Source organism: Neoarius graeffei, chromosome 10 (genome assembly GCF_027579695.1).
Source record: "Neoarius graeffei isolate fNeoGra1 chromosome 10, fNeoGra1.pri, whole genome shotgun sequence".
NCBI classification, from domain to species: domain Eukaryota; kingdom Metazoa; phylum Chordata; class Actinopteri; order Siluriformes; family Ariidae; genus Neoarius; species Neoarius graeffei.
This window is the reverse complement of record NC_083578.1, coordinates 20,360,550-20,432,638: the sequence shown is the minus strand read 5'-3', so window position 1 is coordinate 20,432,638 and position 72,089 is coordinate 20,360,550. Positions and strand designations below refer to the sequence as shown.

General features: G+C 41.2%; 1 protein-coding gene and 1 long non-coding RNA gene across 3 annotated transcripts; both read left to right on the top strand.

Annotated features, from left to right (window-relative positions):
* Positions 1-3,898: 3,898 nt before the first annotated feature.
* Positions 3,899-7,163, top strand: LOC132892456 (uncharacterized). The gene is made up of 3 exons (XR_009655432.1): positions 3,899-3,954; positions 4,724-4,792; positions 7,081-7,163. It is a non-coding gene; the product is annotated as an uncharacterized LOC132892456 (long non-coding RNA).
* An 8,479-nt stretch (positions 7,164-15,642) lies between these two features.
* On the top strand, positions 15,643-53,199 carry mfn2 (mitofusin 2). Of its 2 annotated transcripts, none has more exons than XM_060931495.1 (18): positions 15,643-16,049; positions 27,178-27,356; positions 28,612-28,747; positions 30,728-30,890; positions 35,602-35,726; positions 35,934-36,042; positions 36,348-36,455; positions 37,210-37,363; positions 37,496-37,563; positions 37,662-37,783; positions 40,602-40,728; positions 44,000-44,104; positions 44,303-44,405; positions 44,651-44,871; positions 45,025-45,180; positions 45,311-45,507; positions 50,425-50,559; positions 50,687-53,199. In XM_060931495.1, the coding sequence occupies exons 2-18, from the start codon at positions 27,182-27,184 to the stop codon at positions 50,754-50,756; spliced, it is 2,274 nt and encodes a 757-aa protein (XP_060787478.1). In that variant the 5' UTR covers positions 15,643-16,049; positions 27,178-27,181; the 3' UTR covers positions 50,757-53,199. The 2 variants fall into 2 exon arrangements, with proteins under 2 accessions (XP_060787478.1, XP_060787479.1); XM_060931496.1 differs by lacking the exon at positions 15,643-16,049 and adding an exon at positions 21,622-22,059.
* Positions 53,200-72,089: the final 18,890 nt, after the last annotated feature.

The following is a 72,089-nucleotide window of genomic DNA, read 5'->3' as shown; positions in this document are numbered from 1 at the left end:
TAAATAAATCATTAAATATATCAAAAAAGAATGCCTGAACACTGGCGTGAGAAATGAATAAATCAGTTGTCCCAATAACATAGCACCTCTCTCTTGTGATTAAAACAAAGGATTAGGACTATTTGGTATGATACGGTAGTCTAACTTTTAAAGTTCAGTTCTCCAGAGAAAAGGCTAAAACAACAACGAAGCAGACTGAGAGAAATTATATTGATTATATTTGTATTATTTTGATTTGGAAACGGAATGGGAGGAGAGACTCTTCAGGGGGCTGTTAGCCTACTATTAAATATTTGTTTAAAAAAAAATTGGCGTCCAAATAAGATCATTCCTATATGAACTTATTTTTTGTAATAATATTTGTGGTAGTGCCCATTTAAGGGTTAAGAAGACAAAATGAATTTTAACTAAACGCCTAACTGCACCAATTGAACTGTTTTATTTTTAAACGTGAACATTCACATAAGGCATAAGGCATCGTAGATGTGCGTGTCCGCAGCCCTCAACCCCCGCGCTCGTACGTGCGCGCAGGCGCGACCGCCGACCGATGTGTCCCGGTTTTTTACAACTCAGATGTGGCAACCCTACTTAATGCACAAAATTCGCTTTGCTGCTTAATCCATACCACAGTGCACACAATTCGCTATGCTGCTTTTAAATAGTACATTTGAGGCATAGGCGCACGTTACACAGTAGGCCGAAACAAAATATTATTTTTTTCTCGGTAATACCGTATACCCCGGGAAAACACAGAGACGGTTTAAAGGTATCAAAATTTGGATACCGCCCAACCCTAGTTCATATGCCCGTTAAGGCACAACAGCCGCAATGTTTTTAGCGGAGGGAAAATGGGTTCACAAGTGACTGAACGTCAGAATCTCTGTTCATCTTTTTGCATCATAAATACATAAATAAATGATTAAATAATACAAGCTTGTTCTGTGAATTAATTTTTAAATGAAAGAGTCCATGAAAACACAAGTTATTAAATATATAGCATTTATAGCCTATATACATTGTCATTTAAAAGTTAAAATAAAATGACAGATAATAATGGACAATGATGGAATTTTTACGACCCTGTCCGTCAAAATGACGGACAATGAAAAAGTCTAACGTAACCACTGAGTGTCTGATTATAATTTCAAAGTAAATTCTGTATTAAAATTACTAAATAAGCAAATTTGTTACAGTCCATGAAACAGTAAGTATAAGGATGAGTACAAGAAGAAACCAAGGAGCTTTCTGCCAGGAGACAGAGAGAGTATTTAGCTGCTTTATGCAGAGCAGATCTGAATACTTCAAATCTACAACAGTACAGAATATGTTCAGACCATTTTGTTACTGGTAAGTCACTAGGGTAGAGTGTTGTAGAACATTTTTTTTAAAATGTTTACTGAATAAAAACATCCTTAATTTTATCACATTTATGTTATAGAGTAGAGTGGGGGAAAAAGCCCCCCTTAAGGAAAATTCAGTTTTTCTTCAAGTTGAAATGAACCATGTGTTGTTTTAATCATAGTTTTTGACAACAGTGACATGAACAATAATGCCACCTAAAGTTTGCCTAAAAGTTAATACTTAATTTTTTTTTTTAACAAAAACAAACATTGTGCCAAGGGGGCCTTTTACCCCCCCAGTGGGGTAAAAGGCCTCCTGAGGTGGGTCAATAGGCCCCCTCACTCAAAAAAAGCTGTTTGGATAGCAAAAGTGTTTACTTAAGCCTATAATGTGAAAGAAACAAGAAAATATCCCTGAATTAATGAATAGATGCATTATTTTATTATATTTCGCATTTTAATTTCAATATAATTTTGTGTGGATTGAACATGAATTAACAAAGAACAAGCTATTCATTAATTCAGGGATATTTTCTTGTTTTTTTGAGTGAGGGGGCCTATTGCCCCACCTCAGGGGGCCTTTTACCCCACTGGGGGGGTAAAAGGCCCCCTTGGTACAATGTTTGTTTTTGTTAAAAAAAAAAATTAAGTATTAACTTTAGGCAAACTTTAGGTGGCATTATTGTTCATGTCACTGTTGTCAAAAACTATGATTAAAACTAAACACATGGTTCATTTCAACTTGGAGAAAAACTGAATTTTCCTTAAGGGGGGCTTTTCCCCCACTCTACTCTAATTATGATAAAAGGAAACGATGCCCCCTGGGGGCCATTTACCCCACCATTAAGGGGGCATTTTACCCCACAGACTACACTTTTACAAAAAAGGGTCTTACTTTCAAAATGTGATTCAACTTTTTATACCTAATGTATTTTTTTTTTAATGTACTGACTTGTCTACTCATACCACATACACAGCTGTGATATCTGACAAAATAGCAACTATCTAAATACAGTTTTACTGATATCTGAAAATTATATCACTTACCATGAAATTTGATTTTTCTCCGCTGCGTTGCTGATCCACAGTGGATATTTGTATATCCCCATTGTCAAGCCAGTCCATAGCAACAACAGAAATGTAACTTTGCGCCATCTGGTGGTTATTTTGGGTAAAACAGGCCGGGGGCCTTTTACCCCACGGGGGAGTATTACCCCACTCTACTCTATATTTCATTTCTTTCTTTTGTTTTAATTTTCCTCCCTCCAACCCTCTTTGGATTTTAAATATAGTTTTCCCCCCATGTCCAAATAATTCAAAGATATATAAATAAAAACTTCACTCTCGCTCGTGGTTTGTTTTATATTGTATGTACGTACTGAGGTCTTCCAATATGGCGCGGTACGGTGACGTCACGCGATAGCCCTCGTATGCAATCTTCTTCGCGTGGTTTCTCTTGGACTCTCGACAACACACAACGTCAAACAAACAGCGCTTATGTGGACCCAATCGTAACATTTGACGTTAAGGCACTAGCCCATTAGCTAACTAAAGTTATCATGGTGGAGACGCTGTAGCCAAGTTACCCAAAGTCTCAGAATTAAGTGAAACAGACAAAAACACTAATACTTACAATTACATTCAATCTTCTTCGAGACGTTTCTCTTGGGATGTCGACATCAACATCACTCAAATATCTTTTGTATGGACCCCGCCATCGGCGATACATGGCTTGAACTTCAGTCAGCACAACCTGACTCGCGCTTTCCTCATGAACTTGGCTGCCGCGTGCGGACGTGACTGTGGCGCGTGCAGTGAATGCGACTCAGCCAATCACATTCAATGTTCCGAGTAGCTAGCATTTTGACCGTTGGGGGTCGCTGTTATTTTCGGTTGATTTTCTCTGCAGCGAAGACTGATTTTGTGGCAGTGGCAAACATGTATGGTTTATTTGGTTTTTTCGAGGAAAATACTTTAGGCGTTGGGTCATTACATTTGGTCAATTTGGCTGGCACGGGTTTAAGACCAAATGCTCTTAATCCAAAGGACTGGCCAAATAACCAAGAAGTCATGGTCAGATGGGGAAAGGGCCTGTATCCAGCAAAAATCCTGGACATATCAGGTAAAAAAAAAAACATATATACAACTGGCAATTTCACCTATGATAAATAATCCAAAAACACACCAAAATGGTATCCAAAATGTGTAATTCAAAATGTTAGCAATAGGGCTGGGCGATAAAATGATAACGATACGTATCGCGATAGACACATACTTGATATCAATAGAAAATGCGTTCGAGAGAACGTTTCGATAGAATGTTTTTTTTTTTCAAGAAACAAGCGTTAGCCAGAGCCCTCTCTTGTTTAAGTCCGCTTTCATCAACTGTTGTTGCGAAGCAAGCTTGGTTGCATGAGCAAAGGCACTCGTCCTCTGGTGCCTAGCAACGCATAGGGAGTGGCACGCTGATAGCCAATCATGTAACAGTATCTTGTTTGGTTGCGCCATCTCGTTGTCTCGTGGTCGTGTTTATTTTTTTTCCAGAAACAGCGTGGCCAAGAAAACAAAGATGAGTGCCGGAATGAGCGAGGAAATTGTGGATAAAGTCAGTAAGGTCAGATGTTACAGATGTAAAGTCTTAAGTCTACCTCAGTTTTACTTTAATTTCTTCTATGTTTACAAAACACTATTTTTATTTTATTAAACCTTCAATGAAAATATACTTGAATAGTTTAAGAATAGTCTAAGTCTACCTCAGTTTCACTCAATTTCTTTTATGTTTATAAAGCACTGCATATTTTTTATTTATGTTTTTAAATGTTATTCACCAGAGGGTGAACTTTTTTTGCACTAAACTTGCAGTAAAAAATTAAAAATATGACAGTCCTTCTCACATAGGCTTTGCTATGTTTACATTTAACACTTTGCTCATGTTTTTATAACACTTGAGTTTTTTAAGCACTTTATTATTGATAATTGCTCAGTTTTTGTTGTGATCGTAACATTGAACATGCGTGTTGACATTCCTTGCTTATTGGCTGTCAGAGGAAGTTTAAGTTTAAAATAAATGTTTGAATTTAGTATTGTTCCCTCCTGGTCCTTATTTTAAATAGGTCATAAAATGTTTCAATAATTATCGATATCGACCAATATGAAACACTTATATCGTGATACAGATTTCAGCCATATCGCCCAGCCCTAGTTAGCAACATCCAGTAGCTACTGAGATGTACAAGGCCTTAGGACTGTATTATGATGAGGTATGGCTAGTGTTTACTAAATATGTAGGCATTGTAGACAGTCACCTTAATTATAAAGGAGAAAAACACAAGTTTATGACATTACTTTTAATCATCTGTCACCATGTGTATGTGTTGTATCAGGGAGACATCAACTACCCCTCTGAACTTGAAGACGACGAAGCTCGAGACCCCGAGACAGACCCTAGTGAGGTATGTAGACAAAGCACTTCTCTCTCTATTCTGCATCATTTTAAATTGATCACAGTCGCCAACAGGGAAGTATGGCTAGTGTTTCCTAAATATGTAGGCATTAATTATAAATGGGAAAACACAAGTTTATGACATTTACTTTTCTTGTAATCATCTGTCACCATTTTTATGTGTTGTGATTCTGTAGCCAGGCCATTACTGAAACACAGTACACAATTTAATGGAAAGCATGGCTGTGACTGGTGTCTTCATCCTGGTGAAAGAGTAGCTAAAGGTCACGGCTATGTAAATGCGTACCCCTATCTAGATCCACCTACAGATATCTCGTCTCGTCTCGTCTTCTTCCGCTTTATCCGGGACCGGGTCGCGGAGGCAGCAGTCTAAGCAGGGAAGCCCAAACTTCCCTTTCCCCAGACACCTCGGCCAGCTCCTCGGGAAGAACACCGAGGCGTTCCCAGGCCAGCCGAGAGACATAGTCCCTCCAGCGTGTCCTGGGTCTTCCCCGGGGCCTCCTCCTGGGGGGACATGCCTGGAACACCTCCCTAGGGAGGCGTCCAGGAGGCATCCGAAAAAGATGCCCGAGCCACCTCAGCTGATTCCTCTCGATGTGGAGGAGCAGCGGCTCTACTCCGAGCTCCTCCCGAGTGACTGTGGTTCTCACCCTATCTCTAAGGGAGCGCCCAGCCACCCTGCGAAGGAAACTCATTTCGGCCGCTTGCATCCGCGATCTTGTTCTTTCGGTCATTACCCAAAGCTCATGACCATAGGTGAGAGTCGGAACGTAGATCAACCGGTAAATTGAGAGCTTCGCCTTTTGGCTCAGCTCCTTCTTCACCATGACGGACTGGTGGTGAAGAAGGAGCTGAACCTGCAGATATGAGACAACTAAATATGTGGGAAGATGACGCAATTCAGGCCTCACGGGAGGGCCGCCCTGTTCATGGCGTGAAAGGTGTGTCCCCTCTTCTTTTCTTACCACTGTTTAACATAATCACTAGTTTCATACCAGATTATATGCATGCTGTTCTTTTGGGTATCGTCCGGCAATTTCTTACTTTATGGATTGACAGCTCATACCATACTCAACCCTGGTACATTGGCACTAAAGTAAATGTCTTGAACAGACGATTGCTAACTGTGAACCCCCCTAAAGAGCTTACACGTACACCTTCGTCACTTGACAAAATGAAATTTTGGAAAGTTTCCGAGTTCAAAAGTTGGCTTCTTTATTATTCTATGATTACCCTGAATGGTATATTGCCGACACAGTATCTTAATCACTGGGCACTTCTGGTTTATGCACTGTATACACTCTTAATGAACGACATCCATCGGCAGGTCTTGGAAAAGGCTGATATTGCGTTAAACAAATTTGTCCTACAGGTGGAATTATGGTATAGAAAGGAACATGTCAGCTTTAATGTTCATCAGCTTACTCACTTATGTGAGAGTGTGAAGTTATGGGGCCCACTATGGTGCATATCTGCGTTTACATTTGAGGGCAATAATCATAATTTGATGCAATATTTCCATGGAACCCAGTGCGTACCTAGACAGATATGCCGAACTTTTCTTTTGTGGCGTGGCATTAGAAACATTCCCAGTTACATCAAGGATAAAATTCTACTGTGTTTGACTACTGTAGTAAACTGCTTGGGAAAAGAGTAGTTCAGAGGCATTTGACTGTAGGTGATTTTAATATATTTGGTGCACCTACATTTACAACCCTCTTGCCAAGACAATGTGCAGCTGTTGAAAGAAGTTTTAATGTTTTACTTGAGAAAGAGCCTGTACAATTTTTTAAAAGGTTTTTATATAAAGGAACACTTTATACAACAGCAGGATACACACGTATGAAGAAACGTACTAAGTCAGTAGTGATGCTATTCAATGGAAGCTTCATTCAAATTCAGGATTTTGCCCTTCTGAAAATTCACTGTAGTTGTGCTCTAGCTAAATGTACTTGTAATGAGATAACCGTGATTTTCGGTTATCCTCTTGAAGTGAAACAAAAAGTGTTGTGCAGAGACAGACAGTTGAGAATCTGTATTGATTTCATTGTAGAGGTCTGTGAGAAAAAAAGAAACCATTGCTGTTACGGCTTCATCACTACATAAAAAATGTGTTTTCTTAGAAATCAACAGAAGACAGTATGTCGTCCTTTTAGTGAACATTATTGAAACTGATTAAAGTTTTCTTTTATCTACAAAGTTTTGTATTGTATTGTACTTTGTATTGTATTTATTGTATTGTACTTGTATTGTTTGTATTTGTATTTCTTGTGGCAGGGTGGACTATTGTTCCCTGAATTTCCATTCCTGGATTGGTCCATGTCTTTTCTCACGTAATCAACAATAAAACTCTAAAAAACAGGTCTGTTGTTTCGTCCGTCACTCAATACAACTTCTTTAACTATATTTATTTATTTTTTTAAATCTTAAATCTTGGTGACCTGAAAGGCGCCATGTAAAAAACACATTCTTCTTGTTGTAGGCTAATTTATTATTATTACTATTGTAGTCTTACATTTACAATTTTTCCTACATTTTAGTTTAAAATTACATGCAGGAAATTGCTTTAAAACATACTACTTTGCATCAATGTAGTGTCACTATAATTTAGTAATATGGGAATATATTAAAATACACACTAAAAAATACTATTCATTTAAATGTTGAGTTGAAAAACCACTGACCCAACAATTATGTAACATTAGTCTCACAGTATAGTTAAAATAACCCATTCTTTATGTTAAATCGTCAACCCAACTCTTAGGTTGATTGCACCCAATCGTTTCAACCCAATTGTTTGGGCTAAGATAACCTAGTGTTGAGTTCGTGCAATATTAGCCCAGTGGTTGGGTTAAAGTTGAGTTATTTTTGACCCAGTATTTTTAGAGTATATTATTATTATTGTTGTTGTTGTTGTTGTTTAGGATGTACTATATGCATTTTATCTCAATGTTCACTTAAATTTTTAGGTTCTAAGTAAATGTTAAAGTATCTGGGCTGTTAATCGAGATCCTTCTCTACAGCATTGACTGTTGGACGAAAGCATGGTAATATACTACAGTTAGTGCATCCTTTTAAAAACCATACTATCCCTTTTTAAACTAATTTCATAGTTACTATGACCTATTACACATACAACTATGATGCTACACAGCTACTGCAATACTATGGATAAACCACAGTAATGCTATGGTTGGTTCATAGTACTTAGAATCACCATGAAATACCACAGTAGAACCATGGTTACTACCATGGATGAACCATAGTAATACTATGGTTGGTTCATAGTACTTAGAATAACCATGAAATACCATAGTAGAACCATGGTTTCTACCATGGATGAACCATAGTAATACAACCCCGATTCCAAAAAAGTTGGGACAAAGTACAAATTGTAAATAAAAACAGAATGCAATGATGTGGAAGTTTCAAAATTCCATATTTTATTCAGAATAGAACATAGATGACATATCAAATGTTTAAACTGAGAAAATGTATCATTTAAAGAGAAAAATTAGGTGATTTTAAATTTCATGACAACAACACAAAAAAAAGTTGGGACAAGGCCATGTTTACCACTGTGAGACATCCCCTTTTCTCTTTACAACAGTCTGTAAACGTCTGGGGACTGAGGAGACAAGTTGCTCAAGTTTAGGGATAGGAATGTTAACCCATTCTTGTCTAATGTAGGATTCTAGTTGCTCAACTGTCTTAGGTCTTTTTTGTCGTATCTTCCGTTTTATGATGCGCCAAATGTTTTCTATGGGTGAAAGATCTGGACTGCAGGCTGGCCAGTTCAGTACCCGGACCCTTCTTCTACGCAGCCATGATGCTGTAATTGATGCAGTATGTGGTTTGGCATTGTCATGTTGGAAAATGCAAGGTCTTCCCTGAAAGAGATGTCATATGGATGGGAGCATATGTTGCTCTAGAACCTGGATATACCTTTCAGCATTGATGGTGTCTTTCCAGATGTGTAAGCTGCCCATGCCACACGCACTAATGCAACCCCATACCATCAGAGATGCAGGCTTCTGAACTGAGCGCTGATAACAACTCGGGTTGTCCTTCTCCTCTTTAGTCCGAATGACACGGCGTCCCTGACTTCCATAAAGAACTTCAAATTTTGATTCGTCTGACCACAGAACAGTTTTCTACTTTGCCACAGTCCATTTTAAATGAGCCTTGGCCCAGAGAAGATGTCTGCGCTTCTGGATCATGTTTAGATACGGCTTCTTCTTTGAACTATAGAGTTTTAGCTGGCAACGGCAGATGGCACGGTGAATTGTGTTCACAGATAATTTTCTCTAGAAATATTCCTGAGCCCATTTTGTGATTTCCAATACAGAAGCATGCCTGTATGTGATGCAGTGCCGTCTAAGGGCCCGAAGATCACTGGCACCCAGTATGGTTTTCCGGCCTTGATCCTTACGCACAGAGATTCTTCCAGATTCTCTGAATCTTTTGATGATATTATGCACTGTAGATGATGATATGTTCAAACTCTTTGCAATTTTACACTGTCGAACTCCTTTCTGATATTGCTCCACTATTTGTCGGCGCAGAATTAGGGGGATTGGTGATCCTCTTCCCATCTTTACTTCTGAGAGCCGCTGCCACTCCAAGATGCTCTTTTTATACCCAGTCATGTTAATGACCTATTGCCAATTGACCTAATGAATTGCAATTTGGTCCTCCAGCTGTTCCTTTTTTGTACCTTTAACTTCTCCAGCCTCTTATTGCCCCTGTCCCAACTTTTTTGAGATGTGTTGCTGTCATGAAATTTCAAATGAGCCAATATTTGGCATGAGATTTCAAAATGTCTCACTTTCAACATTTGATATGTTGTCTATGTTCTATTGTGAATACAATATCAGTTTTTGAGATTTGTAAATTATTGCATTCCATTTTTATTTATAATTTGTACTTTGTCCCAACTTTTTTGGAATCGGGGTTGTACTATGGTTGGTTCATAGTACTTAGAATAACCATGAGATACCATGGTAGAATCATGGTTAATACATAAAAAACATGGTAAAACCATAGTAAACCATGGTAGATTTTCGTAAGGGATCTTTCATTTATCCAGTTTTTATCCTGGCCAGGTCCCACTGGGTGAAGGCAGGACCGAATACTCCCTGACTATGACTCTAATTTTGCAGATAGGCAATCATTCTGTATGCTATCGTAACCTATTTGTATAAGACTCATTGTTTTTGTTGAGTAGATCAGTGATGCACAAGGTAGAAAGGCGTCTAAGGGAAAATCGCTGCTAGATGGGAAATACTGTTCTCTCATAATTTGATTCACTTCAGCGACGTCCTAAAATGGGCTCCTATTATAACTTGTTGTCAGAAATAAAGAATAGCTCCGAGAGTTATTAGACCAGTTCACTGAAGCACAAATACATCAAAGGCCCTGTCAACCTGTTTTCATAATTAGCTTATTATTAGCTTCTTTATTGAATGCAAAAGAAAATACAGGTATAAGTGCAGAGGTTTTGTGGAAGTACTGCACTATTTTTACCATCACTAGTTAATAGTGTTGCATTTAGCAGGCTTTGAATATTTGTTGGTATTTCCAGATGAGTATCAGAACACTCATCCTTAAAAATCATACTTAAATTTAAAAAAAAAAAACCCAATATTAATTATTTTATTGCAGTTCAAAATATGTCCAGTAGGTGACGATGATGCATAAAGTTCAGGTTTATTATAAAGCCCTTTAAAAATAACAACAGTTGACCAAAGTGCTGTACAGTGTGCTTGTATTTTAGATTGTAGTTAGGAATATATGTATTATTAATATTCCTACAATACATGCTTATTTAAAAACCAAACTTGATAATCACCAAAAAAAATCCACACTTGAAACTTTGTTCTCAGTAACCTTCATAGCTAATAGTTCTGTGCAAAAAAAAATTGTTAAATAACTTAAGTGTTGTTTTTCATTTGTGACATGCAAAAAAAAATGCCGCAATGAAAAGCAAAACATTAAATGCAATGAAATCATCAATCACCAATTTGCAGTTTTCTCACACTGAAGTACAATTACTGTCCAATCACATCCCTACTCCGTACTGGGTGGATGTGGAATATGAGGTGGTAGTAATGGGAAAAGGCCCAGAAATAAAAGGAACATATAAAAAAATGCTTTTTTTTAATTGTTTCTTATTGACTCATTGTTTCTTCATTCCCAATGCAGTGATTGTTGATCTATTAATAATCCAGTTTTCCAGAAATGACGAATATGATATGGAAAAAAAAGCCAAGTTACAACTCACAGCAGATCTTAGGAGTTTAATATTAACACATTTTAGACATCTAGACTACTTTCTGTTGGAGTTGGTTAAACATTGAGACTAGACTCCTTCCGAGGTCAGAATCACTGAGTACAATGGTGCTTGAAAGTTTGTGAACTCTTTAGAATTTTCTATATTTCTGCATAAATATGACCTAAAACATCATCAGATTTTTACACAACTCTTAAAAGTAGATAAAGAGAACCCAGTTAAACAAATGAGACAAAAATATTATACTTGGTCATTTATTTATTGAGGAAAATGATCCAATATTACATATCTGTGAGTGGCAAAAGTATGTGAACCTCTAGGATGAGGAGTTAATTTGAAGGTGAAATTCGAGTCAGGCGTTTTCAATCAATGGGATGACAATCAGGTGTGAGTGGGCACCCTGTTTTATTTAAAGAACAGGGATCTATCAAAGTCTGATCTTCACAACACATGTTTGTGGAAGTGTATCATGGCACGAACAAAGGAGATTTCTGAGGACCTCAGAAAAAGCGTTGTTGATGCTCATCAGGCTGGAAAAGGTTACAAAACCATCTCTAAAGAGTTTGGACTCCACCAATCCACAGTCAGACAGATTGTGTACATCTCATCTCATTATCTCTAGCCGCTTTATCCTGTTCTACAGGGTCGCAGGCAAGCTGGAACCTATCCCAGCAGACTACGGGCGAAAGGCGGGGTACACCCTGGACAAGTCGCCAGGTCATCACAGGGCTGACACATAGACACAGACAACCATTCACACTCATATTCACACCTACGGTCAATTTAGAGTCACCAGTTAACCTAACCTGCATGTCTTTGGTGTTAGGACTGGGACTGTTTTGGCCTCTAGAGGCCGCTGTTTTTTCCTTTTCTGGTCATGTTTGTTTTGGCCTCTAGAGGTCACCACTGTGTTCTGTGTTTTGTTTTTGTCTTATTGCCTGTTTCCTGCCCCGCCCTGTCCCTAATTAGTTTGTGTATTTATACCCGAGTTCAGTCCTCTTGTCACGGAGTCATTGTGCTGTTATGTTTAGCTCCAGTTTCCTCTGTACCCTGTTCCTTGTTTTTTTGGTTTTGCACTTTGCTTTGCTTTTTGGACCTAGTATTTACTGTGTTTTTGGATCTTCTGAGCGTTGGTATTTTTGCTTTTTCTTTTCTGGTTTTTTGGCTTTTGTTTTGTACTTTTGGATATTTTATTTTTCCCTTTGTCTTCTCAGCTTTGGATTATACTTTTTGTTTCTTTTGCCCTGGATTGTCTCATCTCATCTCATTATCTCTAGCCGCTTCATCCCTCTACAGGGTCGCAGGCAAGCTGGAGCCTATCCCAGCTGACTACGGGCGAAAGGCGGGGTACACCCTGGACAAGTCGCCAGGTCATCACAGGGCTGACACATAGACACAGACAACCATTCACACTCACATTCACACCTACGGTCAATTTAGAGTTACCAGTTAACCTAACCTGCATGTCTTTGGACTGTGGGGGGAAACCGGAGCACCCGGAGGAAACCCACGCGGACACGGGGAGAACATGCAAACTCCACACAGGCCCTCGCCGGCCCCGGGGCTCGAACCCAGGACCTTCTTGCTGTGAGGCGACAGCGCTAACCACTACACCACCGTGCCGCCCGCCCTGGATTGTATATAGTGTATATAGTATAAATAAACTGTTTTTGCTACTTTCTACTTTCGCCTCATGCCTCTGCACTTGAGTCATTCCCCTGGTGGCCTAGTGGGGGTTTGCTGGATCATTACACCAGCGACCCAGGTTCGATTCCCAGCAAAACCCTAACATTTGGACTGTGGGGGAAACCGGAGCACCCAGAGGAAACCCACGCGGACACGGGGAGAACATGCAAACTCCGCACAGAAAGGCCCTCGCCGGCCACGGGGCTCGAACCTGGACCTTCTTGCTGTGAGGCGACAGCGCTAACCACTACACCACCGTGCCGCCTAGATTGTGTACAAATGGAGGAAATTCAAGACCATTGTTACCCTCCCCAGGAGCGATCAACCAACAAAGATCACAAAGATGAGGCGTGTAATAGTTGGCGAGGTCACAAAGGACCCCAGGGTAACTTCTGAGCAACTGAAGGCCTATCTCACATTGCCTAATGTTCATGAGTCCACCATCAGGAGAACACTGAACAATAATCGTATGCATGGCAGTGTTGGAAGGAGAAAGCCACTGCTCTCCAAAAAGAACATTGCTGCTCATCTGCAGTTTGCTAAAGATCATGTGGACAAGCCAGAAGGCTATTGGGAAAATGTTTTGTGGATGGATGAGACCAAAATAGAACTTTTTGGTTTAAATGAGAAGCGTTATGTTTGGAGAAAGGAAAACACTGCATTCCAGCATAAGAACCTTATTCCATCTGTGGACCATGGTGGTGGTAGTATCATGGTTTGGGCCTGTTTTGCTGCACCTGGGCCAGGACGGCTTGCCATCATTGATGGAACAATGACTTCTGAATTATACCAGCGAATTCTAAAGGAAAATGTCAGGACATCTGTCCATGAACTGAATCTCAAGAAAAAGTGGGTCATGCAGCAAGACAACGACCCTCAGCACACAAGTCGTTCTACCAAAGAATGGTTAAAGAAGAATAAAGTTAATGTTTTGGAATGGCCAAGTCAAAGTCCTGACCTTAATCCAATGGAAATGTTGTGGAAGGACCTGAAGCGAGCAGTTCATGTGAGGAAACCCACCAACATCCCAGAGTTGAAGCTGTTCTGTATGGAGGAACGGGCTAAAATTCCTCCAAGCCGGTGTGCAGGACTGATCAACAGTTACCGGAAACGTTGAGTTGCAGTTATTGCTGCACAAGGGGGTCACACCAGATACTGAAAGCAAAGGTTCACATACTTTTGCCACTCACAGATATGTAATATTGGATCATTTTCCTCAATAAATAAATGACCAAGTATAATATTTTTGTCTCATGTGTTTAACTGGGTTCTCTTTATCTACTTTTAGGAGTTGTATGAAAATCTGATGTTGTTTTAGGTCATATTTATGCAGAAATGTAGAAAATTCTAAAGGGTTCACAAACTTTCAAGCACACTGTAATTGATAATTGCATGATTGCTTTGTGCATGTAACATCCGTGAATGTATACGGTATTTTCAATAGATCACATTGTGCAAGCAAACCCCTAAAAACAAGAGTGTGTCATATGATGTAAAAGTGCATCTTTTGTGTCTGAGGGCTGTTCAAATATTAGGTTACGTTATATTCCTTTAACTTCTTTGGGTTTTTTTTTCATAATGCCTTTTAGAGAGAAAGTAAATGGAGAAAAAAGGTACAAAGTGCACAATGCTTCCATGTTAATGAACAGGGCATTTCTTTGTCCTGCCAGTTTTTTTTTTTTTTTTTTATCTGACTGCCTGTTTCCACTAGCATGACAATAAATATTGTAGGTGTTTTACCTTCTCAGAGAAATATATATTTTTTCTAAAGGGGAATCTTAAAAAAAACAAAACAATACAATTCAACATGTCCACATTAAAAAACAAACTATACGGAGCAGGAAACTGGAATAAACTGGACAAAGTCACTATTTTTTATGACACCTTTTTGATTTTTCCAAACGTCTTAGCTACATTTTGTGCAGTTTTATAAGGAAATTGGCTGGTAAGGTTTTCTGACCATCTTGGAGAATCTGCCACAGTTCTTCTGGAGACTTTGTAGAACTTGCTTTTGTTTTGAGGTGATCCCTGACAGCCATCATCATCATCATCTTCTGTCTGAAAAGTGCTCTGTTACTTTAATTTTACTGACATTTTCTTTGACATTTAATTATTGGAAAAGTGATATACTTTATAATGCAGTCATAAAATAAACATCTGAGACAAAACCTGTATTTACATTTAATTTACATAAATTAAAAAAAAAACTGTAAGGAGCAGGAAACTGGGGAATAAACTGGACAAAGTCACTATTTTTTATGACACCTTTTTGATTTTTCCAAATGTCTCAGCTACATTTTGTGCAGTTTTATAAGGAAATTGGCTGATAAGGTTTTCTGAGCATCTTGGAGAATCTGCCACAGTTCTTCTGGAGACTTTGTAGAACTTGCTTTTGTTTTTCTAGGTGATCCCTGACAGCCATCATCTTCATCTTCATCATCATTCCTCTTCTTCTTCTACTGTCTGAAAAGTGCTCTGTTACTTTAAAAGTGCTCTGTTACTCTGTTACTGACATAGATTTACTTTGACATTTAATTATTGGAAAAGTGATATACTTACTCTATAATGCAGTCATAAAATAACCATCTGAGACAAAACCTGTATTTACGTAATTTAGGGTGCTTAATATTTTTGATATGAATGTGCATGTATAAAATATAATATTTTATACATGTACATTAACAAATGTACGCTTTTAGCAAAACAAGACATTTTGTCACTCGATTGTTTTGAATTTTATTTAAAACTCTGATAGTCGTCTATGTTTGATTTTTTAATTATTATTATTTTTTATTAATATTCTGTACTACAATACTTCATCGTTCTGGGCGAGTCGGTGGCGCATTCTGATGATGTCATAAATTGTAGCCGGAGGAAAGCAAACGGTGCTAATGGTGACCAGTAATTTTGTGTAAACAAGCTACTTAGTGCATTATTTCTTTATTTATCCAGCTTGGCAGGGACATTTGTGTTTAATAACGATAATTGTCGTATTTCTGCATCATCTGTTTACTCTTTTACTTATCGTATTTACATCCCGCAACCATATTAGCTGAGCTTGCTAATGTCAGTTTTACTTTCACTGTCTGTTATAGAAGGTTTGGTCAGGTAGCAGCAAGACGTTCACTTGTGTTTCTCGGTTTTCTGCTCGGGTCCCTGTTGTTCGTAAGTACAGCAGAGACACTGTTAAAAGACTACTGGGAGAAGGAATATATTCGTTTTCTTGGACCAACATGACTGAAGATTTCTCATAGTCACTTCTTCCTTGGTAAGTTGTTAATCTTAACCATCTACTTTCACAGTAGTGATTTGCTAACATTAGGTGTGTGTGTGTAATATATATATATATATATATATATATATATATGGTTGATTTTATACACACACACAATTCCAAAAAAGTTGGGACAAAGTACAAATTGTAAATAAAAACGGAATGCAATAATTTACAAATCTCAAAAACTGATATTGTATTCACAATAGAACATAGACAACATATCAAATATCAAAAGTGAGACATTTTGAAATTTCATGCCAAATATTGGCTCATTTGAAATTTCATGACAGCAACACATCTCAAAAAAGTTGGGACAGGGGCAATAAGAGGCTGGAAAAGTTAAAGGTACAAAAAAGGAACAGCTGGAGGACCAAATTGCAACTCATTAGGTCAATTGGCAATAGGTCATAATATCATCAAAAGATTCAGAGAATCTGGAAGAATCTCTGTGCGTAAGGGTCAAGGCCGGAAAACCATACTGGGTGCCCGTGATCTTCAGGTCCTTAGACGGCACTGCATCACATACAGGCATGCTTCTGTATTGGAAATCACAAAATGGGCTCAGGAATATTTCCAGAGAACATTATCTGTGAACACAATTCACCGTGCCATCTGCTGTTGCCAGCTAAAACTATAGTTCAAAGAAGAAGCCGTATCTAAACATGATCCAGAAGCGCAGACGTCTTCTCTGGGCCAAGGCTCATTTAAAATGGACTGTGGCAAAGTGGAAAACTGTTCTGTGATCAGACGAATCAAAATTTGAAGTTCTTTATGGAAATCAGGGACGTCGTGTCATTGGGACTAAAGAGGAGAAGGACGACCCAAGTTGTTATCAGCACTCAGTTCAGAAGCCTGCATCTCTGATGGTATGGGGTTGCGTTAGTGCGTGTGGCATGGGCAGCTTACACATCTGGAAAGACACCATCAATGCTGAAAGGTATATCCAGGTTCTAGAGCAACATATGCTCCCATCCAGACGACATCTCTTTCAGGGAAGACCTTGCATTTTCCATCATGACAATGCCAAACCACATACTGCATCAATTACAGCATCATGGCTGCATAGAAGAAGGGTCCGGGTACTGAACTGGCCAGCCTGCAGTCCAGATCTTTCACCCATAGAAAACATTTGGTGCATCATAAAACGGAAGATACGACAAAAAAGACCTAAGACAGTTGAGCAACTAGAATCCTACATTAGACAAGAATGGGTTAACATTCCTATCCCTAAACTTGAGCAACTTGTCTCCTCAGTCCCCAGACGTTTACAGACTGTTGTAAAGAGAAAAGGGGATGTCTCACAGTGGTAAACATGGCCTTGTCCCAACTTTTTTTTGTGTGTTGTTGTCATGAAATTTAAAATCACCTAATTTTTTCTCTTTAAATGATAAATTTTCTCAGTTTAAACATTTGATATGTCATCTACGTTCTATTCTGAATAAAATATGGAATTTTGAAACTTCCACATCATTGCATTCCGTTTTTATTTACAATTTGTACAGTCCCAACTTTTTTGGAATCGGGGTTTTATACATATATATGAGACACAGACATAGACCTTGGAGCAGAGCTCTGTAATCATGTAAAATAATATTAATGATCATGATGGCAATCAAGGACTGTTTCCTGTTATTAACTAGTTTTATTAGCTATAACAAGTGTACTAATTAACTATTAATAAGCTATATATGTCAAACATGGAGAAAGGCACACCCCTTTTATCAGCTGACAAGGGTGACTCAATAGACGTTCCAGAAGTCAAGAAGTGCTGTGTCTCACATCTCATTATTAGCTACTGTTCTAGACAAGTAGTAAAATTTAAATGTAGCATTGTAGATAGATTCTTCTTCTTTTGGCTGCTCCTGATTAGGGGTCGCCACAGCGGATCTTTCGTCTCCATTGCTCCCTGTCTTCCGCGTCCTTCTCTACCACACCTACCACTTTCATGTCCTCTCTCACCACATCCATGTATCTCCTCTTTAGCCTTCCTCATTTTTGTTTGCCTGGCAGCTCCATCCTCAACATTCTCCTTCCCACATGCTCTGCATCTCTTCTCAGGATGTGCCCATGCCATCTCAGTCTCATCTCTCTTAGCTTAATTCCCAAGTTCTCCACATGTGCTGTCCCTCTGATGTGCTCATCCCTTGTCCTGTCCAACCTCCCATCGCAAACTTTAGCATCCTTAACTCCGCCACCTCCAACTTTGCCTCCTGTCTCTTCGTTAAGGGTACGATCTCCAATCCATACATCACAGCTGGTCTCACTACTGTCTTATACAGCTTACCTTTCACTTTTGCTGGGACTTTCCTATCCCAGCAAAAGTGAAAGGTAAGATGTATAAGACAGTAGTGAGACCAGCTGTGATGTATGGATTGGAGACAGTATTGCATTGTAGATAGATTATTGGGGGGAACCAACAAGGATTGTGGCTTGTGGCACAAGTTCCCAACCCTGGTCCTGAAGAAACTCCTGTGCTACATACTAGACTAGTGCATCTCCAACAATTAGAATATCATGGAAAAAGTTTTTTTTTCCTGGTAATTTAATTCAAAAAATTTAATTTTCATGTATTCTATATTCTTTACACAGAAAGTGAAATATTTCAAGCCTTTTTTTGTTTTAATTTTGATTATGGCTTACATAGCTCATGAAAATCAGAAATCCAGTTTCTGAAATTATTACAATATTGACTAAAATCAATCAAAAATGATTTACAATACAGAAATGTCCAACTTCTGAAAAGTGTGTTCATTTATACACTCAGTACTTGGTTGGGGCTCCTTCACCAGGAATTACTGCATCAGTGTGGTGTGGCATGGAGACGATCAGCCTGTGGCACTACTGAGGTGTTACTGAAGCCCAGATTGCTTCGATAGCAGCCTTCAGCTCGTCTGTATTTTTGGGTTGGGTGTTTCTCATCTACCTCTTTAACAGTACCCCATAGATTCTCTATGGGGTTCAGGTCAGGCAAGTTGGCTGGCCAATCAAGCACAATAATATCACGGTCAGCAAACCATGTGGTAGTAGTTTTGGCAATGTGGGCAGGTGCTAAGTCCTGCTGGAAAAGGAAATTGGCATCTCCATAAAGCTTGTCAGCAGATGGAAGCATTAAGTGCTCTAAAATCTCCTGGTTGATGGCTGCATTGACTTTGGACTTGATAAAACACAGTGGACCAACACCAGCAGATGACATGGCACCCCAAATCATCACAGACTGTGGAAACATCACACTGGGCTTCAAATACCTTGGATTCTGTGCCTCTCCACTCTTCCTCCAGACTCTAGGACCTTGATTTCCAAATGAAATGCAAAATTTCCTTTCATCTGAAAAGAGGACTTTGGACCACTGAGCAACAGTCCAGTTCTTTCTCTCCTTAGCCCAGGTAAGACGCTTCTGTTGTTGTTTCTGATTTAGGAGTGGCTTGACATTAGGAATGCGACAGTTATAGCCCCTTTCCTGAAGACATCTGTGTGCGGTGGCTCTTGATGCACTGACACCAGCCTCAGTCCACTCCTTGTGAAGCTCTCCCAAGTTCTTGAATCAACTTTTCTTGACAATCCTCTCAAGGCTCTGGTCATCCCTGTTGCTTGTGCACCTTTTCCAGCCAGCCTTTTCAGTAATGACCTGTGGTTTACTCTCCTTGTGGAGGGTGTCGATGATCTTCTGAACAACTCTCAAGTTGTCAAGGAAGAAGAAACCTTGTGAGGAAGATTATTTCTCTGTTTTTGACAATTCCATTCAAATGTTAAAAATGGATGGATATTGAAATAGGCTGGGGGGTTAACTCACCCCACATAGTATACCAGTTAGTAGCTTGTACCACAGTTTGCATCTAAAATAAGACTAGAGGAGGTGAGCATGGTTTCTAATGAGATATGTATCCCACATCTGTATAGAAACCAAGCAACTGTTTCAAAAGTTTACTGAGATTTATTTAATGCACATTTTATTTCATGCTACATGGCATTTACAGTCACCCAAAGTTAAGGCTGCTGATTCTCGCAGGTGCTTTTCCAAACCAGTTACCCTAAAATGTAAATATATTTTCCATCCATTATCTGTAATCACTTATCCTGTGTAGGGTCGCGGGCAAGCTGGAGCCTATCTCAGCTGACTATGGGTGAGAGGCGGGGTACACCCTGGAAAGTCGCCACGTCATCGCAGGGCCGACACGTAGAGACAAACATTTTTCACGTTTGACAAAGAAATGGATATTATCAACTCAATTATGCACACATGGATAGAAAAGGATAGTTAGGGCATTTTATTGAATGGTGTGGGGTGGGGGTATTGGGTGTGTGTGTGGGGGGGTATGCAGATCTTGCACTTTTTAGTGTGGTTGTGGGTGTGTGGGGATTGTGAGGGATGGGAGAGTCCTATGTGTGTGTGTGGGGAGATTTATTTCTTTTTTTTTTAAATTCTATTTTATCTTATTATGCTTGTGTATGACTATTAGGTGTGGGAGGGTAAAACCTACTGAAATGTGAAGTTTTGGTGGTTTGGAGAGCATGTCTTGCGCACTCTCTCTCTCTCGAGGTTGGAGTGGTAAATCTTATACTCTATGTAAAGAGGGGGTAGTGGGATGGGATAATGCATGTTTGCACTGGCTTGCACATTCCTTTGCACATTTCGTTTAACTTATTGTGTGTGTTTGTGCGTGTGTGATTGTGAAAAATGACGCTGCTATGTATGCTTTATGAGGCTATCCACTTCTATTTTACTGGTCTAAATCACTACAAATTGCTCTAATGACAGATTTGGTGACATTTCCTGTATGTTTTATTTATCTTTTTTATTACATCCACCTGCCAAGGGACTACAGGTGGAAATTAGCATGTACTGCTATAACCTGGTACAGACATATGTCCTTACCACAAGGATAATGTTTAATTTGTACACTGTCCCTTTTAAAAATAAAATAAACTCTAAACAACCATTCACACTCACATTCACACCTACGGTCAATTTAGAGTCACCAGTTAACCTAACCTGCATGTCTTTGGACTGTGGGGGAAACCGGAGCACCCGGAGGAAACCCACACAGACATGGGAAGAACATGCAAACTCCACACAGAAAGGCCCTCGCCGGCCGCTGGGCTCGAACCCCAAACCCACTGCTCTGGGTTCACTGCTTCAGATGGGTTAAATGCAGAGGATGAATTTCACTGTGCTTGAAGTGTGCATTCTGACTTGTCCAGGGTGTACCCCGCCTCTCGCCCATAATCAGCCTGCGACCCTGTAGAACAGGATAAGCGGCTACAGATAACGGATGGATGGATATTATTAAACCTATTTCACTGATGTTTACTGAGTAGCCTTCATGACTTGTAATTATGATAATTAACTCATAGTAGTTGATCTTCCCTACTGTCCCATGTCTAATATAATAATAATAATAATTAATAATAATAAAAAGTTGACCCTGAATCACAGCCTAAGGGCGGTATATAAAAAGCCAGAGTCAAACTCCTTCTTGTGTACTTGACACGCACGAGAGGCGGGGTTAAGGGGCAGGGCTTATAGTTGGACAGCCAAAGCAGCCAATCAGATTCCAGGGCACAGCAAGATTGCGGAAGTGAAAGCGTAGACAGAGTGCAGGTGTCGCCTGGTGCTTGAGGCATGTGGCGGAGATATACGGTATGAAGTAGCTTTAAATCCCGGCTCGACAGAGGAGTTAGTAGTGATGGCGGATTAACGCGTAGATAGCAGCTGTGTGTCGGAATAAAAATAAAAAAATAAATATATAGAGCGAGCAATGACTTGTGTGACATTGACATTGGACTTCTTTGCATGTGCTTCCTGCTAAGTCGCACAGTGTTGATTTTCTCAGCACATGGTGTTTTGTAAAGATGTACAAGTTGTTGCTGTTAAACTAGTTTTTCTCATTATGCTCGTGTTTTGACCCTGATGGAACTGATAACCGGGTGAACGGTTACCGCCGGCGATTTTTTACTGCTCCAGGACACATTTCTTATCACTAGATTGTTATAATACTCCAAGGTAAGTCTGTGACAAATATTCACCAGTTATATCATTATAGCACTAGCATTTATGTTTTGTTTTTATAAGAGCTACATGCTGTTAAACCTTTATCCTATATATATATGTGTGTGTGTGTATATGTATGTGTGTGTATATGTATGTGTGTGTATATATATATATATATATATATATATATATATAAAATATTATTATTATTATTATGGCTTTTTTTTTGCATGTCTAGTTTCTGTTGATTATTTGTGCTCCTTTGAAACTCTCCTGATACACTGCAATGTTCAAATATGACTTGTCTGTGTGTATCCGGTTTATGCCTGAGATTAAACCTACTTTGTCACTCATTTCATCTCATTATCTCTAGCTGCTTTATGCTGTTCTACAGGGTCGCAGGCAAGCTGGAGCCTATCCCAGCTGACTACGGGCGAGAGGCGGGGTACACCCTGGACAAGTCGCCAGGTCATCACAGGGCTGACACATAGACACAGACAACCATTCACACTCACATTCACACCTACGGTCAATTTAGAGTCACCAGTTAACCTAACCTGCATGTCTTTGGACTGTGGGGAAAACCCACACGGACAACATGCAAACTCCGCACAGAAAGGCCCTCGTCGGCCACGGGGCTCGAACCCAGAACCTTCTTGCTGTGAGGCGACAGCGCTAACCACTACACCGCCCTATTTCAAACATGTAAACAAACAATGAATAAATAAGCAGAAAACAAGAAAAACAAAACAGCATTTGCACAAGAACACGTAAAAAGGAACTAAATTAGAAAATGAACCGTAAATAATATAGGTAATAATAATATCAAAACAAAAATACAAACAAGGACGCACTAAGCAGTTTTGAGTTTACATGTCCAAAAAGGAGTGGGCTGGAGTAAAAACTTATTTAATCCCACCCATCTTCTTTAGTCAATATAAATTGATTAGATAGAACTTTATTGATCCCTTTGGGAGGGTTCCCTCAGGAAAATTAAGATTCCAGCAGCATCATTACAGGACAAACAGAGAATAGAAATGGAGAAAAAACTTCTAGATAAATTAAATTAAGTATTTACATATACAAATATAAAACAAATAAAATATGTGGAGGGGTGGCACGGTGGTGCAGTGGTTAGCGCTGTCGCCTCACAGCAAGAAGGTCCAGGTTTGAGCCCCGTGGCCGGCGAGGGCCTTTCTGTGCAGAGTTTGCATGTTCTCCCCGTGTCCACGTGGGTTTCCTCCGGGTGCTCCAGTTTCCCCCACAGTCCAAAGACATGCAGGTTAGGTTAACTGGTGACTCTAAATTGACCATAGGTGTGAATGTGAGTGTGAATGGTTGTCTGTGTCTATGTGTCAGCCCTGTGATGATCTGGCGACTTGTCCAGGGTGTACCCCGCCTTTCGCCCGTAGTCAGCTTGGATAGGCTCCAGCTTGCCTGCGACCCTGTAGAACAGGATAAAGTGGCTAGAGATGATGAGATGAGAAGATATGGGGAAGAGAGGAAGGGGGGAATCTAGCTTCCTTACACACACACACATACACACACTTTATATATGTATATGTACAGGTCTATGTCAACCCGAACTTATCAGTAAGAATAAGAAAGCATGACAGAAATGTCGGGTGGTGCAGTGGTTAGCACTGTCACCTCACAGCAAGAAGGTCTTGGGTTCAAGCCTGGGGCCTTTCGGTGTGGCACCCCCCCCCCCCCCCCCCCCCCCCCCCCGTGTCTGCATGGGTTTCCTTCTGGTGCTCCGGTTTCCCCAACAGTCCAAAGACATGCAGGTTAGGCTAATTGGTGGCTCTAAATTGACCGCAAGTGTGAATGGTTGTTTGTCTCGGTGTGTCAGCCCTGCAATGACCTGGCGACTTGTCCAGGGTGTACCCCCGCGTCTCACCCATAGTCAGCTGCGACCCTGTAGAACAGGATAAGTGGCTACAGATGATGGATGGACGGACAGAAATGTCCGGTTCTGTGTGTAAGACTGCCTCAGATGTGTCACATGTTCTTGTTTACTTAATCTATCTATGTTTAACTACTTCCAAGCACAACGATCCAATTTAATTATCGAGTAAAGTGATCGATGTGGTTCATGTCAGGAGATTAGTCAACAGTGCATGCTTATGAGAGACACACACAATTAGGAAGTTGAATGTCTTGTTTTGGGTTCATTTTTAAATGACCCACTCAGAATCGGAATCCGAACTAGAATAATGTTGATAGACACAAGGAATTTAGTTCCAGCAGTTGGTGTCTCTCTATGTGGGAAGAGGGGGGGAAAAAAGTGTGAATAAATGTATTTGTAATATAAGGAAAATCTATATGTATGTATTCTATCCATATTCACTGGATATGAGCAATCGCACCACTCTGGTTAATGGCAGAGTATGTTGCTGAACCAACTGAGGATGAAATAAAATCAGTACTTGAAAATGGAAACCCCCCAAAATAGCAACAAAACATGGAATGAAAGTATTTCATGGTAAGGACATGTATCTCTTTATTTTTCAAGAATTTTTATTATAGCGTTTTTCACAAATTGCACCCGCCATTTCGCTGGTTTATTTACATTCTAAGCGGAAATTATTTTGTTGGACATTTTGTAAAAAGTTTTTATGTATTGAATTTGTAAAAAACAAACTCTCAAAATCCAGTGAACGTCAGTAGAATAAAAGACTCACACCTCGTCTGTTATCAGCTAATATACCACTTGATTTTGTGGAATAACTGTTAAATGTAATGTACAATGTAGACATTGCACATTTATTGTATTGTGTAATCTCATACATAATATACAATACCTATATTATGCACAGTATGTCTAAAACGTTATACAATTGCTATCTATAATCTAAATATCTATAATAAACTCTATCTATAATATACATTATATTGTGCTAAAAAAATCTATCAGTAATATGCAATATCTATAATTTACAGTATACATTATAAATAGATCACTCTGTGATGTTACTAATTCATAGCCTGATAATTATACACTATATTATGTAGCCTTAGTCCAAGTACCTGGCATAGAGAGTGTCTGTCAGTAATTTTCAGAATCTGAACCCTGACCTCTTGTTGTGTGCGGAGATCTAAAGTTGCCCACGGTGTGTGTACGCTCAAGGTGACTTTCTATGGCAGGCGTTTGTTGTTCAGCATATTGGTCAGCCTCGCGTGTAAGCTTTGAGAGTGAAACTGATTAGTTACCATCTTGTGTTAATATTAGAAGCTCTCTTATTTTTAGCAACACAATTTCACCGGGGGTTATGTGTTTGCATGTGCAGACCTAATGAGAAGAAGAAACCTTTGTCACATGCACACTTCAAGCACAGCAAAATTCATCCTCTGCATTCAACCCATCTGAAGCAGTGAACACACGTGCACACACACGCACGCGCGCGCGCGCACACACCCAGAGCAGTGGGCAGCCATACTAGAGCACCCAGGGAGCAGTCAGGGGTTGGGTACCTTGCTCAAGGGCACTTCAGCCCAAGGCCGCCCCATGTTAACCTAACCTGCATGTCTTTGGACTGTGGGGGAAACCGGAGCACCCGGAGGAAACCCACGCAGACACGGGGAGAACATGCAAACTCCACACAGAAAGGCCCTCGCCAGCTGCTGGGTTCGAACCCAGAACCTTCTTACGTAGTGGATGTTCATTATGTCTAACTATTACAAATATTTTAAGTTCGTTTCTTAGACAAGGATATTTTTTAAGCTTGTTACCCTCGTTAACAGTTTCGGCGAGAATCTCCCGCCTTCTTCAGAAACAGTCAGACTGTTTCTGAAGAAGGCGGGAGATTCTCGCCGAAACTGTTAACGAGGTAACAAGCTTAAAAAATATCCTTGTCTAAGAAACGAACTTAAAATACCAGAACCTTCTTGCTGTGAGGCGACCGTGCTAACCACTACACCACCATGCCGCCGAGATGTAGCACAGATGTAGCACCCAATGTTTTCCAGCAGAATTCATAGCGTTTGTATATTCTCACATCTGAAGGTACACTTTCCATTGACTCATCCAGTCACCTGTTGGTATTGTATGTATTAGGCCTTTTTTAAAATGCTGAGTTGATTGCAACCACAGCATTTGAACATGACAAGCAAGCAAACAAAGTCCATCTGGAAATGTGTCCTTCCAGTAGACACAATAGGAACGACTTTAACCTGACATTGTTTGCACTGTTTTGGATGCATGCAGAATTTCACACACTCAGCTCTCTACAAACATTTACAGGCTGCAAGCAAATATACAAATGTGGCCAGTATGCTGATTTATATTTACATTTTTTTTTTTTTAATTTAATCATCTTTTTGGGGCGGCACGGTGGTGTAGTGGTTAGTGCTGTCGCCTCACAGCAAGAAGGTCCGGGTTCGAGCCCCGTGGCCGGTGAGGGCCTTTCTGTGCAGAGTTTGCATGTTGTCCGCGTGGGTTTCCTCCGGGTGCTCCGGTTTTCCCCCACAGTCCAAAGACATGCAGGTTAGATTAACTGGTGACTCTAAATTGACCATAGGTGTGAATGGTTGTCTGTGTCTATGTGTCAGCCCTGTGATGACCTGGCGACTTGTCCAGGGTGTACCCCGCCTTTCGCCCGTAGTCAACTGGGATAGGCTCCAGCTTGCCTGCGACCCTGTAGAACAGGATAAAGCGGCTAGAGATAATGAGATGAGAGAATGTTCTTTTTGTCATGTGCTTATCGGCCTATGTAAAAATATACCTCATTACATATCCCAAATATAACACCAAAAATAACATTAAAAGGCTGTTTAGCCTGTGTCTGCACAGAATCAAAGCCTATCTGTTTTGAAAAATGAGCGTAATTCATGTTCATCGTTTGACAAACTACAGTGCAGTTGAGTTTTGATTCTGATTGGCCAGAAGGTGTTAATTAGTTTTCTATAACAGCAACTCTTCAGCAGTTTCTGATGCATTTTATTCCTTACTTTTTACACATTTTATTTCGTGCTTAAATTTTTCAAAATGTTAACTACAGTCACCTAAAGTGGTTGGCTGGCTGGCTGATTTTTTTTTTTTTTTTCTTCGAGATGATTTCCAAAATCCATCACACAACGTTATGATATATATATTTTTCCCTCTTTCCATTTTTCTCCTTCGGGCTTCAGGGCAATGTCTCTGGTTTTCCCACGGCCCAACACCAGTGCAGTCGGCAAAAAGGACAAGCGACTCATGGCCGAGGTGAACGCTTCTCCACTCAAGCACTTCGTCACTGCCAAGAAGAAAATCAACGGCATCTTTGAGCAGCTTGGCGCTTACATCAAAGAGAGCTCAGGCTTTCTGGAAGGTAAGTGTTCACAGTGGATCACCTCTGTTATTTCACCGTACTGGTAAATATGGCTCCAGGAATGTTGAGCACACTGATAATGGGTTGGATGTCAGTCCTGCTTAATGCTCCTGAGGTTGTAAGGCTTTATTACGAACCTTTTAATGGTTATAAAATGACCAGAGAGACCCTGATGACGCGGACATGCTTCTTCAGTGACATTACAGGACAGATACCTGCTACCCCCCCCCCCCCCCCCCCCCCCCAAAAAAAAAAAAAAAACTAGCTCAATTATGCACTAGTGTAGTTGGATAGAAAACTTGTATGGATCTCGTGCAAAAGAGAGTTTCTACACGTATGTTTTTTAATAGAAATACATAAAAATGCCGACTGCAAGTAGTCCGTTAATACATATGTTATTTACTAGCTGGGAGGTCCGTATGCTGAAATACCGTGACCGAGGTCTTGAACGTACTGACTGAGGCCCTCTGGACTGAGGTCAGTATTCAAGGCCGAGGTCACGGTATTTCACCATACGGACCGACCTTAAGCTGGTAAATAATGTATTTATTTATTTATTTTTACCAAATTCTAACGGAAAACAGGAGCGCCCGAAAGAGAGAACTGAGCCGAGCCACCATTTTGAATCCTCATTCACGGCTGTAATGGAAATTGCTTCCTCCTCGGTATACAAGTGCACTTCTATGGCAGGAAAAACTACATTTTGCCGCCTATGTAGTCCCCTATTTATACAAAATTGAGTCATTCAGGATTCAGCCATGTTTTTGCTTGGCGTTAACAACAGTTACAGGTTTTTAGCTTTCTCCTGAAATGTTTGATTTTATTTCTTCTTCCTCAGGGTAGTAAAACTCGCTTTCACTGTGAAGACCGTTATCACTATCCATGATGTACAATTGATGCTATTCTCCTGAGAAATGTGAAAATAAATGTTGACAAAAATTGCTACGATGTTTGTTGTTGTTGTAAACGAGCGAGTCGCCAGAGGTCCGTAACTGGGGTCTGTATCGTAGGATACGGACCCGCTCGCCAGCCAATCAGAGCGCAGGATTTGATGGAAACAGGACAGTGAAAAAAATAAAAACCCTTATTGTATTTTATTCTGATGTGTTGTTGAGAGACAGTCACAGCAACCTTTATTATCAAAGTACGTTGATTAACCTGTAGCTAGAGATTTTGGTTAATATCAAAGCTCCTTTCGAGTTAGTCATGTTGACGATTACTGGATATCGTAAGTTGTGTTGTGTTTGTATAACAGAGACCTACAGCAATGGGGAGCTGGATCCGGTCACTACAGAGGAGCAGGTAGCTGAGGTACGGGGTTACCTGTCCAAGGTGGCAGGGATCGGCGAGGTGCTGTCCCGTAGACACATGAAAGTGGTATTTTTTGGCAGGTACGTGGTCATGTTTAGTTCCCAACACAAGTGTGTTTGCTCAGAATGTTTCCGTGCTCTTTATGTGACTCATTACCACCAGCATTAACAACTGGGCATGTAGGCTCAGACATGTGCTGGGAACATAGAAGTAAAGTATTTATTGTTCAGGGTGTGGTTGTTTTCAGATGTTTCAGCCAGGACCGTGCTTATGCACGTTAACTATTTTAAGAAAGCACAAGGTTGTCACAATACACATCAGTCACTTTGTTTCCCAGAGCTGACTTTTTCTACAAGAGCCTGTGTACAGTCAGATCCAGAATGATTGGCACTCGTGGTTAAAAAAAGGGGGAAAATATATTAGAAATGTACTGTATATTTATGGTTCACCTTTAATTTGCTCCTTGTAAATTTGCTCTAATAGGAAAAGAGAGTGAGGGGGGGAATCCAGCTTTTGGTGAAGTAGCTTCATCTCGCACTAAAATACAACCTTTTAATGAAAATCAAATTTATTCAGAGAAAAACAAATCCATCAAGAAATCATTATTTTCAGCAAAAACACGTTACACTATTCTTGGCACCCTGCAATACCTTGTCCAACCTCCCTTTGCCAGTAAAACAGCACTGAGTCTCTCCTATAACATTTTATAAGATTGGAGATACAGAGCAGGGCATCTAAGACCGTTCCTTTGTATACAGTCTCTCTGGATCATCCAGAGTCCTCGGCCTTCTCTTGTGCACTCTCCTTTTCAGCTAACCCCACAGGTTTTCACTGGAGTTCAGGTCAGGGGACTGCGAAGGCCAGGGCAGAAGCTTGATTCTGTGGTCAGCTAATCATTTTTGTGTTGATTTGGACATATGCTTCAGATCATTATCCTGCTGGAAGATCCAGTGACGACCCAGTTTTAGTTTCCTGGCAGAGGCAGCCAGATTTTGATTTAAAATGTCCTGGTATTTCATGGAGTCCATGATGTGATGTACCCTAGCAAGGTTTCCAGGGCCTTTGGAGAAAAAACAGCCCCAAAACATCACAGAACTGCCACAGTTGGGATCGGGTTCTTTTCATTGTAGCCATCCTTATTTTTACATCAAACCCACCTTGAGTGTTTATTGTGAAAAAGTTCCATTTTTATTACATCAGACCAGAGAACACGGTTCTAGTCAAAGTTGTCGTAACGTTCTGCAAACTTCAGGTGCTTACGTTTGTGGTTAACTGGCAGAAAAAGCTTTTTCTTTTTTCTGGCATACCTTCCAAATAGTCTGTTGGCATGGAGGTGGAGTCTGATGGTGGTTTTGGAGACCTGGAAACTGCAAGATTTTACTTTTTCTTGTAATTCATCGTCAGTGATCTTTGGGGATGTTTTTTTTTTCTTTTTTGCCTCTCCTGATCCTCCTCCTCAGTGTGGGAACAAAATAAACTTGGGTCCTCTTTCAGGTAAGTTTGTAACAATTCCAGTTGGTGTCCACCTTTTTTTTATTATTGCCCTAACAGTAGAAATGGACATTTTCAGGAGAGTTGCTATTTTTTAGAACCATTCCCTGACTTATGAAGGTCAACACACTTCTTAATTTGGTTTGTGGGTTCTCTTATCTTTCCCATGTTGATGGATGACTAAAGGGAATTTGGCCTCTGTGCCACCTCGTATTTGTACCCCAGTTAAATCAGGTCATTGATTACAGCTGGAAAGTTCCTTGTCTGTGTGTCTGTCTGTCTGTATTTAGGAACTCTTATCTGGTCATATTGGACTTTGTATCACTGGGGTATCAGTATAGGGTGATACAGGTCTCTCTTTTTTTTTTTTTTAATCCATTTTTACCAAGGGTGCCAGTAGTTCTAGGGCTGACTGTTTTTGCATTGATCCGATTGACATAATTTTTTTTATGTACTTATTCGTGTGTTTTTCCCCTTTCTTCCTGAGAAATTGCCATCATAGCTTCTTGATGCTTGTAGAGTTTTTGGGTCCTGTGTGAAAACCCCTGATTTTTGTTTTGCACACCCAGGACAAGCAATGGCAAAAGCTCAGTGATCAACGCCATGCTATGGGACAAAGTTTTACCATCGGGCATTGGCCACACCACCAACTGCTTCCTGCGGGTAGAAGGGACTGACGGCAACGATGCGTTCCTGCTTACTGAAGGATCAGAGGAAAAGAAGAGTGTTAAGGTGAGTGAGCTCACTTAATTTAGAGATCTGTTAGAACAGGGTGGCGTTTATTGTTTTACACATGGTCATAATGGAATTCTAGCTCTAAGACTGGACCTATAAGCATCTCTAAGCTAAGCTTAATGCTCCGTTAAGCAGTAAAAAAAGAAGCACATAATCTGTGAATGAATCATAATTATTAACAAATGTACCTTCTTTGCCTGATCATGCCTGAGTTCTTGGGCAGGCAGTTCACGCCTAAATAGTTCACAAAAATTTCAAAGTTCATGTTTAATTGTCCTTTATCAGCCAGCATAAGAAGATGGGGAAACTCCTTACCTTCACAGCCAATGTTTGATCAGAAGGTGTTGGATAATTTTCTACAATGGCAGCTTGGACAGTAATTTTCATCTGCAAGGTTTATATTAATGCACTCTCATGTTATCATTTATATAGTAACCGTGTACATGGTGGCCGCTTTACATTTAGGAATGTGTGTAATCATTTTTATGGAAAGATGATGTTTAATTAGCATTAATGGAAGGAACTTGACATGGGAAAGTCTTCAGGACAGAGGGTTTTGCGGTTGTTCAGTAACATGATAAGCCATTTTTCTTTTGTCTACTAGCACAAGTGATAATATAAATTAATTTGTTTCATGGATATTTCACAACATTAAAATTAACTATAAATAGATACGGTAAGTATGACATGGTATTCTGCAGTTAAGAAAATAATGTCACTGTTAATATAATAACAGTGTTTTATAATAAAACACTTCAGGATGTGCTGTCATTGGAAAATAATCCATTTTGAGGTTGGAACAGAAACTTGGCTTGTAGTCAGGCTACATCACAGCACCCCATCGTTGATTATTTTCCTATAATGGCACTTAAAAAATTTTTTTAAATTCCTTGCTTATTAAAATAAAGGGTCGAAATCAAGAACCAGTACCAAAAACTGGATTTATTTAATCTGTTATAGAGGACAAGAAAATAATGATCAAGTATTGTATATTATTATGCCTCCCTAAGTGCTGCGCCTTAAAGTGGTGGGGAGGTTTGTGCGCTTTTATGATCCTGGTAGCAAAATCGGCTGGGACTCCGTTCCCTAGTAGGTTCAACCTTGCTGGGCAGGTTCCAGGTGAAAAGCCAGACAAATTGCAGTACCTGGCCCTCCAGATTGGGGATTGGGCAATAGGCTAATGACCCATTCCTGTAAAAAAAAAAATCGTCATTATGGAAACCAGACACACTTTTCAAGTGAGTTATGAGCAGAAGGAAGAGGCTGGCCAGGTACCTCCAGACAAAGGTGTTTGTTTTAACTGGAAGTCATGGGAGGAGGTCAAAGTCCTTGCAAAGGACAAGGTTAATTAGAGGAAGAGTGTGGAGGCCTTAGTGCAAAGAGGTGAGGTAAGGTATATTATTATGGTAGTAAAGAAATCTTCATACAAGATGTAAATGTATCAAAACATCCATCCGTTATCTGTAGCCGCTTATCCTGTCCTACAGGGTCGCGGGCAAGCTGGAGCCTATCCCAGCTGACTACGGGCGAAAGGCGGGGTACACCCTGGACAAGTCGCCAGGTCATCACAGGGCTGACACATAGACACAGACAACCATTCACACTCACATTCACACCTACGGTCAATTTAGAGTCACCAGTTAACCTAACCTGCATGTCTTTGGACTGTGGGAGAAACCGGAGCACCCGGAGGAAACCCACGCGGACACGGGGAGAACATGCAAACTCCACACAGAAAGGCCCTCGCCGACCACGGGGCTTGAACCCAGACCTTCTTGCTGTGAGGCAACAGTGCTAACCACTACACCACCGTGCTGCCCGCGTATCAAAACATCCATGTTTGAAAAGTGTAATTAGACAAAACATCTCTTTTGTGGAAAAGCTCTTTATAGTGGACTGTCATGTTGAAGCTTGCTGTGTCTAGACAGTTTAGAAAAAGCTTTTTCTTGTGTTCACCAGTGTTTTTTTTTGGGGGGGGGGGTTGTGTAAATAAGATTTGACGCTGTTGAACCCTTATGTGTGCTTCGGACTGATACAGTTGACCTATAATTAGTCCTATGTGAGTGTGGAGGTCAATGCTGCCAGCTGTCACAGGGCCACACGTTCGTTTTTTGCTATCTGAGCTCCGGTGTCATGATTTCATATGTCACACTGAAAGGCACGAGAAAGTGCAGTGTTATTAGGGCAGTACTGGCACATCGCTGCCTTCTCCACAATATGTGAGGTTTATTTATTCAGGTATACAGCCAGTGATGATATTAAAATATTTGAATTACATGCAGAGATTTAACATGTATGTCACTCCAGACTGCATGGTCTTTATCAATATCTAAATCTAGCACAGCTATAGCATGCCACAAGCTTTGACTATCGTGCGTGTGCTTTCTCCTGGGTCTGAAGGAGACTGCCTTTTTACTTACACACACACACACAGGCGCACACCCCTTCAGTCATGTACTGCATTTCTGCTTTTCTAACAACGATAAACAAGGATGCATTTCAAAGCCGTCTGTCATAAAGAGGTCTAAAAAAGGCCTAGTTTTCAAATGGTTGATCTCAGCTGAGTAGACTTCCTCTAGTATTCTCTCAGACGTCTACTGCCTTTGCAAAGTATGCTGTTAAAAATTTGCCTCCAGAGGTCTTTTGGGATTTGTTAGGATGATTTTGAAAATGAATAATTAGGACATTAACACAGAATGAACTGACACATTGGCTTGCGCACAGTTGAATGCGTTGTCATAGGAAGGCATGTGTTTATAACTTAACACACAGTGCAGGTCTTTCCTGCCAAGCAGCTTGTGCTGGTTTTCCCCTGAGTTACCCAGACTTCAATGCTTTTATCTCAGTTGAATGCATTGCTTGTGTAGACTCTCACTACACGGCCTGCTGCTGAGCTGTTGTCCGTCTGATGCCTCTTCCAGAAGCTTGAATGTTCTAACAAGCTGAGGAAATCCCCTTCATGGCATTTTAATGTGCAAACTGAGTACGATGAAACAGTGAAATATTATTTATATGCTCAGCTGTAAAAATACAGTTGTGGTTAGATGTTTATATGCACTCATCTTGTTGTGGACATGAATGCCATGGCAGTATTGGGATTTCAGTAATTTCTTCAATCTGTTCTTTGTCTGTGGAAGAATGATTGTACAACTTGCATCTTTAAAAAAAAAAAAGAATTTGGGGCAGGGCGGCACGGCACGGTGGTGTGGTGGTTAGCGCTGTCGCCTCACAGCAAGAAGGTCCGGGTTCGAGCCCCGCGGCTGGCGAGGGCCTTTCTGTGTGGAGTTTGCTTGTTCTCCCCGTGTCCGTGTGGGTTTCCTCCGGGTGCTCCAGTTTCCCCCCACAGTCCAAAGACATGCAGGTTAGGCTAACTGGTGACTCTAAATTGACCGTAGATGTCAGTGTGAATAGTTGTCTGTGTGTCAGCCCTGTGATGACCTGGCGACTTGTCCAGGGTGTACCCCGCCTTTCACCTGTAGTCAGCTGGGATAGGCTCCAGCTTGCCTGCGACCCTGTAGAACAGGATAAAGCGGTTAGAGATGATATGAAGAATTTGGGGCGCAAGTTTGAATTTATTTCGAGTTTTCGGAACTCGACACCAGGTCAAAATTATACATGCATCCACTTAGATTATTAATTCAGTGGTGCTGAAAATTCCAGAACAATTTCACTTGCCAAGGCCTCTTAACTTGCTGTTATTGATCATGATTGACTCCAGCTGGTAACTTCTCTGTGCCAAGTTATTGGGAGGTATAGCCAGTTTGTCATGATTTGGAAGAAGGCCCAAACTGTTACCTTCAGCTGAGAGGAAATTGGTTCACATGGTCAGGAAAACCCAGGAACCACCAAGTCACAGGCCTACCATGAACTGGAAGCTGCTGGAACACCAGTGTCACTGTCTATAGTCAAGAAAATTTTACATCCAAGATTGACAGGCTGCCATCCAAGAAAGAAGCCACTGCTCCAAAATCGACACCTTCAAGCTCGACTAAAGTTTGCAGCTGATGACATGAACAAAGGAAAAGTTTTATGGTCAGATGAGACAAAGATTGAGTTGCTTGGCCACAGTGACCAGAGGTTTGTTTGGAGGAGCAGTGGTTAAACAAGGATCTAATAATGAAGGAGGACTACCTCAGAATTCTTCACTAGAACCGGTTCAAACCATCAGAAACTTGACAATGACCCCAAATACACGTCAAAGCTGATTGTGGAATGGATAAAGCAGGCTAATGTTAAGATTAAAACAAGTCCTGACTTCAGCCCTATCGAAAATATATGGGCTGTGCTTAAAAGTCAGGTCTGTGCAAGGAAGTGCACAAATTTATTGAACTCTGCCAAGAAGAGTGGTCAAATATCCAACCAGAATTCTGCCAGAAGCTTGTTGATGACTACCAAAAGCATCTGGTCAAGGTGAAACTTGCTAAGGGGACATTATTAGGTGTGCGTGTGTGTGAGAGAGAGAAAGATTTTGACCCTGTGTTGATTTGAGAAAATCCAAAATACATTAAAATTTGTGCACTAAATTCTTGTTTTATCTATTGAAGAAATAAATCAATGAAAGTCCAATATTGCCTTGACATTCATGTCCATGATAAGTGTATGTAAATTTCTGACAATTGGGCAATATTTTTAGATGCTGGATTGTGCTTGTAGGCTTCATTTGTGTGTGTGTGTGTGTGTGTGTGTGTGTGTGTGTGTGTGTTTGCAGACGGTGAACCAGCTGGCCCATGCCCTGCATCAAGACCAGGAGCTGGATGCGGGTAGTCTGGTGTGTGTCATGTGGCCTAAAGCCAAGTGCGCTTTACTGCGGGATGACCTGGTACTGGTTGACAGGTGAACAGAACAATTGGATTCACACACACACACACACACACACACACAAAACTAGGTTTATGTATTCGTCAGACAGTATAACCTGAATATTTGTCTTGACGTCAGTTCTCAGACACTCCTAGAATTGTGCCTCCTAGTGCTTTGTGTAATTCAAACCATATAACCTTGCACAGAGCTGAGTATGATCTATTCTCCTCCTTTCTCCAGCCCTGGCATCGATGTCACCACAGAGCTGGACAGCTGGATTGACAAATTTTGCCTGGATGCTGATGTTTTTGTGCTAGTGGCCAATTCAGAGTCTACACTGATGCAGACAGTAAGATTTCATCACCACGGATAATTTACTAAGCATTGATCCGGATAACACATGAGCAGTCCGACCACTTCTTACCCAAGCAAATACATTTAGCATTTGACTGATCCTGGGTTGGAGTGTGGTATGTCATCTGAGCTCAAAGAATATCTGGCATCTTAACTCGTACAGAATAACAGCTAGGCTAGTTTTGCTGAAACAGTTCATTTGCCATGAAGCTTAGGACTTAACAAAGCAGTAAAATGAGGCAGAAGTGAGCGAGAATCTCACTTTTTTTTTTTTCGTCTTTTGTCATTCTCTCTCTGTAGGAGAAATCATTTTTTCACAAGGTGAATGAGCGACTCTCGAGCCCTAACATCTTCATCCTGAATAACCGCTGGGACGCCTCAGCCAGCGAGCCTGAGTACATGGAGGAGGTATGACGGCAAACAAGACACGCTTTCTAAACCTATTTCTAGTCACATGACTTGATGATGTAGTGCCGTGACGCAGCAGAAAGACGCCAGTGCATTTTGACACTAGCAAGATAATAGTACACCAGGGCTTTGTGAAATGCAGTATTAGCCTCTGCTTGAATCATTTACTATGTTCGAGTTTGGAAAGGGCAGTGTTGCTTGTGTAGCTTGATACATTTTTACTGTTCTGGTTGAATAAAAGGTCAGTGGTGTCTCAACTGCACACAACAACTAGATTTATGTTAGCAGTTTTTCTTCGTTCTCACACCAACAGTGTGAAAATGAAACCCTGAGGTTAATAAAGAATGCCAAGGTACTGAATAAAGAGATAATGATCCCATGGTTGGTCTCATATTGGACCGACATCGGCCCAAAACCATCTGTATCGGACTCGTAATGGGATTGGACGTTAGTTTGGATGATTCACACAGGAATCCACGTCCGTAAGTCTATATTTGGACAGAATTGTTTACAGTCCTAAACGATCACTCTGTGTATATTTAAAAAAAAAAAAAAAAAAGTGTATGGAGGTTTTTAGGTTTTGGTAGATTTCTACTTCTTAGATTGTGTCGTTATTCTCTACATGATTGATAACTATATTAATCTTAAAATTGGATGTATCTTTTTTACAGTGGTATTGGTTTCCATAGCAACATTTTATAACCTATTTTGGTAATGAGCAGTATGTGTGAGTGAAGCTCGTTGTGTGTTTCAGGTCCGCCGGCAGCACATGGACCGCTGCACCAGTTTCCTGGTAGATGAACTGGAGGTGGTGGACCGAGCGCAAGCCAGCGACCGAATCTTCTTTGTGTCTGCTAAAGAAGTGCTACAGGCACGTGTGCAGAAGGCCCAGGGCATGCCTGAAGCAGGTAAGCCACAATTTGTCTTAAACAGGATGCTACGTGGCCCTGAGTAGGGGTCCAAGCACCTTCATAAATAACATAGGCAATCAAGACTCCATTTCCAGCGATAATTAATGATAAATGCTTCCTGCAATGCAGGGGGTGCACTGGCTGAAGGCTTTCAAGCTAGAATGTTCGAGTTTCAGAACTTTGAGCGGCGTTTTGAAGTAGGTAGCATCTGATGTTTGAAAATAACGTTTTCTTTGGGTAATTTCTTTATTTGATGAGATGAGTGTATGGAAATTGTTGTTTTTTGTGACTGTAGGAGTGCATCTCCCAGTCAGCGGTCAAGACAAAGTTTGAGCAGCACACCATGAGGGCCAAGCAGATCTCCGAAGCCTTACGGCTCATCATGGACTCGGTGCACGTGGCAGCCCAAGAGCAGAGGTGTGAAATTAAATGCCACACATTAGCTGCAGACAGTAATACGATTCTGCAATCAGACCAGGCTCTCAAATTGGAAGGAACACTAGACTACGTCAGAGTAACCCAATATTCAAAATGTACCGTATAATTAGTCAAAGTGACTGATGTCTTCTTTGGTGCCGAAAGCATAGCCACTGTAACATGGTAAAAGTCTTCCGTACATGATGGAGATGACCCCAGTATTTGGGAGGGGAGTCTTAAAGGGCATATTCTGGACCAATTTCGTGGGGTTTTTTTGTTTGTTTTTTAATATGAAAGTATGTCCCTTTACACACTCATCCAGAAGGGTAATTTTGCACAAGGCCATCTGTCTACAGCAGAAAAAAATAAAATAAAACTCGTCTGGAAAAATCCCAAGGGAGTCTGGAGCCAGATTCGTGACGTTATCTGCGGAAGCGCCAGCAGGCTGCGCGAGCTTTGCACGGTTTCAGTGTAGGGATGTTAACCGATGACCGTTTGACCGGTGGTTGACCGAATCAACGTCAACCAGTTAAATTTTTTTTTTTTTTGGTTGTCAGTTAAAAAAAAAAAAAATCAATCGTTTTGAAGCTGCCGATTTTGGAGCGGAGAACCTGGAATTCTGTGTTGTAAACGCTTGGGGCATGCCATGCGGTGTAAGGACGACAGCTGACAAATCAGAAACACCCATTCAGTCATGTCCCGCCCTCCCGCCCCAGTTGAAGACAGCTGACAAATCAGAAACACCCATTCAGTCATGTCCCGCCCTCCCGCCCCAGTTGAAGACAGCTGACAAATCAGAAACACTCATTCAGTCATGTCCCGCCCTCCCGCCCCAGTTGAAGACAGCTGCCACTCGGCAAGAGAAAAGTGTAGACAAGCTTTTTAGCTTACAAATTACTGTTCTGTTTTTTTTTTTTTTAATTATTATTAGAAGGCACATCGAGTTTAGTCCTGCCTTGGCCAGTGCATTCTGAAAGTATGTTTCGGTCTGTAGCCAACAATGCATGTTATTGCAGATCATATCTCTCCACACAAACTAAAGGCGCAGATGCCGACTTTTTCACGGCCGAATCGTGCAGATCCGATTTTTTTTTTAGGGGGGGGGGGCGTTGGAGTGTCTGAATAATTTCATCAGATTAAATTCTGTATTAAAATTACTAAATAAGCAAATGCCGTTGAAATTATTCAGACACTCCAACGCCCCCCCCCCCAAAAAAAATCGTATCTGCACGATTCAGCCGTGAAAAAGGTGGCATCCGCCAAAAGGCGCGCCGTTTGCATCCCTGTTAAACTCATGGGTTAACCGACTAATGAGGCTTGGTGGTCGGTCAAGATTTTTTTTTTTTTAGTTTTCGCCATCCCTATTTCAGTGCACAGCCTGTGTAGACCAAGCGCTCCCATTTCTCTGTCATTGTCCGGTCTTTTGGGAAACGATGAGTACTAATCCCATCAAGATTGGTGTTGCTACACTAGGGCTGCACGATTATGGAAAAAATGATGCTCACGATTATCTTGATCAAAATTGTAATCTCGATTATTAATCACGATTATTCTTGATGTTAGGGAAATCACTTAAATTTTATTTCACTATATTCAAACACAATATGAACAGCTTTCAGTGCAGAATGAAATTTAAAAGAGAAATTCTGATTTCCAAATGACAAATAAATGAAATTTATCCAAGAAATTACCAAAGGATGAAGGAACTGAAAACTCAGTTGCAACAATTACATAGCATTATACTGAGGCCAACAAGTTTTTAGCTAGAAAGACCAGCCTATCAACATGCTCTGGCTTTAAACATGAGCGAAGGCAGGTCACAACATTGCCTCCAGTGCTAAATAGTCTGTTGTTCCGACATAGCTTTTCTCTCTCACCTCAATCTGCTACCTACTCTCACGCTATCACCCCTTGAAGAAGATACCGCTGCGCTGAAGCTCTGCGCACTTGGCCAGTGTTGCCAGATGCTGCTGACGTTTTCCATCCCAAAATATGTTCAAAACCCGCCAAAATGCACTTAAAACCGCCCAATCTGGCAACACTGCATTTGGCTTGCTTGCTTATTTAGGCGGAGTAATGAAACCTTACATGCGTCGGTTCGCCCCCTAATGGTTTGGCGGAGTATTGGTCAAAAAGTGCTTGATCAGATATACAGCAGAGCTCGCATTTTAAATGGAAATAAATTGCGATTTTCATTTAATTTAATCGTGGCAGCCAAAATCGCGATTTTCGATTAAATTCGATTAATTGTGCAGCCCTATGCTACACCCTCCTACGATACATCTGTTAACCATTTTAATAATTACGCGATAACGTTGAAGAAATTTGCAGAAAACCACCAGGTCGTTTTCTCATAAACAAACCAGCGCTGATGTAGGACTCAGAGGGAGGCGTCCCGCACGCGACGTCACGAAAATCAATGTTTGCCGGGAAATCCAAATGCCAAGTTTTTTCAGAGGCGGACCAATTCAACTCAAATGGCTTGATTTCAACTGAATTTTTCTGGTATTGCACAAGGTAAAAAAATGGCAGAGAAGGCAGACTGTTAAGGATATTTGACCGAAATTTAATATAAAATAGGAGAATTACATTGATCTTGCTCCTGAATTTACCCGTGATGTGCCCTTTAAAATGGCTTTCAGATTTGCTTATTGGATTGTCTGAAATGTCACAGAATATCCCCGTTTGTCTCAAAATATTATATCTTTACATATATGTGTGTGTGTGTGTGTGTGTGTGTGTGTGTGTGTGTGTGTATGCGATAAAATTCATCCAAATCCTCTCCTGCAAAATAATTGATGTGGAATTGATGATTCAGGATCCACTGCATGGAAACAAAAGAAGAGCGGGAGGACCGGCTGGAGTTCATCGAGAAGCAGCTGGATCTGCTCACCCAGGACTGTAAGAGCAAGATCAAGAAGATCACAGAGGAGGTCGAAAAACAGGTAACATCAAGCCCCAATGTAATTACCACATATTGACTTCTGAAAGCAGCTTCAATGTGTGGATTCCAGAAACACTAGCTGTGTCAGGATATTAAACATTTAAAATCACTACCCCAAGGCTTTAGGCTTATCTTTACTTCACCTATTTTGACACAGGTTCTCCTGCTGTATCGGATTTTTCTCCAGCATACAGTGCCTTGCAAAAGTATTCATACCCCTTGAACTTTTTCACATTTTTCCACCTTACAACCACGAACTTAAAAAGTTTTTTTTTTTTTTTAATTGAGATTTTATGTGATAGACCAACACAGAGTAGCACATAATTGTGAAGTGAAATGAAAATGATAAATGGTCTTCAAAATTTTAAACAAATAAAAATCTGAAAAATGTGGTGTGCATTAGTATTCAGCTCCCCCGCATCAATACTTTGTAGAGCCACCTTTTGCTGCAATTACAGCTGCAAGTCTTTTGTGGTATGTCTCTACCAGCTTTGCACATCTAGACACTGAGATTTTTGCCCATTCTTCTTTGCAAAATAGCTCAAACTCAGCCAGATTGGATGGAGAGCATCTGTGAACAGCAATTTTCAAGTCTTGCCACAGATGCTCAATGGGATTTAGGTCTGGACTTTGACTGGGCCATTCTAACACATGAATATTCTTTGATCTAAACCATTCCATTGTAGCTCTGGCTGTATGTTTAGGGTCTTTTTTTTGCTGGAAGGTGAATCTCCTTCCCAGTCTCAAGTCTTTTGCAGCCTCCAACAGGTTTTCTTCCAGGATTGCCCTGTATTTAGCTCCATCCATCTTCCCATCAACTCTGACCAGCTTCCCTGTCCCTGCTGAAGAAAAGCATCCCCATAGCATGATGCTGCCACCACCATGTTTCACAGTGGGGATGGTGTGTGCAGGGTGATGAGCAGTGTTAGTTTTCTGCCACACATAGCGCTTTGCATTTAGGCCAAAAAGTTCAACTTTGGTCTCATCTGACCAAAGCACCTTCTTCCACATGTTTGCTGTGTCCCCTACATGGCTTCTTATGCCTGTCTTTCAACAATAGCTTTCTTCTTGCCACTCTTCCAAAAAGGCCAGATTTGTGGAGTGTACGACTTATAGTTGTCCTGTGCACAGATTCTCCCACCTGAGCTGTGGATTTCTGCAGCTCCTCCAGAGTGATCATGGGCCTCTTGGCTGCTTCTCTGACCAGTGCTCTCCTTGCTCGCTCTGTCAGTTTAGGTGGATGGCCATGTCTTGGTAGGTTTGCAGTTGTGCCATATTTTTTCCATTTTTGAATGATGGATTGAACAGTGCTTCTTGAGATGTTCAGAGCTTGGGATATTTTTTTATAACCTAACCCTGCTTTAAACTTCTCCAGAACTTTATCCCTGACCTGTCTGGTGAGTTCTTTGGTCTTCATGATGCTGTTTGTTCTTCAGTGTTCTCTAACAAACCACTGAGGCCTTCACAGAACAAGTGTATTTATGCTGAGAGTAAATTACACACAGTAGGACTCTATTAACTAATTAGGTGACTTCTGAAGGCAATTGATTGCACTGGATTGTATTTAGAGGTATCAGAGTACAGGGGGCTGAATACTAATGCACACCACATATTTCAGATTTTTATTTGTTTAAAATTTTGAAGACCATTTATCATTTTTGTTTCACTTCACAATTATGTGCTACTCTGTGTTGGTCTATCACATAAAATCTCAATAAAAAAACCTTTCAAGTTTGTGGTTGTAAGGTGGAAAAATGTGGAAAAGTTCAAGGGGTATGAATACTTTTGCAAGGCGCTGTATTTCAGCAACTCTTACTGATGCTGTATTTGTTTGTGTGCCATCTAGTGGTGAGAATAATGAAGTGTAGCGGTAGAAAATGGTGACTAACAATATTTGCTTTTAACAAAATGGCTTGTTAAGTTACTGTATTCGACCAAGCTTTAAGTAGGAAAATATCAATGTGGCTAATTGGTAAAAAGAAAAATTATACTTATTAATTTAATACTAATAAATCTTGAGTTGTCTGTGGGCGGAGTGCATGGTGATGCAGTGGTTAGCGCTGTCGCCTCACAGCAAGGTTCCGGGTTTGAACCTCACGGCTGACAGGGGCCTTTCTGTGTTTTCCCGTTGTCTGTGTGGGTTTCCTCCGGGTGCCACAATTTAAAAAGATTAAGTAAAAAATACTCAGCCACGGGGGTTGCACAAGCCAGTGCATACTCGGTTAGACTGGAGAGAGATGCATCAGGAAGGGCATCCAGTATAAAAACCTATGCCAGATCAAATATGCGGCTCATGATGATCCGCTGTGGTGACCTCTGATGGGAGCAGCTGAAAGAAGAAGAATTTATATATAAAAAAAAAAAACCCTCAGGGGCGCCACGGTGGTGTAGTGGTTAGCGCTGTCGCCTCACAGCAAGGAAGGTCCTGGGTTCGAGCCCAGCGGCCGACGGAGGCCTTTCTGTGCAGAGTTTGCATGTTCTCCCCGTGTCCGTGTGGGTTTCCTCCGGGTGCTCCAGTTTCCCCCACAGTCCAAAGACATGCAGGTTAGGTTAACTGGTAACTCTAAATTGACCGTAGGTGTGAATGTGAGTGTGAATGGTTGTTTGTGTCTGTGTCAGCCCTGTGATGACCTGGCGACTTGTCCAGGGTGTACCCTGCCTTTCGCCCGTAGTCAGCTGGGATAGGCTCCAGCTTGCCTGCGACCCTGTACAGGACGAGCAGCTGGATGGATGGAAGGAAAAAACCTCAGGCTTTCATTAACTTGTATTCTGTAGCTTTGGCCAACTAGTGATTTATTATTTGAAAAATCGACGAGCATATTGATTATATGTCATGTTATCGTGATGTGTGTTATGTTAGGTTTGTCATTTTATAACCTAATTGTGTGCAGGATGCTAATCTAGCTAAATTGCCAAGGTAAATTAGTTAAAACTACAAGACCAAGTCACACATTTGTGGATTTGCATCAAAATCTAATCAATTGTTCCTTGGGCCATAGCCCACCTTTCCTCAAAATTTCATCAAAATCCGTTCACTACTTTCAGTTACACTGAGAACAAGCAAACACACAACCTCTTCCAACAAAGTTTAAACTGGCAGAACATCTTGTTTTGAAAGAACAAAATGTTCTAGCGGGTAACTACAGTTTACTGTATGTGGGTCTGTGCATACGGTATGTAATGTTTTACACCAGGCAGGTTTTCCTGTATTGTGTTGTCCTCCCTTGAGTTGGTGGCTGTAGTCACGCCTTTTAATTTGTTCTGTCTTTCAGGTATCAAATGCAATGGCCGAGGAGATAAGGAGACTGCACGTGCTGGTAGATGATTTTCACATGGATTTTCATCCCTCGCAAGTGGTTCTGAAAGTTTACAAGAATGTGAGTGCAGTAGATCCAGCACTAAATTTCCTTTTCTGTTCTGTTGTGTGTGTGTGTGCGCTGCTTTCACTTTGTTAATTTACTGTTTATTGTTGATGCTCAGACTTGCTGACCCCTGTTTAGTCTTGTGTTCACAAAGAGGATTGTTTGTTACCTTGGCTTGTCTGCACCTGAAATCTGTGTGCGTTTGGATCACAGGAGCTTCACAAGCATATAGAAGAGGGTCTGGGCAAGAACATGTCTGAGAGGTGTTCCAACGCCATCAGCTCAGCCCTGCAAAGCACACAAACTGAAATGATAGGTCAGTATTACTTTCAAGAGTGGAATACTGGTTTACAATGGATTTTATTGTCATACCAATGTTGTGAAACTGACACTACCTTTTTAACCTGATTTTGATTTGATTTCAAATCCATGTGGTGATGGTACGGAAGTAAAACAATAATAACTTATTAGTGACCTACTGCTTTTTAAAGGGTGTACTACCCTCTTAATACCAATTCAGCAGTGCCAGGTTAACAAACACCTCCACTGTACTTACCCCAGATGGCCTGAAGCCCTTGCTGCCCACCTCGATGAAGGAGCAAGTGGATAAGATGGCGCTCAGACAGTGCTTCAGTCTCTGCTATGACCTCAACTGTGACAAGCTGTGCAGCGACTTCCAGGAGGACATTGGCTTCCACTTCTCCTTGGGCTGGACCATGCTGGTCAATCGCTTCCTCGGCCCTAAGAACACCCGCCGTGCCCTCATGGGCTACAATGACCAGGTAATAACTGGCTTCATGCTGTATCATGGTGTTTAGGTTTGCTGTTAGTTGATCTAGAAAAAAAATCTGATGGAAGTTTTTTTTTTTTTTTTTTTCCTCCCCCTCTGTGTAGCTCTTTATGTAAACTGCTGCCAAATGTGTTTGTCTCATCAGGTTCCCAGGCCTCTGGCAATCACTCCTGTCGGTACTGCCATGCCGCCATTCCCGCAGGGCTCCATGACCCAAGAAGAGCTCATGGTCTCTATGGTAACGGGACTTGCTTCTCTCACGTCCCGGACGTCCATGGGCATCATAGTTGTGGGAGGAGTGGTAAGATATATCTGTTGTTTGTCTAAACATTTTTTATTTTTAATTTTTTTTAAATTAATTTATTTTTTAACAAGATATCTGTAAGCATGAAATCTAAAACCTCAGTACTCGCATGTTTTGTGTGTGTCAGATCTGGAAGGCTGTAGGTTGGAGGCTCATTGCTCTGTCAGTGGGGCTCTATGGCCTTCTTTACGTGTACGAGAGGCTCACATGGACCACCAGGGCGAAAGAACGAGCCTTCAAGAGGCAGTTTGTGGACTATGCCAGTGAGAAGCTTCAGCTCATCGTCAGCTACACCGGCTCCAACTGCAGCCACCAAGTCCAGCAGTAAGTCTCAGTTCAGCTGGATTGATGGAAAGGAAAATCAAGAGAAATGTCAAAAGATCGACTTATGCAAAGTGTTTCATCTTAGGTGGAATGGAAACATTATCAGTGTGGGAAATAAGGAATTTTAAGCAGACTGTCACAGGACAAGTCTGAAATGTCTGTCCAAATGACTGGCCAAAGGCCCAGAACAATGCAGCTGGGGGTCCGGGGCCTGCCTTAAGGCCTTGGATGCTGAAAAGCTTTATAAGCCTGGAGATGGCTTCTCAGCTATTTTCAGGCACATTTTTGTGATCTTCAAAGGCCAAATTCTACTGGCGAGTGGCCTAGTGGTTAGCGTGTCTGCCTCTCGATCGGGAGATCGCGAGTTCTATTCACGGTCGGGTCATACCAAAGACCATCATAAAAAATGGTACCTACTGCCATCTGGCAAGGCACGCTGCAATACAGATGCGAGTGGGGAGTCAAACTCCTCATGGTTACCAGAGAACTAGCCCCCCACTGTAACCCTGGCTATGTAATAGGCGAGAGGCCGAGGACTACAGAAACTGAGATCAGCGCCGCCACATGGGACGCTTAAAGTCACACCCAAAAAAAAAACAGTAGCGCACAGGTCCGTTGGAGAAAAAAGTACAGGGAGCGATGATGTTCCAGTTGGTTACAACTTTCTGGTACTCGTATATAGGTTCTATAATAACACCCGTGAAACATTGTCAACAACATGTCTAAGAAATTTAGTAATTAACAGCACAACTATTCTGACAGAATTAAATTTTTGAGTACGAGATTCCAAGTAACTTTGTAACTAAATGACTCAAAACTAGACATGGTAATATCATATGGCATTCAGACTAAAAACTGCTGGATGAAAATAGAAGAAAATTAAAAACACTATTAAAATATTAATCTGCATCCTCCAAAACATATGACTATGATGGTCATTCTTATTATGAATTGGGGGGAAAAATGCACATCATAATATAACCGTTTGATTGGCAGTTTGGCACTTAATGTAATACTGTACTGCCAAGTCTCATGTAAACTGAACTCTGGATCAATCAGATGCTGTCAACCCGAAAACACTAGTTCAAATGCGTCGTGCAATAAAAACAGTGAATACAGAGGGTGTTGTTATTGTCTTACTTAGTGTGCCACTCCGGGAGAGGGAGGTGCGGTTTCCGAGTTATGAACTGGCTCGAGCCAGGGCTCATATTAAATTTTCGACGGGCAGCGCTCGCACCTGGGTTTCAGGGGCGAATAACGGGCTGAGGCAGGGTCATAGTGGGCTGTGCCTGTGCTGGTTCGAAAGGTCTTGGGGAGAGGGAGGTGTTGCGAATTAATGTGCAACATTTGGAAGAAAATTGGAACTAAATTTGACCCATATCTTTGCAATTTTTCATGGCCCATCTGGTTTGATGCTTTTGAAATGCAAACGGACAAATGCGAAAATTACCGGTCAATGTCTGCTGGTCCGGTCTTATTTCCCACACTGATTTATAAACGGATTTTTTTTTTTTTTAAAAATATACATTTGTGCTTTTTTTTTTTTTTTTTTTTTTTTAAAAAGTCATGAAAGTGTTCTGGATTTTCCCAGAATTCTGGATTTTTAGATTTTCCTCCGGATTTTTTCCGCTAATGACCCGGAAATTCGGATATTTGACAAAACTCTTGAAAATCTCCGGTTTTCCGAATGGAGAAATTAATTTTTCTGATTTTTCGTGTTCCTAGACGCAGCGTAATACTTTGCATCGTCCTTGCCTGGGCGCGGTCCTTAAATAGCCCAAACATAGTTCATTGATTTAAAGACAGGTGTTCTTTGTTAACGGTGCATATGCCGGAGCTCGTTAGGCGCGCGCGCCCAAGGCGTGCCTTCAGGTGCACGTGCTAAGGCGCGCAGGACTGACACTGTTCTGCGCAAGCGCAACACAATCACACTAGAAAGCATGTTCAAGCTGCCAGTGTAGCTGCAGTCTTTTTAGTTGCGAATTACGAGTATTTTCTCTTGTTAATAATTCGCCATGTCAAAACAAGCAAAACTTTCCTCCTCCTTTCGGCGTGAAGAGAGGTAAGCAATTTATTATATATATAGATTTTTTCCCATCAAAGTTGCATTTTGTGGCTTCGAAGCTAAGTTATAGTGCCGTTTCTAGAACACAACATCAAGAAAACGTGGAAGAAACAGCAATAATGGAAGAGCCGGTTTCTAAGCTGCCTAAAACTAGCAATGGTAATTATTTTTTGTTACATAATGCACTCAGGCTGCCAGTCAGTGTGTGACTGACACACACACCCTATGCCCCTGATTTATATGAGAAATTTGGTTTTCATTGGTGTGTTTAAATTTACAGACAATACGAACTAATGTAAACAATTGGCTTCAACTCGCGTAAATATGATTTGTAAATTTTTAGTTCACTTTAGCTTCTGCAAACGCACAACTCTGCTAAAAGATTGATAAACGAGGCTCAATGTCCCCAACATTGAAACCTGAAAGCTTTAGAAACTCTAACAGACCTTTACTTTTTAACAGTCCTGGTCTGGGATTTTGCTGAGTTTACCTTCAACTGTCTGATTTTTTTTTTTTTTCCAAAGTAATGAACTGTGTAGCAGGAAAATCACCACGTTTTCTAAATGCACTCCTGAAAATGACTCATTAACTAGGGGAATTAAATTTGATATTTTTGACATGTTAATCATTAATGTACGTGAAAGAAAAAGGCTTAAAAGTTATAACTTGTTTTAGTGAAAATAAGGACTAAAATGCATTAAAATGCAGGGTTTTGCGTGTTATGTTATTAAAATATTTTCCCCCCCCATTTCAGGTTTTTTTTTTTTTTCCTTTGCTCCACTTTCATCTCTAATTTTTCTTAACCAATAAACATCCATCACGTTAATGCATCTTTCTGAAGTGTCTCCAGAATATTTAGATAACCTAAACTGAGAGGAAAGCGCAATAATGGTGGAAATTTGCTTAAATCCATGAAACATTTTGATTGAGACTTGTCGAAAAGGCAAAAAAGCTACTTGTAAGCAAAAAAAAGTTTTTTGTTTTTTTTTTGTTTTTTGCTTGTTTTTTTAATTTATTTATGGAACAGGATGCATCTTTTGTCTCCTTTATATAATTGCATTTGGGCCATATATTGAAGTAATCTATTCCAGCATACTGATGATTTATTTTTTATTTATATAACTGTCTGGTCAGCCTGTAGAATGTTCTTTTTATAAATATATGATTTAGCCTCTTATTTTTCGCAGTGGTGCATCATGATGTTTAGTTATTGTTGGATTTTTCAGTTTTATATTGCTTTCTTGTTTATACAATCAAAACGCACACTATCCCACCAAAATCTGAAAATGGCTCTTGGCTCATGGGGGTCTTCCATCACTGCAGTTCCCAAATCATCAAAGCTTTCCCCGGAAATAATTACTACAGTGGTATGCAAAAGTTTGGGCACCCTGGTTAAAATTACTGTTACTGTGAACAGTTAAGCAAGTTGGCTGAATTTTGACACTGAATTTTGTGGCTAGGCCGCAGGAACGGTTTTCTTCTGAAGACTCTCCCATGAAGGTCATATTTGTTCAGGTGTCGCTGCATAGTAGAACAGTGCACCACCACTCCAGGGTCTGCTAAATCTTTCTCAAGGTCTTTTGCAGTCAAACAGGGGTTTTTATTTGCCTTTCTAGCAATCCAACGAGCAGTTCTTTCAGAAAGTTTTCTTCATCTTCCAGACCTCACCTTGATCTCCACTGTTTCTGTTAACTGCCATTTCTTATAACATTACAATCTGAGGAAACGGCTACCTGAAAACACTTTGCTCCGTTCTTGTAGCCTTCTCCTGCTTTGTGAGCGTCAATTATTTTATTATTCAGAATGCGAGGGAGTTGCTTAGAGGAGCCCATGGCTGTTGATTTTAGGGACAAGTTTGAGGAGTCAGAGAATTTATATAGCTTTGGAATCTGCATCATCTGACCTTTCCTAACGGAGAATTTGAACAAGCCACAGCTCAATAAGCCAGTTAAGGTCTGGAACCTTGGTAAAAGTTACCTGAAAACTCAAATGTATTGGGGTGCCCAAACTTTCACATGGTGTTCCTTTTCTTTTTTTTCACTCTCCAGTTGTACAAAACAAAAATAATACACAAATCTTGCAGAAAACGCTGAAAAGAAATGTCATCTTTACCTTTTTATGCCTTTTGGTGATCAGTTCATCTTCTGCTCACTTAACTATTCACAGTAACAGACATTTTCAGGAGGGGTGCCCAAACTTTTGCATGCCATTGTATAAGCTTGTAATGAATAAAAGGGAAATTTGTGGGTTTTCTTATTATTCCCTCTAGTGGACAAAGCTCTATACTGGATTTAAATGGCATAATGAAGAATTGCTCTGTGCCAACTTGATAATGAGCAGTGACCTGGCTGTGTTCATCTCATCTTATCTCATCTCATTATCTGTAGCCGCTTTATCCTGTTCTACAGGGTCGCAGGCAAGCTGGAGCTTATCCCAGCTGACTACGGGCGAGAGACAGGGTACACCCTGGACAAGTCGCCAGGTCATCACAGGGCTGACACATAGACACAGACAACCATTCACACTCACATTCACACCTACGGTCAATTTAGAGTCACCAGTTAACCTAACCTGCATGTCTTTGGGCTGTGGGGGAAACCGGAGCACCCGGAGGAAACCCACGCGGACACGGGGAGAACATGCAAACTCCGCACAGAAAGGCCCTCGCCGGCCACGGGGCTCGAACCCGGACCTTCTTGCTGTGAGGCGACAGCGCTAACCACTACACCACCGTGCCGCCGGCTGTGTTCATAATAAGAAATTTTAAAGATGCAGTGTTTTTAAATTAAAAAAAAAAATTGCAAGTAAATAAACTAGCGCTTTGCTAATGCGTATGCGCCTGTCTTTTCCAGGGAGCTGGCAGGCACCTTTAACCAGCTGTGCCAGCAAGTCGATGTGACACGACAACAGCTGGAAGACGACATTCGGGATATGAATGGCAAGATCGAACAGCTGGACGCACTACAGAGCAAAGCCAAGCTGCTCAGGTAACACACTGAGATTTCATGCACAGGAGTTTGTCTGAGAAGAAAAGTAGTCGGGGAGATTGATAACAGCGTTAATTATATATGTAATCTTTTTGTGTGGTTTTATTGAAATTTTTTTTCTTTCTAGGAACAAAGCTGGCTGGTTGGACAGTGAGCTGAACATGTTCACTCAACAGTACCTTCGTCAGAGCCGATAAAGGAATACAAGTCTAATTAGTTAACAATGTGATAAAGACCAACACTATTCGCTTCTACTAGTACCTAAAAAGTGCTGCAGAGCGCATCCGAATTTCAGTCGATTTATTCTCCTTGTACAAACACCGATCTCTTTTAGCCATGCTTTTACAGAAGAGAAGCCGATCAGATTGAATCTGAAATGACTGACTGCTGTTTTCCTTTGGCACTTGATGTAAACTTGTCTTTGAGGAGTCTGAGGTAGTGAACTGGTACCTTTTAAAGAAAGGCAACTTTTTTTTTTTAGGTTCTTTGTTTTCTCATGGCAAATAGATTATGTGAATGAATTATTTATTCTTTGCATTGTGAAGGTGTCGACCTCATCGTCTTGTCTCGCCTGTGACCAGTGGGATTTACAGCGATACTTCCTGTATGCTAAAACCCCATGGAGAAGAACAGGAGATTGCAAATGCATCCTGTCTGTGTGAGCTCACGTAACGGAATGAATATGTTTCACAGTCACAACTCAGCCGTATCTAACGAGTTCGGCAGGGTAGATGTACGTTGGGTGACTTTTTGTTAAGAAATATAAGCAAATAATTGGTGTCTGTGAGGATGTGCCTCATCATAAATGTCAGTTTGTCTGTGTTGGTTCATTTAAAAGTGTGGCGGCCTTGGAAAACACTTCACGTGGTGAACATTTGAGCTGAAATAATTCTTTTCATAGGCATGGCTCTCAGTCAGACAGTTATAGCATTATGATCTCTGCCAAAAAGTGAAAAGGTAGAAAATATCGCTTAAGCAGTTATATTCTTCATTCTGGCTGCATGATGGACATTTTGACAGCCGGTATCTGATTACAGCCAAGTAGCTAAGGCTTTTGTCCGTTTTCCTATCGCACATAGCTATCCGATAACCACTTGATCGACGTGTGATGTTCACTGTGTGTAAATCGCTCTCAGCCAACAGAACGGCTCCTTCCCCAATTTGGTCTTTGTAGAAAAATAGTCAAGTCATTTTGGAGAAATATAATTTGAGGTTTCTTTAAACCTTTGTTATAAGCAGAGAGAACACCATTTTAGCAAAAATCTTTATTTATTTGTATTTTTTTTGTCATGTTTGGCTGTTTGCCAGAATTCAACCTGGTAACATCCAACATGCTTCCCAAACCGCCACACACATTGACTTTTTTTGCATGAGAATGATGCCTACCTTTACATCTGTATAAGTAAGCCATTATTACTACAGGTTTGGCATCTTTACAGGGCGGCACGGTGGTGTAGTGGTTAGCACTGTCGCCTCACAGCAAGAAGGTCCTGGGTTTGAGCCCAATGCCAACGGGGGCCTTTCTGTGTGGAGTTTGCATGTTCTCCCCGTGTCTGTGTGGGTTTCCTCCGGGTGCTCCGGTTTCCCCAACAGCCCAAAGACATGCAGATTAGGCTAATTGGTGGCTCTAAATTGACCGTAGGTGTGAATGTGAGTGTGAATGGTTGTCTGTGTCAGCCCTGCGATGACCTGGCGACTTGTCCAGGGTGTACCCCGCCTTTCGCCCGTAGTCAGCTGGGATAGGCTCCAGCTTGCCTGCGACCCTGTAGGACAGGATAAGCAGCTACAGATAATGAGATGGATGGATGGCATCTTTACTGGTGTGAAAGGTCGGTCAGTGTTTTGTGAAGTGGGACCGTAGACGCGGAATGATTCCAGCATGTTGTCTTGATGTTGCCGTTTGTGCAGGAGGCATGTTTTTGTTGCTGTGACCACACTACAAAGACTGCAACTGCATTCAAATGCAGCACTGTGTATGTTTTATAATAGTGCAAAGTAGTGGCACTATTTATTTAATCCAAGCTAAATCAAATCTTCGGGTTTATGTTTAAAAAAAAAATGGACATGAAGTAAAAAGGATGCAGGATGAAATGTTCTAGCATGTGGTGACTGCTCATGAAACATGAAATTCCCTTGGGGGGGCGAAGTGCAGTTTGGGTGTACGGACTACTTTTATTTAATGTTATTTGAATTAATGAAATGTCAAGGATTTGTGACGCATCTCTGCGTCATATTGTCTTACACTGAGATTGATGTCGATACATTACTACATATAAAAAGGTATTTTAAAAAAATGTTCAACTCGGTCATGTAATGTACGTGTGTGTGTGTGTGTGTACACACATCACTGGTTTGTTGTTGTTGGTGTCATACGTAATGGCTGTTCACTTTGATTAGAGTTTGTGCCAAGTGTTTAAGAACGACAGATCTGAAGAATTCTTCACTGATTGTGCACTTTACTTTTGCTGCTTTTAAAAAAAAAAAATTTTGTCACATATTCACCAAGTGAAAAGAAACAAAGGTGATTTGATCTGTAGATTCCTGTCCGCAGTAATGTATAGCTGTGCATGCTTTGAATATTGTAACCTCATATCTTGTGTTCCACACGTGTTTAAATTAAATAAAATTAATGCCATCAGAGTTTTGCTTGTGTGGTGTTGTTAAAATTGTCCTCTACATCATTGGAGGCTTCAGATACACATGGCTTGCAATTGAATCGTTTTATTGATGTATAGTGTAGTCATTATGGTGGAAAGAGTGAAAATTATTCAAAAAGAAATGACCTCAGAGGATGACTTTTCTGGTTTGCCCTTACTGTTAAGATAAAAATTTATATCTCTTCTGTATTATCGGTATCAATGCCTAAGGCACTGTATAATTTAATATGCTATTTAATTAAAGGCTGACCTTCGGTAAACAGCTTAATTATACTAAGCTAATTAAAAGCTGAAATTAAGTGTTTTAAATGCCTTCTATTTCATAATTAATTTAACAAGTTGAATTATTTCAAAAGATGTTGCGGATGTTTGTCTGTACACTGTAGATGAAACTAACTAATATTCATTACTAGCTCTTGTAGTTGCTGTCTTTTTTTGCTTTCAAGTAATTCAAATTCTAAGTGACCTACGCTGTTTAACTTGGATAAAGGAAGGCGGGGGTTTCTGCATAAAAGCACAAAACCCATTCGAAATAATCATAACCATCTCTCCTTCCCAGCACATAAAGTAGCATGATTAATATCTAATAGTTTAGTATTCAAACAGTAATTAAGGCCTTAATGAATGAAGCGGCACTACCAACCCTCTCGCCAGTCCCTGAACTCATTTGCATGTTAATTATCATTAGCAGCAAGGAAAAAAAAAAAAAAAACACATAAGCTAAATTACCAGCTCAATCACCTTATGGTCCAGATGTTTCTCCACCTGAAGAATGAGGAAAGAAAAAAACAAACACCCATAGGATTTAAAGTAGGCTAGTGTAGGTACATATTGGAAGTGGATGTTTATTATATACACTGAAATATTTGTGATGCGCTTAGCAGTTGATGTTGTATTTTTATTATTCTCATCAGACGTTGGAGGTTTTCTGTCATGTTGATGTCACAGTTACAATGGTAAATAACAGGAGAAACATCTCCCATGCTCTAAAAACAGGGAAAATGGTCAGCTTTCGCTATTGGCTCCTAACTCGCTATTTCCCATCAACATTCAACATTAAATTAACGAGACATCATCTCAGTAGTGGAGATGAGACATGCTAGTTGATGAGAGATGAGCATGGCTAGTTGGTCATCTCCTAAATGGCAAGCACAATGGTGTTGACAGTGGTATTGGGGAAGCCATGGCCTAAAGGTTAGGGAAGCAGCTTTGGGACCAAAAGGTCGCTGGTTCGATTCCCTGGACCAGCAGGAATAGCTGAAGTGCCCTTGAGCAAGGCACCTAACCCCTAACTACTACCCGGACTGCCCACTGATGTGGGTATGTCAGGGTCTTGTTGGACATCGCTCTGGATAAGAGCATCTGCTAAATGCCTGTAATGTTATATCCACGGTACTGGCCTGAAAGCAGGGTGGTACGGTGGTGTTGTGGTTAGCACTGTCGCCTCACAGCAAGAAGGTTCTGGGTTCAAACCCAGTAGCTAATTGGGGGCCTCTCCGTGTGGAGTTTGCTTGTTGTCTGTGTGGGTTTCCTCCACAGTCCAAAGACATGCAGGTTAAGTTAATTGGTGGCTCTAAATTGACCGTAGGTGTGAACGTGAGGCCCTGCGGTGACCTGGTGACTTGTCCAGGGTGTACCCCATCTTTCGCCCATAGTCAGCTGGGGTTGGCTCCAACTTGCCCGCAACCTTGCACAGGATAAACGGTAATGGATGGATGGATGGCCTGAAAGGTGAAGCTTATGAACTTGATCTGTTTGTAGTGTGTCCAGACGAGGAGGTGAGTGAGCTGGCCATACTAAAGGACTAAAGCACTGCTGTATCACTTTCTTTCGGTAGAGATGAAGCAAGGACTTAAACCTATAAGGAGCTCGTCAATTGGCATTGTGGGTAATGTAGGAAATTTGAAACCACAGTGAAAATAGACTGATCTATGGATGAAAGACAGGACAAAAATGAATTAATTACAAAAATTTTGGTTGCCAATGATGATCACATGTTAATGATAAAGATTAATATGCAAGTTGTTCCAGGCGGATTTTCTAGCCTCAATCTTTCCAACAGGGGATTCTGCACCATAACATGCTCTGTGTTTGCTCAGGTCTTAACTGCTTAGTACCATGGTTTTTAATAAACCTCCTTGCTATAAAAGACGAAATGCAAAAATGTTTATAAATGAAAAAAGTATCACTGCATTACCATTGCAACTGATTTCTGAAGTATATTATGCCTTAGGGCAGATGAAAGCACTTGGACGAGTAGGACAATACCTGTCAAATACATTTATCAGGTGAATAAATGTGAGATAGAAGTAAGGAAGGTGGGACTTCTTTTTTTTTTTTTTATAAGTGACCTATTTCTAAGTTGTGGTTGGTAGATCGCAATGTCAGTCAGCTGTGGAGATGCAAATGTCACCAATTCCTCCAATTCCCATGGCAACAGTAAGCTAAGCGGGAAAACCGTACCACCCAGGTGCTATCAGCCATATTATGATTTTTAATAAAACCTGAAGAGGACTAAACATGCCAGTCAAAAAGAAAAATGACAAAGACGTAAGACTATCTTTAAGTTGTGTATATTTGTTAAAATAACCTACTCCGGCTAATCATGTTAGTATGTGTTGATTGACACAGTGGCTAGATTAGGTAGCTAAGTTAGCGTCCGTTCATTTAGCTGATTAATAAACCTCCATAATTCCCTGATCAAATCCTGATGTGGGTAAATTCGGTTAGTAAGAGCTGATGTTTTGGTAGCTTTCAAACAACACCAGCCCTGTGCCTTTGTGAGCTTCTATGCCCAAGAAATATGCAGCAGAAACCGGCCATTTTAACCACCTTTGGAGCACTAATTCTGGCTAAAGTGGCACCTCAGGCACTGCTACAGAGCTCATTATGTTTTAATCAAGACTTTGTTTATTCAACTGATAAACTGAATGAAATAATTTAACTCTGGTTTCAGATGTGGTTACAGTACCACAGAGCAGATTTACTGTGTGTACTGACATGCTAGGTATCATTGATGTGCTCTCATGACGTCTTATACAAGGGTCCGTCTTAGAAACTGGTCTCTCATTTGGGACATTATGGTCAAAAAATAAATTTTCTAATTTTACTTTTTTTTTGCATTTATCTAATATTCAATGTTTCTTTTGTCATGTTTAATAAGACTAAAGATAGTATCTTCCTTTATCTGGCCTCCACTGTGGACAATTTTTTTGATTAGTCTACAATTCAAATGCTTTTGTAAAATTGATTTACATATAAAATAACTACATCATGAAGAATTAAAGCCCCTCCTTCACAGATGAGTGAAAATATTGAATACATTTCCTCTTTTTGATTGCTTGAGTTAAAATGCCAAGTTATGCTGACTGAATTGATTATTCACTTAAATATGAATAATATGATACATTTTGGGTATTTGATATGGCGAAATAGGCGGCACGGTGGTGTAGTGGTTAGCGCTGTCGCCTCACAGCAAGAAGGTCCTGGGTTCGAGCCCCGTGGCCGGCGAGGGCCTTTCTGTGTGGAGTTTGCATGTTCTCCCCGTGTCCGCGTGGGTTTCCTCCGGGTGCTCCGGTTTCCCCCACAGTCCAAAGACATGCAGGTTAGGTTAACTGGTGACTCTAAAATTGACCATAGGTGTGAATGTGAGTGTGAATGGTTGTCTGTGTCTATGTGTCAGCCCTGTGATGACCTGGCGACTTGTCCAGGGTGTACCCCACCTTTCGCCCGTAGTCAGCTGGGATAGGCTCCAGCTTGCCTGCGACCCTGTAGAACAGGATAAAGCGGCTAGAGATAATGAGATGAGATGAGATGAGATATGGCGAAATAGGACACAATGGAAAAATCAAGAACACACCGGAAAAATGAGAATAACGGTGGTGGTAAAAGAACAGCGACTGTACCGGCTGAAGGTCGCGCGGGTCTCTGCTGCGGCGCGCGAGCAACGGGACATCACCACCACACTGGACGGAGCGCAAGGCAGGGGTGGGGCAAAATGACTGGCCGTAGATTCTATCCAAAAGTTCGATCTAAATTGACCATGGTTGCAAAATATTGGCCAAAAATACGCAAACACTACGAAATATGAAAGTAAGATGAAAAAGAAACATTCTATTGCATCATACTGCAAGACTAAAACAAAATAAAACTGCCAAAACTCACCTTTTCAGTGATAACGTCTGAACAGATCACCCGCGTAACAGATAGACCGCAAATGGAAGCACGATCAACTTCTAACTGTTGGAGTGGAAAATTCCATTCTACACATGCAAATTGTGAATGTGTGTCCTTCCCCGCACACAAATAACACGCTACGGTAAAAAATAGACCACGACTCATTTTATAGCTCAGAAATTCTTACAAGACCAGCTACCATCGTAACATATTCTGTAAGAAACATATTCTTTACCTAACTTTCAGCTTTCATTTAAAAAAAACCAAAATCGCAGATTTATAACTAAATTTTTATACGGCGTAGTGATTTTAAGTTACTACTTTTGGTGAGATAGTGACCTTGACCCTGAGGCTTTCCGTTTAGATCAAAACACACGATCGTATTGGTTTTGGGGATGCGGAAAATGGAGTTACAACGGTGATCAAATATTTTGCATGATGTTTTATTACGGTTATGATTATTCTGTGAGCGCACCAATCCTTAGGTGTATAAAGTTACAACTTAAAACACAATTAGTGATAACTGTAGACTTTTCAGTGGACTACAACCTTTTTAAGGGAATGCGATGTAGTCAACCATTTATCATGTCCCAGATCAAGCCGCCATTTTTCCACAAATTTGCAGAATTTTTGCCAAATTCTGAATATTCACATCAAAGATTTAGTTTTATCTGTATTATTTCTTTCATCATTTTATTTCAAATTAAAACCAACATCACCATTCAAAACTGTATAGTTTATTGACTGTGAGTATATTTAGTGGGGTCCCCCCACAGTACCCAGTTTCTGAGACAGACACACAAACATTATGTTTTTAATCTGTTTTTTTTAACACTGTCCTCACTGCACCATTAGACTTGCTTTTTTCCCCTCACATCAGCTAAATATTAGACTAGCTCGTATTTTATAGTGATAGCATTGCCATTCTAGATAGTATGGTAGATAGCTGCAAAGTAGGCTGTGCTTCCTGTTTTTCTGTTTAACACTGACGTACAGTATTTGCTGTGGTGTTCTCTTTCTTGTGGTTTTTATTTTGCGGTGGCATTTTTTTTTTGGTTGGTTTGTTTCACTTGTGTTTTGCCCTTCTGGGTCATGGTCGAGGTGTGTGACATCAGGAATGTGGGTTGTTAGCATAATGGCACTGTTAAAAGTAGTCACTCACAGTTTCTGAATTGTTTGGTAAAGATTGAGGACGATGATGGTGACAGTTTGTAGCGGAGCTCCCGAGCGGAGCACCATACCTAAGAAAAAACGGTAAACCCATTGAGTCGATTTTTTGTGGTTTGTCCGTGTACCGTATGTGTACCAACACTCATACACTCCGCCTAGTGGCCAGCGTTAGTAATTACCAGTCATACACACCGCCTAGTGGCCAGTGTTAGTAATTACAGTTATACACACCGCCTAGTGGCCAGTGTTAGTAATTACCAGTCATACACACCGCCTAGTGGCCAGCGTTAGTAATTACAGTCATATACACCGCCTAGTGGCCAGTGTTAGTAATTACCAGTCATACACACCGCCTAGTGGCCAGTGTTAGTAATTACCAGTCATACACACTGCCTAGTGGCCAGCGTTAGTAAAGTGGTCATACACACCGCCTAGTGGCCAGTGTTAGTAATTACAGTCATACACACCGCCTAGTGGCCAGTGTTAGTAATTACAGTCATATACACCGCCTAGTGGCCAGCGTTAGTAAAGTGGTCATACACACCGCCTAGTGGCCGGTGTTAGTAATTACAGTCATACACACCGCCTAGTGGCCAGTGTTAGTAATTACAGTCATATACACCGCCTAGTAGCCAGTGTTAGTAATTACCAGTCATACACGTGGTGTAGTGGTTAGCGCTGTCGCCTCACAGCAAGAAGGTCCTGGGTTCGAGCCCCGGGGCCGGCGAGGGCCTTTCTGTGTGGAGTTTGCATGTTCTCCCCGTGTCCGCGTGGGTTTCCTCCGGGTGCTCCGGTTTCCCCCACAGTCCAAAGACATGCAGGTTAGGTTAACTGGTGACTCTAAATTGACCGTAGGTGTGAATGTGAGTGTGAATGGTTGTCTGTGTCTATGTGTCAGCCCTGTGATGACCTGGCGACTTGTCCAGGGTGTACCCCGCCTTTCGCCCGTAGTCAGCTGGGATAGGCTCCAGCTTGCCTGCGACCCTGTAGAAGGATAAAGCGGCTAGAGATAATGAGATGAGATGAGATGAGACACACCGTCTAGTGGCCAGTGTTAGTAATTACCAGTCATACACACCGCCTAGTGGCCAGTGTTAGTAATTACCAGTCATGCCTAGTGGCCAGTGTTAGTAATTACCAGTCATACACACCGCCTAGTGGCCAGTGTTAGTAATTACCAGTCATACACACCGCCTCGTAGCCAGCGCTAGCCAGTAAAGAAATAAAACAAAAGAGACTGGCTATGATTTAAGAAAATTCTACAACCCAGAAACAGATGGGAGCTCCGCTTTAAGGCAGTGCCTAAATCTACTGCATCTCAAAAAATTAGAATATTGTGAAAAAGTTCAATATTTTCCATCAGTTATTTAAGAAAGTGAAAATGTTATATATTATAGACTTATTACACATAAACTAAAATGTTTCAAGTATTTTTCTATTTTAATTTTAATCAGTATGGCATACAGTACAAAAACATAAAAAAAAAACTCAAAATATTAGAATATTTCATTTTGAGTTTGAGTAAAACAGTATGAACACAGTGTATCTCTCTGTCTAGTTCAGTACACACAACCACAATCATGGGGAAGACTGCTGACTTGACTATTGTCCAGAAGATGATCACTGATGCCCTCCACAAGGAGGGTAAGCCACAAAAGGTCATTGCTGAAGAGGGTGGCTGGAAAAGGTGCACAAGCAACAGGGATGGCCGCAGTCTTGAGAGGATTGTCAAGAAAGTTGATTCGAGAGCTTCACAAGGAGTGGACTGAGGCTGGTGTCAGTGTATCAAGACCCATCACGAACAGATATCTTCAAGAAAGGGGATACAACTTTCGCATTCCTAATATCAAGCTACTCCTGAGCCAGAGACAATGTCAGAAGTGTCTTATCTGGGCTAAGGAGAGAAAGAAATGGACTGTTGCTCAGTGGTCCAAAGTCCTCTTTTCAGATGAAAGTACATTTTGCATTTAATTTGGAAATCATGGTTCTAGAGTCTGGAGGAAGAGTGGAGAGGCAGAGAATCCGAGGTGTTTGAAGCCCAGTGTGAAGTTTCCACAGTCTGTGATGATTTGGGGTGCCATGTCATCTGCTGGTGTTGGTCCACTATATTTTATCAAGTCCAAAGTCAACACAGCCATCTACCAGGAGATTTTAGAGCACTTCATGCTTCCATCTGCTGACGAGCTTTTTGGAGATGCTGATTTCCTTTTCCAGCAGGACTTAGCATCTACCCACAGTGCCAAAACTACTACCAAATGGTTTGCTGACCATGATATTACTGTGTTTGATTGGCCAGCCAACTTGCCTGACCTGAACCCCATAGAGAATCTATGGGGTATTGTCAAGAGGAAGATGAGAAACACCCGACCCAAAAATACAGATATGCTGAAGGCCACTATCAAAGCAACCTGGGCTTCAATAACACCTCAGCAGTGCCACAGACTGATCACCTCCATGCCACACCGCATTGATACAGTAATTCATGGTAAAGGAGCCCCAACCAAGTATTGAGTGTATAAATGAATATGCTTTTCAGAACTTGGACATTTCTGTATTGTAAATCGTTTTTTGATTGATCTTAGGGAATATTCTAATAATTTGAGATACTGGATTTCTGATTTTCATGAGCTATAAGCCATAATCATCAAAATTAAAACAAAAAAGGCTTTAAATATTTCACTTTACATGTAATGAATATAGAATATATGAAAGTTTACCTTTTTGAATTAAATTATGAAAAAAAGGAATTTTTTCATGGTATTCTAATTTTTTAAGATGCACTAGTATATTAATAATTTGATTCACTTTGGTGGTGCCTGTAATGCCTTATTCATGTTTTCTCTCACGGTAAATGCCAAAACTGAGCAGGATAAGTGATGACCAACCTGAAGAGTTGCACTTTTGTTTATTTTATTGTAAGTTTTACATTACTGTCTACTGAAGGGAAACTGAAGGGAACAAGCACCAATAAATTAAATCTCACAAGTCCTTACCCGGCGGCACGGTGGTGTAGGGTTAGCACTGTTGCCTCACAGCAAGAAGGTTCTGGGTTCAAGCCCCGTGGCTGGCGAGGGCCTTTCTGTGCGGAGTTTACGTGTTCTTCCCATGTCTGTGTGGGTTTCCTCCGGGTGCTCCTGTTTTCCCCCACAGTCCAAAGACATGCAGGTTAGGTTAATTGGTGACTCTAAATTGACTGTGAATGTGAATGGTGGTTTGTCTCTGTATGTCAGCCCTGTGATGACCTGGCGACTTGTCCAGGGTGTACCCTGCCTTTTGCCCATAGTCAGCTGGGATAGGCTCCAGCTTGCCTGCGATCCTGTAGAACAGGATAAGCTGCTACAGATGATGGATGGATGGAAGTCCTTACCCTGAGTCCGTGTTCTCTGAGCAACATACTGTTATATTTATATATGATGTTTTTCGGGGTTTTTATGAACAACACTGAATTATTACTATTCTCTCTTCATACTGGTGTTTCTTTCATCTCATCTCATCTCTAGCCACTTTATCCTGTTCTACAGGGTCGCAGGCAAGCTGGAGCCTATCCCAGCTGACTATGGGTGAAAGGCGGGGTACACCCTGGACAAGTCGCCAGGTCATCACAGGGCTGACACATAGACACAGACAACCATTCACACTCACATTCACACCTACGGTCAATTTAGAGTCACCAGTTAACCTAACCTGTATGTCTTTGGACTGTGGGGGAAACCAGAGCACCCGGAGGAAACCCATGCAGACATGGGGAGAACATGCAAGCTCCACACAGAAAGGCCCTCATCGGCCGCGGGGCTCAAACCCGGACCTTCTTGCTGTGAGGCGACAGCGCTAACCACTACACCACCGTGCCGCCCCAATGAGGAGATACAGAAAGAAAAAAAAAAGCAATACACTCATGTAGCAAGCCATGATGAAAAAATTGCGCTGTACACCAAAATATAAACAGAACAGTTATGGTATGTTAGAATCAGGGTTCTGGTATTGCACCTACCCATAGCTGATATGTACCTCCTTTCTGTTCAAGGTACTTTCAATGAGCAACTATCAGAAAAAGACAAAACCAACTCCTCGCTGCACACTTGTCTCCTTGTGCTGCAAGTGCACAAGGGTTTTGACGTAATTGTACATGTGTGTCTGTGTGTGTGTGTAAAGCCATTTTAGTCTTTTTATAAAGTCATTGTTAAATGAAGTAAAACAATTGCACTTCTTTTTTACGGGCCTAGTAGTCCCACCATCCTGTTCCTCCGAGTCACTTCACATTTTAACCTTTTATATTGTTCAATAAGCACACGTATATCGTTAAAATTGAAGTTGTTAGCAACTAGTAAAATGACTAATAATGAATGAAGGTTGTACAGCAGCGAATGGGCAGATTGATACCCAAGTATTGATATTTCCAACCCTAATGGTTCAGTTTTGAGAATCAATTTTTCATAATAAAAATCAATGATAGATACTGTCTTTAATTAGTGATTTTTAACTCCATTTAACTGCATATTATTCATTTATTTTTTAAAATTGTTGCTCAGGATAGGAACTACTTTTCCTTCCTCCTTCTCACACAGCTCCCCAGAGCTTACAGTAAGGCAGTAGTGAGGCTCACAGAGAAACAGCTACCGGTCGGTCAGTCAAATAATAAAGCACATGGGCGACTTCTCGTCGCGAGCATATTGTGATTTTTGGATGCAAGTTTCCCCTCTTGGGTTGCTGCGTGTGCGACCAGTGGGTGATTTGGGAAGGGGGATGCAAGTCGTTTGGAAATCACGTGACTACTTCACGGGCAAGGATTGGCTTAAGCCCAGCGCACACGGGCAATTTTCTGTCACTTGGTTGTGCAACTTTTTGACTCGAGCGAAAAATTGCTTCGTGTGTGGATATTTGCGATGGCGATTTTTTGTTGCTTGTGACAGATCGCAGGTATCAAACATGCTTGATGTTCTGCAACAAAAAATCGCCAGTCGCTTACTTGTTGCAGAGATATCGCCACATGTCCGTGTCTTTGTGATAACTGATGACAGAAAGGTTTCCCATCCGTTTTGCCATTTGATTTTTGCCGGACCACAATGGAAATAAGTGTTATACACTTTGTTGTGTTATCTGTGTATCTTAATGTACACTATATTTATGTATTTTGTGCATTATTTTACGAAATAAAATCAATCAATTCATCAACGAAGCGATTGTCTCCAAAGGCTAAGCCTATCCCCGCCCATGAAGTAGTCATGTGATTTCCATGTGACTTGCATCCCCCTTCCCAAATCGCCCACTGGTTGCAGATAATGCGCACACGCAGCTACCCGAACTTGCATCCAAAAATCACAATAGGCTTGCGACGAGAAGTCGCCCGTGTGCGCCAGGCTTTAGCCTTTGGAGGTGATCACTTTGTTAATGCAAAGACATGCCCATGCAGCGATATCTGTGCAACAAGTCAGTGACTGGCGATTTTTTGTCGCAGAATATCAAGCATGTTTGATACCTGTGATCTGTCACAAGCAACAAAAAATTGCTGTCGCAAATATCCGCACATGAAGCAATTTTTCACTTGCGTCAAAAAGTTGCACGACCAAGCGATGGAAAATCAGCCATGTGTGCCGGGCTTAGCAGAAAGGAAACAAAGCTTTGTTGAATATTCTTGAAATTATGTGAAGAATAACTCCTGAAAAGTATAATCATGTAAATAAAGATTTCTTGGATTATTCTTGAACATATTCTTCCATCCATCCATTATCTGTAGCCACTTATCCTGTTCTGCAGGGTTGTGGACAAGCTGGAGCCTATCGCAGCTGACTATGGGCAAGAGGCAGGGTACACCCTGGACAAGTTGCCAGGTTATCGCAGGGCTGACACAGAGACAAACAACCATTCACACCTACGGTCAATTTAGAGCCACCAATAGGCCATTTGCAGGAATTGGTCACGTGTCAATTTTCCCCATAGCAACAAGCCCGTGGTGGGCAAGCTAACTTGACATTCCTTGACAACCATAAGAGTTTGACTGGCGATGTGAAGCAATCCATTTCTATAACAGCTGTTTTTATCTTTTCTACTGTCTTTTTTTACCTGAATTTTCGTGTGCACTTGGAAAAAGTTTGTGGTTTTAATTTCTGTCGTAAGTTAACGTGAATCGGTGAAATGGTGGATTTCTCAGGTATAACTTATAATTTCTCCTTTTCTACCTTTATCATTTGCTTAATGTGTGAAGGTTCTTGAAAATAAATACAGATAAATAAATACAGATATATCCGCCATTTTGCATGTGAATTTCTTTCGGTGGATAGGCTCCAGCTTGCCCGTAACCCTGCACAGGAAAAACGGTTAGGGATAATGGATGGGTGGCACGGTGGTGTAGTGGTTAGCACTGTTGCCTCACAGCAAGAAGGTTCTGGGTTAGAGCCCAGCTTCCTGCAAGGGCCTTTCTGTGTGGAGTTTGCATGTTCTCCCCATGTCTGCATGGGTTTCCTCCGGGTGCTCCGGTTTCCCCCACAGTCCAAAGGCATGCAGGTTAGGCTAATTGGTGGCTCTAAATTGACCGTAGGCGTGAATGTGAGTGTGAATAGTTGTTTGTCTCTATATGTCAGCCCTGCGATGACCTGGCGATTTGTCCAGGGTGTACCCCACCTCTCGCCCATAGTCAGCTGGGATAGGCTCCAGCTTGCCTGCGACCCTGTAGAACAGGATAAGCGGCTACAGACAATGGATGGATGGATCCTCAGCAACCACTTTATTCTAGTCAGGGCTGCTGTGGATCCAGAGCCTATACTGAGAACACTGGGCAGAAATACACACTCATTCACACCTAGTGCAAATTCACCTACACAGGAGAACCTAGAGGAAACTCACACAGACCCAGGGAGAATATACAAACCTGTGCATAACAAGATCTTAAGCTTAGGCTCAAACCAGGGACCATGTGGGTAACTGATTTAAATCAAAGAGATACAGTACCATATACAGCTCTGGAAAAAAGTAAGAGACCACTTCAGTTTTTTCTTAAATCAGCATCTCTATGTATGGCGGCCATTTCATTCCAGTGTCTGCATTGGAATTCCAACACAAACACACCTCATTTTGCTAAATGAGGTACTGATTAGGTGATCACCTGAACCAAATCTTATTTAACAAGGAAAGGTATAAAAACAAACAAACCAATAACCCATTGCTGTGGTCATCACTATCCTCTTGCAGTAGGACAAGCTTGGAAGGAAAAAACAGTGCTAGTAGTATCGTACATTTAATTGGAATACAAAAATATCTATTCATCATACCAAAAGAGTTAAAAATAAAAGTTTTGAGTGATTAAAAAGAAGGGTTCAATTCTGGCTTGCAGAGCGTCAGGTTGCTTCCATTCTCAAAATTTCAAAGACAGTAGTTCATAAGAACAAGATAAAGCAGCAGACATTGGGGACACCAAAGTTACAGACTGGCAGAGGGCAAAAACGATTCTCCACTGACCGGGATGATAATCAACTCCTTCGACTGTCACTCAACCACCGTAGAATAACATCAAGTGACCTACAAAAAAGAATGTCAAATGGCAGCTGGGGTGAAGTGCATGGCAAGGACTGTTCGAAACAGGCTCCTCCGTGTGGGTTGAAGTCATGCAAAGCTAGAAAAAAGTCCATCAATGAGAAGCAAAGAAGAACCAGGCTGAAGTTTGCTAAAAACCATAAGGTTGGGACCATAGAGGACTGGAAGAAGGTCATCTTCTCTGATGAGTCCAATTTTCAGCTTTTCCCAGCACCTGATCGTCTAATGGTTAGACAGAGACCTGGAGAAGCCTACAAGCCACAGTGTCTCGCACCCATTATGAAATTTAGCAAAGGATTGATGATGATCTGGGGGTGCTTCAGCAAAGCAGGAATGGGGAAGATTTTTGTTTGTGAAGGACACATGAATGAAGCCATGTACAAAGTTATCCTGGAAGAAAACTTGCTTCCTTTTGCTCTGACAATGTTCCCTAACTCTGAGAATTGGGTTTTCCAGCAGGACAGTGCTCCATGCCACACAGCCAAGTCAATCAAGGTGTGGATGGAAGACCACAAGATCAAGATCCTGTCATGGCCAGCCCAATCTCCAGACCTGAACCCTATTAAAAACCTCTGGAATGTGATTAAGAGGAAGACAGATGGTCATAAGCCGTTAAACAAAGCTGAGCTGATTGAATTTTTGTGCCAGGAGTGGCATAAAGTCACCCAAGAGCAATGTGAAAGACTGGCAGAGAGCATGCAAAGATGCATGAAATCTGTGATTAAATGTCAGGGTTATTCCACCAAATTTTGATTTCTGAACTCATCCTATGTTCAAACATTAGTATTGTGTTGACTGTGGGTGGTAGAAAAGAACAACTGGACTTGCTTGAAGATTCTTGAAAATGTTTCACCTCTCATCCGAAAGGCTTCTTCAGTTCTGTCTGACTAATAAGGAGTATCAGATATTTATCCTCTCATGGATCAGAATCAGAATCAGAATTCTGATGACAAGCTCATCTAAGGTGTCATTGAGGCATCATGTTGGTGTGGGTCACTGGAGGCTGGGTGTGAACGGCGAGTCATTAGGGTGATCAATGGATTGCCCGTTAGGGTGATCAGTGGAAAGCTGACTCTCTCTGTCCTCCTGTGAGTCAACAAAAACAGCTGCGTCTTGGCGTGCACCCAGCCATCTGGGAAGTGTGCCCAAGATTGCATTGTAGATGGTTGATAAATGATGTCTTAGGTGGGGTTTACATTAGACCGTATCAGCGGATCATCAGATTAACGTTTTTAAAACGATTAGCGTGCACACAGCAACGCCAATACACGATTTGCATGCACACAGCAACGCTAATACACGGATACGCTCGGCTCCGCAGGCATCCTGCGCTCCAAATCACTCCGCCCTGAACAGCGAGTGCCCTCTGGAGGGTGCGCACTCCGGCCCTGCGCAGCTCACAGAGCGCGAGTGGAGCGCACGAGCAGTGATTTGGGACTGAGCCGCTGTGTGTGTGATCCCAGTGCATGTCGGGCATGCGCGTCACTTACCACTTGCAAGTGGAAGGATGGCAAGCCTAAAGACAATCATAACTATGCAATGGGCAGTATTTGCATCAGTATTTGCAGTATTTTCATACTTTTATACTCTTTAATGAAAGGTGATACAAGGCGGAAGTCCGCGCCGTTTTTCAGCAGTCGCGTCACATGACCAACGCCAGCGAATCAGGAAGGTGGATGTCACAGTGACGACGTCCAATGACGACGCCAGCTAGAGCTCAGCACAGCGTATCCGCGTATCCGCATATTCTCAATGTTTACACAGCACCGGACCAGACACGATCTGGATTGAATACGTGGACCCTGGCGGATTCCCGTTTCCCGGCGTTTCCAGGCGTTTTAATGTAAACGGACAGTGCATCCGCGAAGAAAACGAGACAGATACGGTCTAATATAAACTTGGCCTTAGACCCCCACCTCTGTTCATTGATGGCCGTTTCAGGTTGGCAAAAATGGCTTCTTTAACTCCTCGCTCATACCAACGATCCTCTCTGGCTAAAATGCGTACATTACAATCCTGAAATGAGTGTCCTTTGTTGTTAAGATGAATGCAGACAGCAGAGTCCTGGCCCGAGGAGCTGGCTCTCCTGTGTTGAGCCATGCGTCTGTAAAGCGGTTGTTTCGTTTCCCCAATATATGAGTCCGTGCATTCCTCACTGCACTGAATTGCATACACTATGTTGTCCTGTTTGTGTCTGGGTATTCTGTCCTTAGGGTGGACCAGTTTCTGCTTCAGGGTGTTACTGGGTCTGAAATGTACCGGAATGTTGCGTTTGTAGAAGATCCTCCTGAGTTTCTCAGATAGACCAGAAATGTAGGGAATGACAATGTTCTTGCATTTGTTCCTGTTGTCATCCTTGTCCGTTATGTTCCTTTTTCTGCTCTTTAGGAACGACCAGTTGGGATACCCGCAATTCTGAAGTGCTTTCTTGATATGATTCTGCTCCTTCTCTTTTCCCTCTTTCGTTGTAGGAATGTTCTGAGCCCTGTGTTGCAAGGTCCTAATGACCCCCAATTTATGTTCCAGTGGGTGGTGAGAGTCGAAAAGTAGGTACTGGTCTGTGTGTGTGGGTTTCCGGTAGACCTTGATACCACGGGCGATTGCTCTAAGACAACGAGGGAGGCTCAGCCTCCTCTAAAAACGACGAACATTGTGTAGAATGACTTGTGCTAGGCTTATGTTATAGCCGACCTTATAACATTGCTATTTCAGATCCAGAATCATAGAAATATATGTGCTCAACCCAACTACAGTGCGAAATCATTCCGTTATAACTTTCCCCAGTTCACCTAATGTGTGCGTGAGTTTTTCCCCCTCGTGACAACGCGATGCAGCCCAGCCTCAGTGGACTTCAATGGCATTTGGGAGCTATGCGCTTTTCAATATCAAAATGCAAGACGATTATTGGACAAATACTGTGAAAATGCCCGCCCACGGACTCCCAGCCTCACAGTGGGAGGGACATGGCAAAGCTTTCCGCGAGGAGACTGGTGATTGGTGAAAGCGGCCGGATATTTTCTTTGATTGACAGCTTGTTTCAACTATAGACAGGCAGCAGTGAATTTCAGTTCAGTCCCATGCGGATTCGCAAGTGCTGTGGTGTATTGTAAGAGATCAGCTTACATTTCGATTTCATTCATTACATACGGTTTCTACCAGCTTTTTTAGTTTGTATATATTTTCATTGTAAATAAAGTGTAAATATAGTGTTGTCAAGTTTGCTATCTTAGTTCCAGAAATTTCGTTTATTTGAGTGACTGAACTTGAACTTGAGGGGGCTAGTCAGCTAGCAAGAAAGCTACGCACGGATGCCAAGCATTGTTGATTTAATTTGGCGAAGCCATTTGCCAGTCTTCCTTTCGAGGAAAAAATTAAAATTAAAGAGCAGGGTAGACCAACGCCTCAAACTGACTTGGTGAAAAAGGTAGGGAATAATACTCATTCCTTTCAGCTCTCCTGGTACGAGAAAGTGAATTGGCTAACAGCAAGTGACCCACATCAACAACAGTAAATAGGCTACTTTAGTAATATGTCATGGATGGACCAAAAATATAGAATCTATTTAAAATGTTTATGCTGAGTATATTATATTGGAATATATATTTTTCTGGATATGAATTAAACACAGCTACAATTTGGAAAACATTTTTAAACAAAAACACAGCTGAGAACATTTCACACTACAGACCTGGATTAAAAGTGAAGGGTTATCAAAATTGTCAATAAAACATTTCTCAGTCAAAATAAGTAAAATATAGGGAAAGTGTCATTGAATTAAATGTGTGGCACCCAGCTCTATGTTTGGCTCCCCAAGGTCAGTGCTTGTGCCTATTCCAGAAGACTCTGCTGTTACTGCTGAGGTTCCTGACAAAGAGCTGCTTTCAATAATGATCAATTTTTAAACAACTTGCCACAATTTTAAAATATAAAATGTTAAAATATACCCCCCCAATACCACCATCATGTATACTGGACAGTAGGCTAATGGGCCAAAAGAACCTGTTATTTCACAGTTTGTGACCCTGCCAACAATCAGCCAGATCAGAGGCAAGAGTATGGGCAAAATTGATGTGTTTTTTCTTTTAAAATCTGGAAATATCGTAACCGACCAGCCTCCCCTGTTTGAAAGACTACCAGCCGCCACTGCTTGATACTAAGGCTTCTGTCTTGTCTAATGTGTACATCACAATCCAAGAAGGCTAGATTATTCCCACTGACATCCTCCCGGGTGAAGTTGATGTTGCTATCCACTGCATTAATGTGTTTAGAGAAAGCTTCCACCTCATGGATTTTGATTTTAACCCAGGTATCATCCATGTATCTAAACCACTGGCTGGGAGCAACTCCTGCAAAAGTGGTCAAAGCTACATGTTCCACTTCCTCCATGTATAGATTGGCCAGAATAGGGGCACCTGGAGGAAACCCACATGGACAGAACATGCAAACTCTGCACAGAAAGGCCCTCGCCGGCCACGGGGCTTGAACCCGGACCTTCTTGCTGTGAGGCGACAGTGCTAACCACCATGCCACCCCCAGTATTATTATGATCTATATTTTCTTATGGTGTATAAAAGCAGCAAAGCTCAGGAGGCAGCCTGTAGGCCAGAGTAGTCTGTGACTAAAATTTAATTTCCCCAGTATATAATTTTATTTAAATAGAAACAATATAACAGTATTTCAGCTTGCTTTCTGAGGATTTACGCTAATAACCACTGGGTAAATTGGCCAGGTGAGCAAAGCAACAAAAATAACATTGACCAAAACAAACATATTCCCTATTCCATTCCAGCACTGTCTCTATGACATGTGTGATACATTTCCCCCCCAGAAAGTTAAGAGAAAAAGCCTGTCAGAAATGAACAAAAATATGCTTTTGCCTTGCCAAAACAAAATTCTTCAAGTTATGCCAAGAAAGCACACTAAAATAATATTGAAACAAAATCACGTCTGTGGCTGTCCACATTTTTTTTTAAAAGGGACTTAGCTTATCAGGTTGGTATTGATTTATTTTAATAAAGTACAGTTTTAATCAAGCGGCACGGTGGTGTAGTGGTTAGCACTGTTGCCTCACAGCAAGAAAGTTCTTGGTTTGAACCCAGTGGCTGACGAGGGCCTTTCTGTGTGGAGTTTGCATGTTCTCCCCATGTCTGCGTGGGTTTCCTCCCACAGTCCAAAGACATGCAGGTCAGGTTAATTGGTGGCTCTAAATTGACTGTGTGTGAACAGTTGTTTGTGTCTCTGTGTGTGTGTGTGTGTGTCAGCCCTGCAATGAGCTGGGGACTTGTCCAGGGTGTACCCTGCCTCTCGCCCATGGTCAGCTGGGATAGGCTCCAGCTTGCCCCCCGTGACAGTTACAGATACAGCAACAGTTTTAATCAGGCTTAAATGTGGATGCATTGCACTCACTGCTCACACAAGTTATAAACTAATCCCATATTAGTGCTTGTTCAGGCTGTATTTACTATCCCCTTCCACAGGCTTTATTTACCTACAGCTTTTTTTTTTTTAATGCAAACAGTCTGATGCCACCTTGTGGCAGTAGATGAAATTATTCTCATTGCAAGAAGAAATTTATTACACAGCAGGGGCAAAAAATATGATGAGATTATTATTAAACATATGTAAGATGTAAGTCCTTTTTAAAAAAAATCTAGCCATCTAGATATGAGACTTCAGCTGGACAATATGGCAATATGCAGTAATATCAACATCGTGACACACTGTCCTGAGATATCGCAGGTATTGGATAACTTTAGTAAAATCTGATTGGAGGCAGCTAATTAGATGTTAACATTTAATGCTGAATCTTTAAAATTGTACAATTATTTTTTTATCGTGAAATCATATAGTTTTGATGACAAAGTATTGTTGTTGTTTTTTTTAAATGCAAAAACACCCCCTGTTGCTGGCAGTGTATAAGCAAATCTATCTATCATAATGTATATCATGAAGGAACTTTGTTCAGACATTATGATATGATATTATTGTGACATCGCCCGC

Coding starts and splice junctions, on each gene's coding strand:
- mfn2 (XM_060931495.1), top strand. CDS start 27,182: ATGTCTCTGGTTTTCCCACGGCCCAACACCAGTGCAGTCGGCAAAAAG. Junction 28,748..30,727: donor AAAGTGGTATTTTTTGGCAG/GTACGTGGTCAT, acceptor TTGCACACCCAG/GACAAGCAATGGCAAAAGCT. Junction 44,406..44,650: donor CACACAAACTGAAATGATAG/GTCAGTATTACT, acceptor TACTTACCCCAG/ATGGCCTGAAGCCCTTGCTG.